Below are 72089 nucleotides of genomic sequence, written 5' to 3' on the forward strand. Positions count from 1 at the left end.
TTATAGGTTCTTACTTAGTCAAGGTCCTACATGCTAAATTTCATGTTTCTAGGTTCAATATTATAGAAAATTCAAAAAGTACCTTTTGTAGGCAGAACGAAAAAGTACCAAAAAGTGCCCTTTAATGTGTTCTCGCCTAATCCAGGCTCTACATATTTAATTTCATGTTTCTAGCCAATAACAACGTAACGTGATGTTCATTCTTTGCTTTGTGTTTATAAACAAGAATTACAATAACAAATAACAAAAAAAATTTACCGTTTGATACTGTGTTTTGTTTTTGTTTGTTTATTGTTTTGTATAAGCATGCACGAAAAAAGAAAATTTTTGATTAAATTTTTAGAGGTGGTCTCGGATTTTTACTCATATCTTCGTTATTTATGGGCCGATTGGGCTGATTTTAAATAGCGTTCTATTCGACCGTATTTCCGATAGAATTATTGAAAATTCGGATCTCGCAGATATCTGGGGTCTTCTGAAAACTGATTTCAACATACACACAGACAGACGAACATGGCTAAATCGACTCCGCTATCTATAAGGATCCAGAATATATATACTTTATAGGGTCGGAAAATTATATTATAGAAATTACAAACGGAATGACAAACTTATATATACCCTTCTCACGAAGGTGAAGGGTATAATAAGCAGTGTTGTTGTTGCGTATATCAAAGCATGAAAAAAATTGTCATTTTTATGAAATTTTCAGAGGTTGTCTCGGATTTTTGCTCATATCTCCGGTATTTATGGACCGATTTTGCTGATTTTAAATAGCGATCTTCTCGAAAGCATGTCTAATAGAATTATTGAAGATTGGGATCTCGCCGATATCTGGGGTCCTCTAAAAACTGATTTCAACAAACACACAGACGGACAGACAGACTGACAGACGGACGGACAGACAGGCGGACATAGATTAATCAACTCCGCTACCTATAAGGATCCAGAATATATATACTTTATGGGGTCGGATAATTCTATTATAGAAATTACAAACGAAATGTCAAACTTATATATACCCTTCTCACGAAGGTGAAGGGTATAATTACCAGCGTTTAAATATGCAGCACTAGCACCACCTCTCTTGTATATGACTATAAAATAAATATGAAACTTTATCATTTTTGTATCACTTTGCTACTAAAAATTGCAGTCATATATATTCGTATTAATATAAAAATTGCAACTCGTGTTTGCAATTTCTAGTAGCAGGCAGACATAATTGCAGGCCAACACAAATATATTTTTGTGCTTTAGCAGCGCACACTCAAATTTGTTAAACTAATATGGCGAGTATTTATGTTATTTTTGTTTGCGTTTAGTTTTTCCTAGCAGCAATGTAACTTTATTTTGGTTTTGCTACTGCCAGTTGGAGTTTTATTTATTATTTTTTGGCAATATTGATGCTGCAATTTGTAAATAAACATATGTAGGTATGTATGTAAGTACACTGACAGTTTTATGACATTTCATGAGTTTAAATTCGGTATTACACTTCACATTTGTACGCATGTACGCATGTATGTATGTATGTATGTATGTATGTATGTATGTATGTATGTATGTATGTATGTATGTATGTATGTATGTATGTATGTATGTATGTATGTATGTATGTATGTATGTATGTATGTATGTATGTATGTATGTATGTATGTATGTATGTATGTATGTATGTATGTATGTATGTATGTATGTATGTATGTATGTATGTATGTATGTATGTATGTATGTATGTATGTATGTATGTATGTATGTATGTATGTATGTATGTATGTATGTATGTATGTATGTATGTATGTATGTATGTATGTATGTATGTATGTATGTATGTATGTATGTATATATGTATGTATGTATGTATGTATGTATGTATATATGTATGTATGTCGATATTAATATGTATATTTATTATCATCCATATATCGATGATATTCGACCTATAATATCCTGTACTGATTGACACATTAATTATTAAAATATAGTTTAAATATTCTCATAGTTTCTGTATGATACAATACAGAAAATACTGCCTTGATATTTGTTTGTTTTTTTTTCCTTAATGTATTACAAAATAATATTAACTACATTTCTTCAAAAAAAAAAAAAATATATATATAATAATCTTCCACATTTTAACAGTGTGATTTGAATAATTTGTAAAGTAAGCTCATTAGAATTCAACGAAAAATATTTTAATTATGTGTGTTCACCCTGTTTTATACAAGGTGATTATAAATTTATTAATTTCTACAACAAAAAATATTTAAAACTATCATTTGGTTATAAAATTGTTATAAGTATAAGCATATTAGGGTTCTATAGTTGAAACGAAAAGTCGACTTTTCGACTTTTCGACTTTTTGCATTTAGTTAAAAGTCGACTTTTCGACCTTTCGACTTTTTCCATTTTATGAAAAGTCGATTTTTCGACTTTTCGGCCTTTTTCATTTATTTAAAAGTCGACTTTTAGACTTTTTGACTTTTAGTATTTTATAAATGGTCGACTTTCCGACTTTTTTCGACTTTTTTCGACTTTTTTCAACTTTTCGACTTTTTCCGACTTTTCGATTTTTTACGACTTTTTGACTTATTTCGACTTTTTTTCGACTTTTTTCGACTATTTTTTACTTTTTTCGAGTTTTTCCGACTATTTTAGAGTTTTTGACCTCTTTTCCACTTTTTTAAAATTTTCGACTATTTTCGACTTTTCGACTTTTTTCGACTTTTTCCGACTTTTCGACTTTTTCCGACTTTTCGACTTATCGACTTTTTTCGACTTTTTTCGATTTTTCGACTTTTTTCGACTTTCCGACTTTTCGACTCTTTTCGACTTTTATTTACAAAGTCGACTTTTCGACTTTTTTCATAGACGATAGTCGAGTTATCGACTTTTTTGGAACAAAATAGTCGACTTCGACTTTTCGACTTTTTTCGACAAAAAGTCGATTGTTCGATTATTTTAAAGTCGATTTATAGAACCCTAAAGCATATTATCTTACAACTACATTGCTCAGAAATGTTTATTCATTAGAACAAAATAATAAAAACATCTAAATAACGCTTTTAATTTAAGTTGTGTTTTATGGGGTAGCCATATTTTCAATAACATATACATATTTATTTTATTCACATGGAGGTTCCAAGCCCCCTAATAAAAGTCTGCCCATTTTTTCCCAATGTTCATAATGAAGTTAAAGTTTTTCGTCAAAATTATAAGATTCTGACTCTAATAGTTTCCGAGAAAAACGATTTCTGTATTTAATTCATATGGGAGGTGCCGCTATGTATATTTTACAAACTATTTTTTATGTTGCGTAAAATAATTATCCTTAATTAGAGATTTTGGTAACACTGGTATAACTGTTTATTCATAAAATAAAATATAAAAAAAAACAATAAATAAATTTGCAGCTAGCAGTTGCAAAACAAAATTTAATTGCTACTAGGAAAAACTCAGCACAAATAAAAATATCATCAATACTAGCCATATTAGTTTAACAGATTTGAGTGTGCGCTGCTATAGCACAAAAATATATTTTTTTCTTGTACAACAAACAAGAGATTAATACTGTTCATTCGTGCTGCTAGAGATTGCTGTGTAACGTCGCAATTTTTCTAGTTAAACATAAAAACAGAACGGCAATATTTAGTAGCAATGCTATTTAAATCTGAAAAAGTTTAAATATTTTTAGTATGACGAGTTAAAAAAATGTGTATTTTGGGGCAAATGCTGACTAATATATTAGTAAAATTAAACACTGATAATTACATAATTTATTATGGTTTAATTTTATAATTTTAAACAGATGAACTCTATTTTCGTATATAATATGTAAGTAGTATGGTTTAATTTTATTAATTTTAAAAATAATCTATAAGTTTCTGTTATTTATTTATGTACTCAAGAATAATGGAATTAAAATTAATAAAATTAAACCATAATAAATTATATATGTTCAATCAGATTTGTCGAAAATTCTTTCTGAATTTCCCCAGGAATTTACATCAGATTTCGTACCGAATTCTGACCTCTGCACATTTTTCTGAATTTCCTCAAACAGAGTTCCGAATTCCGAGCAACCTTTCATACGATTTTCGTAACGAAGTCTGAAGGAATTCGGATACGAAATCTGATGTAAATTCCTTGGGAAATTCTGAAGGAATTTTCGACAAATCTGATTGAAGTCGGACAAATGTCTGATACCATGTCTGACATTCTTTCGACATTTCGTACGAAAGTCTGATCAAATAGAAGAAAGTCGGATAAATGTCTGACAAAATGTCCGACAGTTCGTACAAAAGTCTGATCAAGTATAAGAAAATTGCCTGACTATTCGGATCAACGTCTAATGAAAACTATTTTCATACAAATATATGTATAGTTTATTATGGTTTAATTATATTAATTTCAATAATAATTTATAAACTTCCATTATTCATGATGTAATTTTTTTTGCAAATTTTTGTCTATTAATAATGGTCAAAGAAATTTAAATAAAATCATCACATATGCAGATGTTGTTTACATGATTTCCAAAGACCAACTAAGAAAATAAAAATTAAATTCCCTTTCAAAGTACAGTTGACGAATTTTAAAATATAAACAGGTTTGTGCATGATTTTTATTAAAAAATACAAAATTTCCTTCAGATAATGTGCAGAGTTTTCGCAAAGTTTTCTTACAAAAGTACTAAAAATGGGAACAAAATGACCGAACAAAAAATATCAGAAAATGTGCAGACTATTCTGTTAAATATTTAAAGGAAATTTATATTATTCGTTTAATTGTCTGACGAAGTTACAAAAACAATTCTCTTCAGATTATGTGCAGATTTATCGGATATAATTCTTAAGCCATTTTATATTTTACTTCAGAAAATGTGCGGACTATTCTCCTTTATGTCTAAAAAAAATAATATAGGAATAAAAAAAAACAAATTGTCCACCGCCAATGTGCAGATTAGTCTCATAATTGTCGTAACACTGAAATTCCCTTTCGACAATGGGAATGTGTGATGTTAATCGTTTAATACTTCATAAAATATGCAGAAAAGTCTAACAAACAGTTTGCCGATTACTCTGTAAAATGTCTAAAGGAAATTTAGAAATTCGTTAAAAATTCTGATAAAGTATAAGAATTATTTCAGAAAATTTCTGACATCAAACATGTCTGAAAAATTGTTGTGGTAAAGTTAAAAAATTTAGCTTATTCCACATTTTTTAGTTTTATACAAATCAATTTTTTTTCTTGATTAATTTTGTTTAAGAGAGTTTTAGAGTAATTACTAAAACTCATATGAACAAACGAAAAATACTCAAAATGCAAGTCATCTGTTTCCAATTTCATCACTATCAAAAGTACAAAAAGTTAAAAATTGTCTCCATATTAAAAATTAAAAACAACAAACAAATATTTTACCGGTTAAAAAATTTTTGTATGGGCTTTTAACATTATTACATACATACATATGGGCAATTCCATGAAAAGGTAAACCACGACTGAAAAAATAAAACCCTTATAACTTCTGCATTTTTGAAGATAATTCAACAAAATTTGGTATATGATCTTTTGTAGCACCTAAGACGAAGACTGTTGAGAATTTTTGAAATCGTTCTATTTTTACACCTCGCCCCCAAACGGACCCGAAAATATCACTTTTTAGCTCATAATTCTGTTAATTATAATACTATCCCTTCAAAAATCGGCAGATCTAAATGGCCTAAACCATAATGGCGATTTTCATAACGATTGGACCTCATTTGAGCCTAGTTCCATTCAATGTTTAATTTCAGAAAAACACTTAAACGTCCGTAACTCATCTATTATCACTAGTATTATGATAGAATTTGACACAAATAAGTTTTATATGAATTAAAATCACACCCCAAAATTTTATGAAGATCGGTCCATATTTGACCCTAGTCGCCATATAACTCCAGTTTTTTTATTTTTATCGAAAAATCAGAGGAAAAATCTGTCACATACGATATGTCACGTACGATATTTAAAAATGTTTATTATAAAATTATATTAATTTTTTTATTTAAAAATTATGGATTACTAATGAAAAATATGTCCCATAGCGTTAAATAGAACAGAATGGCAAAATTGTTTTCAAGTACTCCTAATTTTACAAAATCTATACCACTCTGAATGCGTACGAATGTCACATTCAATCGTATGGAATTGCCCATATGTATATATTATTATACAAAATAAATACATTGGTTCTCAATTTTCAGTAAAAAATAATTTCTTCCCTTCAGCAAGTTCACAATTTTATAAAAAAATATTTATGTACATCCACACAGAATGATGGTTAGGTTATCACAGGTAGCCGTTTCGGCTTTACTTGGTATGATTTTATTAAACCAATTTAATGGCATGATCACAGCAAACTATAAGGAAATGAAGCTGAATAGAACGTATTTGATAAAATATTTCCATTTAACAATTAAAATTGATGGACAAGATTATTTTTCACATGAAACAAGCCGTAGTAAACCACTACCAGCCTCCCTACAACCTAAAGCAATTAGTGACAGGATAGAATAAGTGCTATCGTTGAAAAGATTACAGAAATTAAATATTGGAAATATTAAAAGATTGGAACTTTTAGAAATAAGGAATAATATACTTACAATAGTAATTGTACTTATCATAATTGCTGTTGGTATTAAAATATGGAAAAAAAATTAAACATCAAGAAAAAGAAGTAAGAGAAAATTCTCCTGAAACAATTCAAATAGCGCATATGAAGAAAACGGCTGAAAAAAAACAGACAAGCATCTATGATCTACATTCATTTTAAGCAATCGGGACGATTGTACTTAAGGAGGGAGGAGTTAACGAAAAATATGTTGAAATATTTTAAAATGCATAATTAACAAAACTAACGTTTTGTTTAAAGAGTATAAAGTTACAAACTTTGTTTCCCATAAGAAATGCTGACGCTATATCTACGAGCAACTCGAGTTTTAATTGCAATAATAAAACCTGTGGTGACAAGTTAGGGTAAAATGTAAGAATTTATTACTGTTAATTTTGAACTCTAATAATAAAGACGGTTTAGTTGCATCGGACAACTAAACATAAACAATTTTTTTTCTCAGATCTAAATCTGTTTTTTTATTAATTTATATACTTTATAGGGTCAGAAAATTACATTGTAGAAATTACAAACGGAATGAGATGGGGGTAGTGCACTAATTTTTAACTATCACTAATAATTAGTGGTAGTTCAAAATTATTCACTACTTTTATTTATGTTTAGTGATGAATTGAAAAATATAAGCCTCATTCAGTAATAGTGATATTTAAAACTTTTAACTAAAAATATTTTAAAAATAGTTAAAATATTTGTTTTTACAGCCTAGTGAAATAATTTTTTCTACACTAAATTATTAGTTCAAAAAATATTCCTGCACTATTTTTTTCAACAGAGAAATGTTTCACTCATTTGAAAGTTTAAGTTAATAGGACAGTCTAGAAATGGTTTAAGTCAACCAAAAACTCATTGAACGAATATTATTAATGAGTAAAACCAGGGTTTAAATTTTAGCACTTAGTTTTATTTCATTCATACATGTAAGTTATATTTATGGTTTATTATTTATGTGTTTAGATTGGCACCTTATGCATTATATGTTTCCATTAATTTCACTAGTTCAAATACTCAAACAAAAAAGGAAAAAATTAAAAGAAAAGATTAATTCTGAAACTGGAGTTGAACATGGTGTCTATCGTTTTGTAGTTAGAAGCTCTCACCACTGAGCTACTGTTCTCTTGTTCATACGAAGCTCAAATTGTTTTTATGAATAACATGTAATTTTTGTAACAATTTTTGTAACAATTTTTGCATTTTCTGCTTCATTAAATGCAAACGGAAATATTCAGCATTACATTTCGTCAGGAAAGTGCCATGCGGTTACTTTAAGCACTACATGTGGCTATCAAAGTGACATTTTTTAAATATTTAATTTTTCTAGAATTTGTTTTCATTAACTTCATGGGAAATTTTATAAAATGTGAACTATTGATTACTATGGGGAAATGTAGTGAACGTTTCGACAAAATATCGACCCCTTTATTTACCAGAGGTAACTAGTTAGTTGGAAATGCTAACTAGTGAATGGTGCCTATTGGCACTTTTCGTACTGTAGGGATCCTTATTTATATTTTAAATATTAAAGTGTGTAAGTTTATTTATTTGTGCAGTTTCTTTTAAGCGACACGGCCACACATCAAATTTGTTTGACTCAAACGGTAAGTTTTTTGATTGTGTTAGTGAAATAACTCACATGTATGTATGCGGTGTGAGTTTTTTTTACTAACACAACCAAAAAAACTTACCGTGTGAGTGAAACAATTTGACTTTGTCCGTCTGGAGAGAAATATTTTCGCTATTAACATTCAATATTGCAAAGACGGTTACATAATTTCAAGAGTTGTGGGAATGAGTGAGTTAAAAGGAGTTGGGAGCAGTAAATCAAAAAACTTGGCCGCTGAAATTATCAAAACATTCAAAAAATTCGACCTTAATTTATAACAGGTAGTATCAATAACTTCCAACAATGGCGCCAATATGTTGAAAACTTCGTCTTTCTTATCTCAGTGTGTCGGAAGTAGCCAAGAAGAGGAATTTTTAGATAATAAAGACTATTTAATTTTATTAGACCAGTTGGAACAGGACAATGATTTTAATTTAGATGACATAGCTGTATGCCGATGCGCTGCACATACTGCACAGCTTGTAGCAGTTGATACTATAAAAAATTCTGAAATAAAACAGTTTGTTTTAAAAACTCGGAATTTGATGAAATTTTTGAGAAAACCCAACAACGGTTTTCGAACAATATTTAACGTAAATAATCCGAGAATTCCTCAAATTGACTGCCCAACTAGATGGGGATCAACATATAGAATGATTTCGGATGTGAAATCATCAAAATCGGCAATAGCAAACTCAAACATTTCCGATGGTGCTGTAGATTTGGATGATGTGAGTGACTTTTTAATTGTCTTTGCACCTTTAAATGAAATTCTTACAAAATTTCAATCCGAATCTTTAAATTATGGAGATTTTTACGCACATTAGGTTACGGCTAAATTATTAATTACAAAAGAAATTAAGAAATCTGCTGAAAATTCATTTGTTAGAAATGTTGGTACTTTCTTGTTGGAAAATATGGAAAATGGAAAATGACGTGCTTAAAGCATGTATTTTTTTTTGACCCAAGGTTCCAACATATATTAAAGCCAAATGAAAAAGAGCAGGCCATACTTTTTCTTAAAAAGCTCTGGGACAAATTTATTTTAATAAATAAGGACTTCAATAAGAAATATTATCGAAGTGGAGGCAGTAGAAGAAAATGATATTCTTACCGAATATTTAATGCCTGAATTCAAGGAAGAAAGTGAAAATTCAACAATATATATAAAAATAGAGAATTTGAAGCTAGAATTTAAGAGAAGTACAACATGTGCTATAAAATATTGGATAGAGCGAAGATTTACAGATCCAGAGTTATATATTTTGTCAAATATTATTTATGGTGTACTTATATATAAATTTAATTTTCAATATGAAATTTATGAAGTTTAAAATATAACTTTTAGTTTCTTTTTCATATGAGAATAAATTTGGCTAAATATACTTAGCTAAATTATTCTGCAGTAAAAGGCAGGTACTGTAGTATGATTCGGTATATGTAAACAATACTTTAAATAGAATGACAAAACACATTGGTTTGCGGTTTGCACTGAATATTCAGATTAAAATTTGATATAATCTTGTGTTTATTCAGCATAGTTGATTTTCTGCTTCTTGGTCATCATTTTAAACATCTGAAACCAGTTCGATGCATGTTGTGTCAGAAGTCTTGCACGGATTTTAGAAATTTCAAGTCCATTGTTCAAAAAAGGTTTCGATATGCACTTTATATAACAGGCGTTAATATTATGATTTTGTATAAGCTGATGATTGTGACATGTTTTACAAAGATTATAGGATATGCTGCAATGTCTTTGGTAATTTGGTATGATAAATATGATTTTATATTATGCACATAGTTTGAACTTTATATAAGATCTTTATCCCGAAATGGAAGTCAATTTATAAACAAAATTGATTGATGTTTTATAATCAAACATTTTTTAAACAGCAAGAACTTGGTAAACAACATAATTTGTAAGTTCAAATTTTGTTTAGTATTTTTTGCTTTAATAGCCCAACAAAATTAGTAGAAAAAAATTAGCAAACTGGGGTAACTTACATAGATAGCTTTATGAAACAATGAGGACTTCGTCTTATGGTCTCAATTAAGGAGCTAAAAATCACCAATAATCCCATGTACGCTAAGCGAGGTATTAGGGGTCAAACGTTACAAAAATCTGGCACACCAGAAAGTGTCATAGAGTCCATGGATGTTATGTCAATTCTTAAAAGTGTCATAATGTCCATGGACATTGTGACACTTCTAATACAAAAATGTATTGGAAATTTTTTTTAGAATTTAGGAAAGGGACACTCATATCCCGAATAGAATTGCTCAGAAATTTGATGCATGTTGCGTTTTGGATTCCTTTAAAAAGTGGATAGCCGGCCTTCGGCCGCTCGCAGGAATTTAGTGGCGTGTCATAAAGTCCAGTGACATAATGTCCATGGACGTTATGACAATTTCAAACGTGTCACAATGTCTATGAGCATAATGACATAAAGTCCATGGATTTCAAAGAGTCCATTTATCAAAAAAAGACTAATTTAGCGAAGCCGCTTTTCGAAATATCCCAGAGTTGAAAACCCCTGCGCCCGTCCGAAGCCCGGCTTTTTAAAAGGAATCCAAATCTCAACATACGTCAAATTTCGGAGCAATTCTTTTCGGGATAAGAGTGTCTCTTTCCTAAATTCTAAACAAATTTTCCAATACATTTCTGTTTTTAAAGTGTCATAACGTCCATGGACACTGTGACACTTTTCGGTGTGTCATAATGTCCATGGACATTATGACACTCCACCAAGAGTTTTAAACTCTGGCATATTTCGAATACCGGCTTCGCTAAATTAGGCTTATTTTGATAAATGGACTCTTTGAAATCCATGTACTTTATGTCATAGACATTGTGACACTATGACTCAATATAGTGTGACATAGCGTCAGATAAAGCTTTTTTCGATAATTTTAGGTTGATAGCGAAAACTAATTATGGTTTCTTTTAAAATAAAATCTAAAAATTCTAATTTTTACGTTTACAAATTTGTAAATAATATCCCAGAAAAATTATAAACGATTTTACATATTTTGGGAAAAACACAAATCTTGGCATTATTATATTAATATACTAATATTTGACAATATTCCAATTGGCCAGCACTATTTTTAAACAGTTTGGAAATGCCTTCTGTCAACCAAATGATGCACAAAATCATTTGAATTGCCTTTTTCAAAGTTTGTTGATTAAATATAATGCCGTAAAGTAATTAATTATGTAAATTATATGACTATTGTTATACTAATGCAAAATATATTCGCCGGCGTTAAAATTAGTCAAATATCAAAGAAATTTATCAATGTTTACAAAAATTTATTAAAAATTAAAAGGAAAATAAGTAAAAATAAGTAAGAGTGCTATATTCGGCTGTGCCGAATCTTATATACCCTTTACCATAGTGTATTTAAAAATTCATTTCCCGACTATATCATTATTATAGCAATAGCAAAACATAATGAACAACAACAACACTAAACGAAATAAACACACAAAAAAAATACACAAGACAGTAAAACCAACAGACATCCAAACATACGAAACGAAATATAGAAAAAAAAAAAACAAAAACAAAATACACAACGCAATGAAACCAACAGACATCCAAACATACGAAATTCAATACAACAAGAAAACAAAAACAATATACACAAGGCAATGAAACACACAGCCATCCAGTGGATGGCATCCACACGAAATTGAATGTACCAAGAAACAAAAACAATATACACAAGGCAATGAAACACACAGCCAAGGCGAATTCAGATAAGGTGGTGGCAGTTCTGCAACAACAACATTTTACATGTATTTTGTTTTTGCATTTGGTTTACGTAGATGTCAAAAACCATAAGTACGGCGAATTCATTTCACGAAAAATTTTTGTAAAATTTGTATATTTTATTAAAAATAAAGATAAAGATATTAAAATTTGTGAGGAAAATATATTCTGAATTGAATAATGTTTGTTTCAAACGAAAAATTCTATTCCGGCAGATTAATTTGCAAAATTTAAGTGAGTGCCTGAAGTTAAGTAAAACTTAATTTTTTGTGAAAAATAAAAAAGTACATATTCATGAAAATATTATATTACGAATGAATGAATATTTGTTGCGAATGGATAATTCTACTCCGGCGGAGTAATTTTCAATATTTGTCCATAATGTAGCAGTCGCCGGACGGGTAAATACTTCATATGGGTTTTGTTATATAAAGCGTTCCGGAACAGACTTTTTTTAGTTAATCTCTTTATCTGCATAGTGTATATATAAAAGAATATTGTTTAATTTGTTAACATTTAATAGATTTCAAAATTAGGCCATATGTAAAAGTAAACTGCCGCTGTTCGGCTAAATTCTTCATATGTGTTTCTTTATATAAAGTGTTCCGGAAGAGATTTTTTTTAGTTAATCACGTTATCTACACAATGTTAATAGGTATAAAATATAAAACAATATTGTTTAATATGTTAACATTTAATAGAAAAAATATATTTCCTAAATAACATATTTGTATACATACCAATCATGTCATTATTTAAATAAAATGATATTTGTTTACGAGATGCTTGGTATTTTTAGATTTTTTACATAAATAATTCAAAATATTAACCAAGTTTTTCTCCGTTTAACGGAAATTTTTAAATATAAAAATGTAAACAATAACAAACTTTGACAGCTACGTAAACCAGGCGAATTAAGAAAAAAATTATCAGCTGATTGAATAACACCACCTTATCTGAATTTGCCTTGCACACAGCCATCCAAACATACGAAACGAAATACTCAAAAAAACAAAATACCAAGTCAATGAATAAGCAGTGTTGTTGTTGTTTATTTTTTATGAAATTTTCAGAGGTTGTCTCGGTTTTTTGCTTATATCTCCGTTTTTTGTGAACGGATTTTGCTGATTTTAAATAGGAAACTTCTCGAAAGCATGTCTGATAGAATTATTGAAGATTTGGATCCCGAAGATATCTGGGGACTTCAGAAAACTGATTTCAACAGACAGACAGACGGACATGACTTAATCGACTCCGCTATCTATAAGGATTCAGAATATATATAATTTATGGGGTCGGAAAATTATATTTTGGAAATTACAAACGGAATGACAAACTTATATATACCCTTCTCACGAAGGTGAAGGTTATAATAATAAAATGTACAATGGTGAGTTTATTTTGTCTCAAAATTCCGTTATTCGGATACTTTTAATAATTATTGGAAATTGTATGTTAAATTTATATGGAAATTGTATGTTAAATTTATATTTATGTAGGGTGGGTCGAAAAAAAAGTTGAGTCAGTCACCCCTACGATTAAAGATATGTTAATAACATTTCCAAAAATATGAAAAATATTTTTTTGCCACGCCTTGTTTTTTTTTATATATTACGCCGCCATTTTATACACATTGTATACCCTTCTCACGAAGGTGAAGGGTATAATAATAATAATGTGGAAAAACTTGTAGGTTATGAAAGTATAAAAACCATTAAGGGTATTATTTAAGTTTTTATCATGTCATGTTAAAAATACTGCATGTATGTAAATACCACTTTCAATTGTTATCCATTAAATTGTTCTAAATCATATAGAAGTTTATAGTTTTTATTAAAAAATACAAAAATTAGGTATATCAAGGACCTCACCCCTTCTCACCATGAATAAAAAAGGCTGGGATAACTTTATTGCTAATTTTTGGGCAATCATAAGTCGGAAGATTATAGATTTGGTCGAATTATTCGGCATAATCGGTGGAAAATAAATTTTTTTGGGACATTTATTTTTTAAACTTAGGAGAATTCTTGGACGTTCTGTCAAACCTAAAAGAGTGAATTGTCAATGGACATAACTTCAACTTTCAAATGTGTCATTGTGTCCATGGTCTTTGTGACATTATTAAAACATAAATGTATTGGAAAATGTGTGTATGATTTAAGAAAGTGGTACTCTTATCCTCGATAGAATTGCTCTTAACTTTGCTGCATGTTGTATTTTGGATTTTTTAAAAAAGTCTCCAGAATTGGCGGCCTTCGGCCGGGTGTAGGGGTTCTAAACTCCGGTGTATTTGGAATACCGGCTTCGCTATAACAAGCCTTATCATGATAAATGGGCTATTTGTAATCCATGGACTTTATGCTACTTTTCTCATGGGCATTGAGACTCTTATGAAAGTGTAATAATCTCCATGGACATTATGAAAGTGTAATAACCTCCATGGACACTATGAAACTGTTTGGTTTGCCATAACGTCCATGGACATTATGACCAGCCACCATAAAATAAAGTTGTTTTTAACTTTCAAGTGATATTCTATGGTAAATATACAAATTATTTCCATCAAACATATTTTTTAATTTAAGTAAATGTGTATAACTAAATTTTTAACATTTTTTACAAGAAGCTCATAAAGATAAAAACATGAAATTTTTCAGTCAGAAACAAACTCCATATTATTCAATTAAACATATATTTTTCATAAAAAAAAATACTAAAAAATAAGGATATTAAAGGATTCAATTTTAGAAGACATTTTTTTCTGTTTTTTATTCTGACATTTTAAAATTATTTCATTCGTAAAAATACTGTTATTCCTCCTCTTTCATTCAATACCCATATTGACCTACTAGACCAAACCAAATTTTAGCTAAATATAATTATACTTACTCTTCCTTTCAAAAGTCCTTTTAAAGCAAGAAACGATCAGAAAATAAAAAACCAAAAATGTAGTACAAATATACTAAGTACAGTGTCTCTCACAAGTATTCGAATTTAGGTAAACTATGAAAAGAAACCTAATTTAATAATATATTTTGTGTGCAAAAAAATAAATTAATTTGTTATATTGTCTAGACTCTAGACAGTCCTTAGGTTTGATATCACGCTTTTTAAAACTTGAAAAATTTACATTTACTTAAACTAAATTACCTTTTTTTAAAAAAGTTCATAAAATTACCTCACAATAGTATACGAATTTTTCCTGTATTTCATATTTGATCATATTATACGAAACACAAATTTTAGAATCGAATGGTTTTTATGCTTTAAATTGTTTTAAGGGGTTACTATCAACCGAAATGATATATTTTTGGCACATTTGGTCCACAATTTTTGGGGATTTGTACCCTCTTTTTATGTAATAACATTAAAATGGCGATTTTTGGCAATATTTGTAGTATTTTCACTTTTTTCCAGAGATAAAACCAAAATTTGATATTGGGATTTAATAGACCCCTTGGAGTATCTAAAAATAGTATTTTTTGATACAAGAATCTGTATTTAAACGATCAAAGATATATTATTGATATCATTATTCTGTCGCTATTTCAATATATTGGAACTTAAGTCCATTTTCATAATACTAGGGTCAAAAATTTTCGGGGAAAGTTTTCTTGTATATATTCTTTTAGATATCAGCTTTTATATATTTTAAGTTTTCAATGTATTGTGGAAGTGTACCACTCCAAAACATGCCTCGAAAAAACACCATTCAATATGGTAGAATCATTATTTTTATATACCAATGACCTCCAGGCTGCATGCCACTATATCATTATGGTCTAACTCAAAAATATCGATATATGTTTAAATATTGATTACACAAAATAAACCCAAATTTTTGGACTTACAGTGTTATTGCAATGGGCAACATAAGCGTGAAAGTTACGAATAGTAAAAACTGAAATCTACTGTATAGAATGAATTGTAAAGGCATGTTTTGGAATTGTATACCGATATAATGTATTGAAAATTTAAAATATATTAGTGCTAATATACATGAATGTATACTAGCCAACTTTGTCGGAAAATATCGACCCTACATCTTGGAACTTTTAAGAACAGATCCTTATAGCAAAAATTATTATTTTTAGATACCTCAAGGGGTCTATTAAATCCCAATATTAAAGTTTGGTTTCATTTCTGAAAAAAAAAAGAAAAAAAAAAATGCAAATATGGCCAAAAATCGCCATTTTAATGATATTACATGATGATGGTACAAATGCTCCAAAATTGTGGAACAAATGGGCCAAAAATATATAATTTCGGTTGATAGTAACCCCTTAACACAATTTTAAACAAAAAACCATTCGATTATAATTTTTGTGTTTCGTATAATATGGTCAAATCTGAAATACAGGAAAAATTCGAATACTTTTGTGAGGCAATTTTAGGACTTTTTTTAAAAAAAGTTAAATCAATTGAGGTAAATGTAATTTTTCCAAATTTTAAAGAGTGTGATATACCTTAGGACTCTCTAGACAATATAACAAATTTAATTTGTCATTTCACACACAAAAAATATTATTAAATTATGTTTCTTTTCAAAGTACAACCAAATTTGAATACTTATGTGAGACACTGTATGTAGTTTCCAACGAATATGGTCTTGCTCATGTGTGCAACAATTTTTCCCAATTTGTTGTACGGTGTAATCTGTGATCACTAATATTTCCCATATAAAATCGTTTTTTTGAGTGAAAACATAAAAATCCATTTATCTTGGAAACGGGAAGAGATACGGCCAAAACAACGATAATCTGTGTTCATTTCTAATTCCCATATAAAATCGATTTTTTGACTGAACGTGAAGACCATTTATCTTGGAAAAGGGAAGAGTTACGGCCAAAACAACGACTAACATTTCCCATATAAAATCGATATTTTGACTAAAAACATAAAAGTTCATTTATCTTAGAAACGACCAAAACAACGATGATCTGTGATTACTAATATTTCCCATATAAAATCGATATTTTGACTAAAAACATAAAAGTCCATTTATCTTGTAAACGGGAAGAGATACGGCCAAAACAACGATAATCTGTGTTCACTTCTTCTTTTGAGTGAAAAAATAAAAGTCCATTTATCTTGGAAACGGAAAGAGATACGGCCAAAACAACGATAATCTGTGATCACTAATATTTCCAATATAAAATCGATTTTTTGAGAGAAAACATAAAAGTCCATTTATCCTGGAAACGGGAAGAGATATGGCCAAAACAACGATAATCTGTGTTCACATATATTTACCATATAAAATCGATTTTTTGACTAAAAACATAAAAGTCCTTTTATATTGGAAACGGGAAGAGATACGGCCAAAACAACGATAATCTGTGATCACTAATATTTCCCATATAAAATCGATTTTTTTCTGAAAACATAAAAGTCCATTTGTCTTGGAAACGGGAAGAGATACGGAAAGATGATCACTTCTATTTCCCATATAAAATCGATTTTTTGACTAAAAACATAAAAGTCCATTTATCTTGGAAACGGGAAGAGATACGTCCAAAACAACGATAATCTGTGATCACTAATATTTCCCATATAAAATCGATTATTTGACTAAAAACATAAAAGTCCATGTATCTTGGGAACGGGAAGAGATACGGCCAACACAACAATAACCTGTGATCACTTCTATTTCCTATATAGAATCGATTTTTTGACTGAAAATATAAAAGTCCATTTATCTTGGAAAAGGGAAGAGATACGGCCAAAACAACGATAATCTGTGATCACTAATATTTCCCATATAAAATCGATTTTTTTCTGAAAACATAAAAGTCCATTTGTCTTGGAAACGGGAAGAGATATGGCCAAAACAACGATAATCTGTGATCACTAATATTTCCTATATAAAATCGATTTTTTTTCTGAAAATATAAAAGTCTATTTATCTTGGAAACGGGAAGAGATACGTCCAAAACAACGATAATCTGCGATCACTAACATTCGCCACATAAAATCGATTATTTGACTAAAAACATAAAAGTCCATTTATCTTGGGAACGGGAAGAGATACGGCCAAAAAAACGATAATCTGTGATCACTAATATTTATAACATCGATTTTTTGAGTGAAAACCTAAAAGTCCATTTATCTTGGGAATGGGAAGAGATATGGCCAAAACAACGATAATCTGTGATCACTAATATTTCGAATATAAAATCGAGTTTTTGACTAAAAACATAAAAGTCCATTTATATTGCAAAAGGGAAAAGATACGGCCACAACAACGATAATCTGTGACCACTAATATTTCCCACATAAAATCGATTTTTTGAGTGAAAACAAAAGTCCATTTATCTTGGAAAAGGGAAGAGATACGTCCAAAACAACGATAATCTGTAATCACTAATATTTCGAATATAAAATCGATTTTTTGACTAAAAACTTAAAAGTCCATTTATATTGGAAACGGAAAGCGATACGGCCAAAATAAAGATAATCAGTGATCACTCCTATTTCCTATATAAAATCGATTTTTTGACTAAAAACATAAAAGTCCATTTATCTTGGAAACGGGAAGAGATACGGCCAAAACAACGATAATCTGTGATCACTTCTGTTTCCCATATCAAATCGATTTTTTTACGAAAAACATAAAAGTTCATTTATCTTGGAAACGGGAAGAGATACGGCCAAAACAACGATAATCTGTGATCACTTCTATTTCCCATATAAAATCGATTTTTTGACTGAAAGCATAAAAATCCATTTATCTTGGAAACGGGAAGAGATACGGCCAAAAAAACGATAATCTGTGATCACTAATATTTACCATATAAAATCGATTTTTTGGCTGAAAACATAAAAGTCCATTTATCTTGGAAACGGGAAGAGATACGGCCAAAACAACGATAATCTGTGATCACTTTCGTTTCCCATATCAAATCGATTTTTTTACTAAAAACATAAAAGTCCATTTATCTTGGAAACGGAAAGAGATACGGCCAAAACAACGATAATCTGTGTCACTTCTATTTCCCATATAAAATCGATTTTTTGACTGAAAACATAAAAGTCCATTTATCTTGGAAACGGGAAGAGATACGGCCAAAACAACGATAATATGTGATCACTTCGATTTCCCATATAAAATCGATGTTTTGACTGAAAACATAAAAGGGAAGAGATACGGCCGATCACTAATATTCATAAAAATGTATGTATGTAAGTATTTATTTTAAATTAAATGTAATAAAAGTAAACATTGAAAGTGAAATTAATGTTAACGTAATGTAAAAATGTGAAAATGTATAGTTGTTTATTTAAAATGTATGGTATTTTAAATACTAAACATGTTATTAGTGGATGATTTAATATTTCTAAATTCTAATAATTTTTCTATTATATGTTATATATTACTTTAAGTTTATAAATTACGACGTCATATACATATATCAATTTTAAAGTTATTTAATTAGACTCACCAAAATTCTCGTTCCGACGACTGCAGGCCTGTTGTCATGGTATCTTGAATGGGATTCAAATCTTTTGCGACCTTTTACACCGTAGATTTAAGTTGAATTTAAAATATGCATTAATATCGTAATGATTACTTTACATATATAACATATTTATCTTTGTATTTGCTAAATAAATATATAACTATTAAAATATTGACTGGGACTTGAAATTTTACACCAAATTGATATTATTTAAACAAATTTGTAATTTTGTGTAAAAATTTCTAAAAGATTGTATTCAGTTTAATGTACTATCGGTCTAGATCTAATATCATAAATTTGTTGGTCTTGAATCTTGAGTAGCCACTTAAAAGAAATCTGTAAACTAATTTAAAACTGTAAAAAAATGTCCTTACAACAAATTTAACCATTTTACCTGAATTTCTTTGGTACAGGTTTAAAAATGCGGTAATTTAAGGCTCCGACATGGTTGCAAATAACTTTTATAGTTTTCATGTTATAACAGTCGTTTATACATATTTTTATTGCATTATAGTTGCCATTTGTTTTGGTATATAATTTATTGCATAATATATTTTTTAGAAAATGGCCAATTGGATAGATCGGTAGAATTATTTTCCCAGGTTTATAATGGCGGTAATTTCAGTTTCCGAATAACTTTGACAGTTTTCATGTTAGGACAGTCATTTATGCATCAATTTAAAACATTGCAGTTGCACTTTATTTTGGTGTATAATTATAATTATAATAAATTGAGTAATGTTATTACCAACATGACATCATCAGTTTGTGTATCTTACACGCGGGTCGCAATTTTTGTACATGTTTCTGCAAGCGCTTTCGCAATCTCTGTCCATCGCTGCCCTGCTGCTTAACTTTTGAGATGCAAAAATATCACTTTCGTTTATAACCACGCAGATGGGATGGCCTCTGTTGAGTCGGCAAGACGTATTCGGTAGTCCGAAACACGAATCCATCAAATAAGCTGTGGACTATGTTCTTACACACAGAGAACACACTGAACAGAGTTTTCCATGAACATACCTGGACAAGGAAGGAAAATTCAATGGTATCACTTGTATAATATACCTTTCATCCATCACCATTCAATCCAGCACACTTATAATTATAATTTGTGCCATAATGAATTTTTAAATTGGATAGATCGGTATATTTATTGGTGCAGGTTTAAAAATGCGATAATTTAAGGCTCCGATATGGTTAAAATAACTTTTATAGTTTTCATGTTATAACAGTCGTATATACATATTTTTATTGCATTATAGTTGCAATTTTTATGGTATATAAGTGGATATGTAAACTTTAGTCTCTTTACCTTATAATTCAAATAAAAAGCGATCAGTAATATATTTTGTAATCAAACATAATTTTTTAATTGAAAGCAATTATAAAATTATAAAAATTAACATAAATATATTATAGCATCCCTTTTTTACCCTTCTTATCAATGAACACTCAGTTGTAAATATAACATTTCCTTTCCACATCAATTGCCTTGCATCCATGGGCAGGTGGTTGTGATCGACGACCAAATGTTTATTGAAATCAGATACAAATATAAATTTATTACAATTTGAGTAAGGACATTGTATCGGATGGCGTGGTATGTTGAGCACACAAGCTGGAACTGGTTTAAAACCTAAACGCCTTTTTATACCCTACACCACTTTAGTAGGGAGGGTATATTGGATTTGTGCTGATGTTTGTAACGCACAATAAAATTGGTCCTATACCCACCTTAAAGTATACCAATCGGCTTTGAATCATTTTCTGAGTCTATTTAGCTATGTCCGTCCGTCCGTCCGTCTGTCCGTCCATGTAAACCTTGTAATCAAAGCCTATTGAAAATGGTTATTATCGGTCCATTATTTCACTTAGCCCTCATACAACTGAACACCCGAATAGGGCTTGTAAACTTTGTAATCAAAGTACAGGTCGCACTTTTGAAGATAATTCAATGAAATTTGGCACATGATCTTCTATTGTCCCAGAGACAAAGCCTATTGAAAATGGTTAACATCGGTCCATTTTCTCACCTAGCCCCCATACAACTGAACACCCGAATAGGGCTTGTAATCCTTTTAATCAAACTACAGGTCGCAATTTTGAAGATAATTCAATGAAATTTGGCAGATGATCTTCTATGGTATCGGAGACGAAGCCTATTGAAAATGGTTAACATCGGTTCATTATTTCACCTAGACCCCATACAACTGAACTCGACGAATAGTGATTTTAAGTTTATAATTATGTTTAATATACTTCTATATCGACAAAAAGCTGCAGAACCAAGTTCTATACTAGCCTTGATGACTCTCATGAATTTAAAATTATAGGGTCTCATTTGACCATAGCCCCTATACAAATCCCCCTTCAAAATTTTACTTAAATGTCCACAATTTTATTCAATAATAAATGGCTTAAGTATAATTCATGGCAAGGTGCAATTCAACTTAAATGCTTTATTATGAAAACTAAATCACATTTTATTTTTGCAACAGGTGTAGGGTATTATATGGTCGGCCTCGCCCGACTATAATTTCTTACTTGTTTGGTTTTGAAAATGTTCTTTTAAACTGTGACAATGGGGGATCTTGTTTAGGAGAATGTGGATTTGGAGGGCGATAAACTGCACGATGTACATGATAATTTAGTAATTAAAAGAGAGTTTTTATCTTCGTTTTTAAAATTTAATGTTTCATCCAAACATGTTAAATTTAGGCTTTGATCTGAATTGGTTGATACACTAACGTTTTTGATTGTTGTTTCCGCGTTTTGATTGTTTGGTTGACAAAAAAACTGACGTTGACATAGTTGGCAACAGCATTTAAATTACATTTACCAATAAATGATAAATACATTCCATTGAAACGTTCAATGATAAAGAAAATAAAGTTTCCACTCCATTTCTATTTTTCGTGCCGTTTGCCTTGGATTCTCTGGCATCTTCTGAAATTCAGCGACCCTTGAACTGTGCTTAAATTTTTTCCATCGTATTTTCTTTTTTCGAACAAATTTTGACAAAAAATTAAAAAAAAAAACATATAGGAATAATAGCATAGGTCATGGGTGGATACAGACAGAAAAGATAAATAAGATCTTATATATGTATGTATATATAAGATCTTATTTATCTTTTCCGTCTGTATCCACCCATGACCTATGCTATTATTCCTATATGTTGAATAGCCCACTAAATCTAACTTTTGGTAATTAAATGTTTCGTGAAATTAACAAATTAAAATTTTAAGTAAGTATTTATTTAAAATTAAAAGTAATAGAAGTAAACATTGAATGTGAAATTAATATTAAAGAAATTTAAAAATGTGAAAATGTATAGTTGTTTATTTAAAATGTTTGGTATTTTAAATATTAAACATGTCATTAGTGAATAATTTAATATTTATAAATTCTAATAATATTTCTATTATATGTTATGTATTACTTTAAGTTTATCAATTACGACGTCATATACACATATCAATTTTAAAAGTTATTTAATTGGACTCACCAAAATTCTCGTTCCGACGACCGCAAGCCTGTTGTCATGGGATCTTGAATGGGTTCAAATTTTTTGAGACGTTTTACACAGTAGATTTAAGTTGAATTTAAAATATACATTAATATCGTAATGATTACTTTACATATATAAGATATTTACCTTTGTATTTGCTAATTGCTTAATATTTAATTTAATTTTTTTATACCCTTCACCTTCGTGAGAAGGGTATATATAAGTTTGTCATTCCGTTTGTAATTTCTATAATATAATTTTCCGACCCCATAAAGTATATATATTCTGGATCCTTATAGGTAGCGGAGTTGATTAAGCTATGTCCGTCTGTCTGTCCGTCTGTGTGTTTGTTGAAATCAGTTTTTAGAGGACCCCAGATAACGGCGAGATTCATATCTTCAATAATTCTGTTAGACATGCTTTCAAAAAAATCGCTATTTAAAATCAGCAAAATCGGTCCATAAATACCGGAGATATGAGCAAAAATCCGAGAGAACCTCTGAAAATTTCATAAAAAAAAGACAATTTTTTTCATGCTTTGGCGGCATAATCGTTTTTATCAACGGGATGTTTTTTAAATTGTGGTAGAGTAGTTATTCACAAAATTCATGTTTCTAAACTACAGAAGTATCAAAATACCACAAACCGTTTTTAATTTCTTAAATTCATTCAAAAAATAAAAAATTTGTATTCAACGACGACGGCTTTTTAAAAAAAAAAGTTCGACGGCTAATCCCAGTCAACTTTTAGCTACAAAATGTATGCTCTGTAATAAAACTATGCTTCTTCTTAACGTTTTTATTATTTTGTGGAAAAAAGGCGGCTGTCATCAAAATTTTAAAAAAATAAATCAAGAAAAAGTGAATAATAGTGTTTTGTAAGTTAATTTAACAATTATGAGTAAAATAAATTATAAACGTTTATTAAAAAAACAGTCAATTTTATATAAAAATAGAAGTAGTGAAAAGGAGATACTTATAAGTCCAAGTGGGAATTGTGAAAATTTTGTGGAGCCTGAATGTTCCGTGTCGTCTCAAATAGATTTTCCAAAATATAGTTTGCGCGAGATTAAAAATTGGTATATTGAGACAGGCCCTTCCAGAAAATGTTTGGAAAAGCTTCTCATTATATTACAGGAGGAAGGTCTAGATGTGCCTCTCTCAGCTGCAGCGCTGATGGGTAAAAGTCAAGAACTTTCAATCAGAAAAGTTTTTGGAGGAAATTATTGCCACATTGGAATTGAAAGTCAGCTAAGAAAATTTGAGCAAGTTTTGAAAAATTACGACGAAATTGAACTGGATATCAACATTGATGGAATCCCATTGTTTAAAAGTTCACTAGTGGAGTTGTGGCCAATTCTTTTAAAAATCGTTAATGTGCAGGAGAAAGTTAAAACATTTCCGATAGGAATATATGTAGGCCTTTCTAAACCAAAATGTGTTAAAGATTTTTGTGAAGATTTTGTTGAAGATGTCCTTTCTCTTAATGGTGAATTTTTTTTAAATGACAAGGAAATTAAAATCTCGTTTCGATGTTTGTCATGTGACACGCCAGCTAAGGCTTTCATTTGTGGTGTTCCAGGACATACTGCATCCCATGGATGCACTAAGTGTACCCAAATATCTAAAAAAATTGGTAATGTCCTAACATACAGTACATCTAGCGGAACTTTGATCTCCGATATGGACTTTTCTTCAAGAAAGTATCAAAACCAGCACAGCCAAACATTCCTAAATCAAAAAACTCCCCTTGAAGAAATAGGTTTTAATATGATAAAGCAAGTTCCTTTAGATAGTATGCATCTTATCGATCTTGGAGTAATGCGGAAGATTCTTGTTCGAATCATCAACAACAAAACTGAAGAGGAGTCCCCTAAAGAGAACTTGGTAAAAATATCATCCGAGCTGTTAAAGTTAAGATAATGTTTCTCAAAGGAGTTTCCACGAAAACCTAGATCTCTTAATGAAATACATCATTGGAAGGCCACTGAATTTCATCAGTTCCTTGCATTGTTCTTTGCAATAACGTTCACAAAGATATATACTATGATTTTTTGGTTTTACATTGTGCTTATCGGCTACTTAGTAGTCCAAGGCATGTTTACAGTAACGTGAAAGTAGCTAACGAATTGCTTGAGTTATTTGTTGAAAATGTTCCAATTGTGTTGCAGCCTGCGCTGAAGACTACGGACCTCTAACATCGTTTTCGACCTATGATTTCGAAAATAAACTGCAAATTAAAAAAAAAAAAACATGTTCGAAAACTAACCTCTATAATTCAACAAATTGTGCAAAGAGAACAACACGAATTATATGTCGAAGCTAAAAAAGAAACATTAAAATTCAAAGGAACTGTCATTGTAGAAGCTCAAATCAATGATTGTTTAATTTCATCCAAAGTACCCAACAATATATGTGCTGTTAAATCAGACATCCCTGTAAAAATTGAAGCAATAATAAAAGAAGACGACATATATATTCAAGGACGACGTTTGTTAGATTTAGAGAGCTTTTTTCAAGAACCCCTCAATTCCTGCGAAATAGGCATTTTCACGACAAAACTAGTTTTAGGAGAAAAAGAAAAATTCTTATTATATATATATTATTATATATTATTATTATATATATTATTATATATTATTATTATATATTATTAATTATAAGTCTACCTTAAGATAATCATATCGTAATAATACCGATTCTCCATAGCTGTCTTCTAGAAAAATGTCAAACGGGCATCCACAAAACTCCAAAGGAAAACTAAAATATTTTCCTCAAGAAGGTAATTTTACAATTTCATAATGTTAAAATGTACATTATACTTAATCCCATAAGGCCTCTTGGAATAATGAAACGGTGGGTAGAACCACAAAGATTCTATGGGGTGACCCTGATGAGAGCAAGACGAGAAATCTTCTCAAAATGAGCAAGTCTGAGGTTAGTATGATAGTACGTATTCTGAGTGGACACACAGGATTACATCTATACAAAATTGGACGTGCGGATTCAGACGAATGGAGAGCATGTGGAGAGGACAGTGAAACTCTGGAGCACTTTCTTTGCCATTGTCAGGCATTCGTCGAAGTTAGATCCAAGTATCTTGGAAGTGATGTTATTCCGTAAATAACATTCTTAACCAACACCGATTGGAAGATTCTTAGGAATTACGTCCAGGAAACTGAGTTTCTGAACATGGAAAAATAATACATTCAGTGAACAATTTTTTTTTTCCTTGAATTGGAGCGCACAACAGGCCCGATAGTGGCCTAGGTGTATTTCTTCGGATTTGATGTAGTATACATCCTCCTATCAACCTAACCTAACCTAATTATTTTTTTCTTTCCAGTTACTTCCAAATGTTCTAGCTGTGAAGAACTATCAAAACAATTTATTTTTTATAAAGGTTTGTTTAAATGTTTGTGCAACATTTTGTTCATAAATTGTTGACTTGTAGACTTATTATTTTATTTCTATAGATGCCGCTGAAAAACGCTACATCACGCTAATTGAAATTCTAGCAGAACATAAAGTTTTATTAGACACAATTGTGAAACAAAACCAAATTACATCAAATCTTATGGAATTTTTCCCTATCGAGTCTGAAGAAAAACTAAGAGAATTTGATGCTATTTTGAAAACTCATTCAGACCCATACGTAAGTATTTACTTTTATTGTGGAAATATTTCAACGAATAAAATTTATTTTTTTGTTTATATTCAATAGATTCGACAAATGAAATCACTTCTTGCGGGTAATGCAGAAAAAAACCTTCATGAAATATTTGGCCAAAATATTATCATGAATTTTAATGTTGATGGCTCTTTTTGCAAAAAGAGGTTGCGCGAATACGCAAATGTTTCGTTTTTTAATATCCAGATGTAATATCAACTTTTAATGAATATTCGGACAAAACAATTAGAGCAGCATTGCAGCGTCAAAAGAAAAATATTTTAAACAAATGGGTCGCAGCAAAACCAAAAATAATGAAAATCGTGAAGACGACGATTCTCCCAAAGAGGATTAGTAATTTTACACAATTTTGTAAAACAAAATTTTTATGTTCCTTTATAAATATTTTTAAGAGAGACTGGATAATAGTACCTTTTTGTTTTTATATTTAATTTTAAAAAAAGGCTGTAACAATGAAATCGTACCTTATAATTTTTTAATAAAATATCAAATATTTACAAAATTTTAAATTTTATTGTCGACTTTTACTACAGAAAAGTACCAAAAGTGTAGACTAGAACTGCTAAATAGTACTATTGATTTACTGGTTCCAATGTCTACATATGGTCGCAAAAGAAGTACCTAGTCAATAGTACTAACGTCAGTAGTAGATTTTCAATGACACGCACATGTTAAATGTCTATAGTAAAAAGCATTGTATGTCGTATAATAAGCCACTAGTACTGGTGATTGCGTCAATAGTAAGTCAGTACAGTTTCAATATTGACATTTCCTGCAGGGTTGTATTTGTTTTTTGGTGTATTCAGTTTCGTATGTTTGGATGTCTGTTGGTTTCATTCCGTTGTGTATTTTGTTTTTGTTTTTTTGTGTATTTCGTTTCGTATGTTTGGATGTCTGTTGGTTTTACTGCCTTGTGTATTTTGTTTTTTTGTGTGTTTATTTCGTTTAGCGTTGTTGTTGTTCGTTTTGCTATTGCTTTAATAATGATATAAACGGGAAAATGAAATAAATTAAAAATTTATAGAATTGATATTTTTTAAATACACAAGATTCGGCATAGCCGAATATAGCACTCTTACTTGTTTTAGTATATAGTTTAAATTTGAATATAAGTATAACTTGGTAAAAGTATAGAGTGTATTGTTTAGTGTATAATTGTAAGTCTTAAATGTATTGGAGTATGGTGTTTTATATTAATAATTCATTATCGTTTTAAGTTTACATTATATGAAAGGTAGGATAGTTTCGATTCGGACTTCCTTCAAAATCCTCTCAGTAGCTATTTTTTCTTAATTTTGCCAAAATATAAAAGATCCGAAAGCTCCCAAATTGTATTCAGTTCAATGTACTATCGGTCTGTGTCTATTATAATAAATTTGTTGGTCCTGAATCTTGAGTAGCCACTTAAAAGAATTTAAAACTATAAAAAAATTCCTTACAATAAATTTTACCTGAATTTCTACATATAATATTCACCAAAAATCTAATTTGATCTCTTTTCTTCTGTGAAAGGTAATAAAAATGTCTAATAAAATTTCACCAAAGTGTATTTAATAAATATCAATTTCAGAAAATTTATATTTATTTAATTTTCCCGACTATATCATCATTATAGCAATAGCAAAACAAAATGAACAACAACAGCGCTAAACGAAATAACCACACAACAGGGTTAGCAAAAGTGTACTTTTTTTGGTATAATTCAATCCTCAAAAGAACAATGGTACACCAATGACCCATTTTGTACAATTTGAAACTCATTTTCTTACTGAAATAATCTAATTGTACTTCTGACATACAGTTCAAAGGTAGGAAGTCCTTCGATAAATTCTGAAGAGGAAAAATATAATTCTTGTTTATATTCTCTCATATTGTTTAGAAACCCGAAATAAATTACAACGAGACAAGCATAGTAATAATTTCCCACAATTATTTATTATTTATTTAGGACTTATTTTATACGATTTTAAATAAATAGTCTTTTAAGTGCTATTTTAAATAGACTTTTAAAGTACATTTTACTATACTTTGGCGTAGTTTAAATAATTTTCTATGGTCTCGTCTATAAATTAGTCTAGGGACTGGTATATTTAGTAGCCTTTGCGTTATTTACCGACTATCCTATTATCTAGCTTATAGACATCTCTATGTATTTGTCTTTGGACTAATATATAACATTATAATCTATAGATTAGTGTATTGTCTAGTCTATAGAGTAGTCTATTGTCTAGTTTATGGACTACTCTATTGTGTAGTCCATAGGGAGTCTATGTATAGACTCCCTATTAGTCTATGGACCAATCTGGTGACAAAATGGACTAGTTTATTTACTAGTCTAATGACTAATCTAGCCCATAGATACAGATGAACTGTTAATTTTGAGAGTACTTCATATTGATACATAATTTACATAAAGTACAATTGTTAATGCTGTTTTGTACAATTTGAAAATTCTATTTGCCAACCCTGCCACACAAAAAACAAAATACACAACGCAATAAAACCAACAGACATCCAAACAGAGATACAAGCCGAGACGGCTCAAATCGGCGGCGGCTGGCCGCCGAACTATATATACGAACTATGGACCTCAAACAGACCTTAGGTTGCTTGGAACAAATGTAAGGTGAACTGTCGTGTCCCAGCTATAGCATTTGGAAGATTGTTGGATGTTTAATCAGTAAACTGAGTCATGTTTGGCTCCTTTTGATGACCTAAAAGTGATTAATAAGGTGAGCGCTTAAAAAATGACTCGCAAATGATCCAGATATATGATTGAAAACTGAATATTTGAAAAACAATAACAAAATGTATAGCAATCATAAATTGATCATCCTGGTGTTTAAAATATGATTGTTATAAAAACTTATTTTGTTGTCATATTTCAAGCAGTTGGAAGATCTAAAATTGTTCCTTATGTAATTGTTTTTGTTTGTAATGAGTGTAAGTGTTCACTTAAAAATGACTCAAAAACAATTCAAAAATGAGTCGAAACTGATTAGTTGATATAATTCTCATTTTGTTTATAAAATTAAATTTGAATTTGTGTGATATTTATAAAGTCGATTTTCTTTCAAGGAAATTAAATTTATATTAAATTAGTCATAATTGATCAGATGTGGGGGGGGGGAGGGGGTGGTTTTAAGACTCATTTAGAAGAGTTGCGCGTAGGGTACCATTTTCTTCCAACGAATGTATCATTTATGATCAGAAAATGAGCGCATATATGATCAGATCGTGCAGAAGAGTCATAAATTACTCGAATGGGATCAAAAATTTCAAAAAATGTTAGCTGGGTAATGTTAGGTTTATTGAATAAGAATCAATATTATACAATTCTAAATAAAATTCAGACAGTGCTCCCCTAATAGATGAGGTTTCCGTAATGCAGTTTTTCTTTATCAATACAAATTTTTTTTAAGGTTAAAATCCATTGAATATCTAATATATCATGTATACAATTCAAAATTACTTATTATACATAGATAGAAACGATAGATTTCATGTTAAGTCAAATATTGATAAATTCTTATAGGAATATACATAGGATAATAAATCGGTTAAGAAATGTCAACATTTTATAAAATAATGCAGCAATATTAAAAAAAATTAACAACCTAAAAAAGCAAAATACTTTATTGATCTAAAAAATTAACAATACGTTCGTTAATTAATATCACGATTTTGCTTTTTATGGTAGAAAATTAAAATATAAGATATTCCCAGGAAAAACTTACATTGAAAAGTAATGAGTTAAAAAGCTAATAAAACTACTTTTCACTACTTCTTCATAAGCATTTTAAGTCATTATTTTAACACGGTGATGTCATTGGAGGCAAGTACTTCCACGCTCGCTTACAGATAGGGAGTTAAAGAAGTACTTGCTATTTCCCTTACAAAGAAGTTGTTTAGTATGTTGTTTTATTTTTTAATAATAAAAAGAGCCAGCTAGAATACGAACCAAGGACTTCGGTTTGTTAGTCAAATGCTCTACTCACCGCACCACGTCAAATATGGTCAAATAATGGTTTTCACATACAAACCTACATTTGTTTTCTTTTTTGTAAAACACAATTCTTAGCACACAATTAAATAAAATGTGCAAACAAAATGACAAAGCCGAAAATAAAGTACTTTTATATCAGATTATAAAAAAGTCATTAGTAGAGTACTTCTAAGTAATACAGACGATAAGTAGTAGTCATTGAAAAGTAAGTTACCGAGTTTTTGCTGGGTTCTTTAAAAACCCAGCAATAACAAGTAAGAGTGTTATATTCGGCAATGCCGAATCTTATATACCCACCATCAAACCTCGTTTGACTAGAATGAAACTTACTTATGTCGAACTTCATCTATATAATCGTATTTTTTAGGCCAGTTATAAGCGTTAAAGTAATTTTCTGAAGGGAACCTTATATAGGGGGTAGGGTCAATTATGGGTCGATCCTAATATAATTTGGTAGATAGAATTTGGTTCGTATTAAATTTATTTGTGTCGAATTTCATCGCTACACTCGTATTTTTAAGCCATTAATGAGCGTTGCAGTCATTTTCTAAAGGGGACCTTATATGGGGGTAGAGTCAATCATGGACCGATCCTCATAAAATTTTTTAGATAGATTTTGACTCGTATGAAACTTACTTATGTCGAATTTCATCTATATACTAGTATTTTTAAGCCAGTAATGAGCGTTAAAGTCATTTTCTGAAGGGGACCTTATATGGGGGGTAGGGTCAATTATGAACCGATCCTCATAAAATTTTGCATAATGATTTTGGATCATAAGAAACTTCCATATGCCGAATTTTATCGCTATATTCGTATTTTTAAACAAGTTATGGCTGTTAAAGCTGCTTTTCGAGGGGCCACTTGTATGGGGGCTATCAGAAAATGTGGACCGATATTGCCCATTTTCAATACCAAACAAACCTTACCTGTTAGAAATATTTAAGTAAAATTTCAACCCTCTAGCTCTTTCCATTGGGACTCTATCGTGCTTTCAACAGACAGACAGACAGACAGACGGACGGACGGACAGACGGACAGACATGGCTACATCGACTTAGAATTTAATGAGGACCCAGAATATATATACTTTTGTGGGTCTATGACCAATATTTCGATGTGTTACAAACGGAATGACAAAATCAATATACCCCCCATCTTTTTTGATGGTGGGTATAAAAAGAAGATGGGGTATTCTCATGATTGCTTTTGAACTTATTCATTTTAACCCATGTTATTTTAATTCCCAAATCCCATTAAAATCGCCATAAGTGAATGCATGCAGGATTCCAATGTAGAAATTGGAATGCATACTTCACTATAAATTGTTAACCTTATAGAATTTTTATAAAATTCCCTAATAAATTCTAATAGGGTTTAAAAATTTCATTGAATTTATAAAAAATGTACATTTTGATTTAAAATTTGTTATATTGTGTACATACTTACATATGTATATTGTACAAATATTTTTGATAATAAAAAGACAAATTTGAACAGTATTGACAATATTGCGGATTTTAATAACTTAAAATAAAATATTAATGTTATTTGTTTATTATATTTAGTTTTTTATCAATGTCATGTTAAATTCAATGTTTAAAATTACACGGTGTGACAAAATTACAAAAAATCAATACACTCATCGCGAGACCTAGTAAAGTTGGTAGGTCTAGTAGAGTAGATTACAGTACCATTTTTAGAATCTTCAATATACCCTAAAAATCGGGAAAAACGCATTTTGTTGACTAGACAGACCAAAAAAATTATATCTCAAAATTTTCTTAACCGATTTAACGTTTTTCAACTGTTTTGAAAAGAGTTTCCTTTGTACTTTTCAAAAAATACACACAGTTTTATATTTTTACGGAAATGTGTAAAATATTTAGATCTAAATACAAATTTTTATATATTTTTTTTACAATTCAGTATGATTTTTGACCCACACTATATTTGAAAACATATATTTTAAATATTTTTTTTATTTTAGCCCATATTTTTATGAATAAAATTAGATATAAAACGTTGAAATCAGATAGAAACTGACAGAAATAGAATTTTTTTCATAAAATCAAAAAGGTGTCCTGTACGCACGTCCTGTACGGTTTTGTTAACGAAGTATTTTACCAGCATATTTGTCAATTAGTTGTTGGTTACCGATTGTTTCTGAACTGTAAAACTTACAATGAAGACGTTTCGTCCAGAACTACGGAGCAAATGTTCTCTAAATTTGTTGAAGATTTTCCCAAATTTTATGGAATTGCTAATCTTTTACATAATGTTCATAGCCTTCTTCACGTAGCAGATTGCTATAAAGAATTTGGTAACCTTATAGGCTACTCTGCATATCAATTATTAAAAAAAGCCTAAGCAAAGTATTAAAATGCCAAAACACAACCCCAACAAATATAAACAATTTTAATGATAAAAAGACAAGATCAAAATAATGATTCTTTTATTAAAAATAGAATAATAAAATCCATTTTTGCAAATAAAATCACCAGATAATCCTTGCTGCATTACCAATAAAATATTTGTGTCATAACATTTATTCAATATGACTTTCTTAAAGCAAAACAATTTTTAAATTGGAATAGCATATAGCAGAAAACTGGAAATTAGTGAAATCGAAGAAACTTTTAATATAAAAGATATTTCAAAAGTTATGTTGCTACCTTATAATGTGGGTGGTGGGATTAGAAAATCCCACTATTAAATTAAATTTCATATTTTCAGAATTCAAAATGAACAAGCTGATTAAAAAGACGTGCGACTCCCAAGAGGTAATGTAGTTGATACAAATTATCCATAACAAAATTGAGATTTGTCTGGTATACACTATTTTATTTTATTTAATAATATTATTTAAAAATTAATAATGAAATTATTAGCAACAAAACAACAATACAAAATGAGTTAAGAGGTATATTATTTATAACTCACATATTTCATTTAAATAAAATTATTATTTAAAATTAGATATTATGAACCAAAACACAATAATATTAGACGTGTTAGCAGCAAATACCGCTGCGATGAAGAGTTAGTTGCATAAAGAATAACATCCCATAATATACAAAGACTTTTCCAATTTCTTCTGTAGATGAGTTTCAGAAGTCAGAAGAAACTTTCAACGAAGAAAACGAAAAGGAATATTTAAGTAAAGATATCAAAATTTTAAAATTGTTTGTTTATTAAATTAATTTTTTTACAATTTCATATAGATCGCATCAATTAGAGCAATTTGTGGTCACCGTGGCATTAAAAAAGGATTGAGGGAGGTCATAAAGCCCGAAGTTTTGGATTTATATAATTTAAATTTTCTAAAATTTATGCATGTTTTATTTGGTAGATATTTACTTTCTTAATTATAGTATTTTATACATATTTTTAATGGTGATTATTTTTAAATTATAACTGGTACCTATTGTGAAGGTAGTGCCGATAAATATATATATAGTACTAGCTATACTAGTTTTGCTACACTAAAATCAATGTATATAAAAAACACTTTACGATTTTAAAGATTCTAACTATAGCAGTTTAACAGATATACGCATGCCACTCAAATTATTGCAAGTTCGCCAAATTTTCCAAACGTTAATTTAGATTTTAATGTAACCTATGAAAAATCTTAATGATACTATAGTTTACCAGATGTACGAAATTTTGTATTCCATTCATATGGGAGATGCCAAGGTCCCTTTTTTTCTCTAAATGTTCACATGAATGTCAAAGTTTTTCATGTAAAATTTTCTAGCTCTAACAGTTTCTCAGATACATATATGAATTTTTTATTTAAATGTTTACATTGATGGCAAAGGATCTTTGCTCTAATAGTTTTCCAGACATACGATTTTTTCTATTTAATTTATATGTGAGATTCCAAACCCCCTGATAAAAGTCCGACCTTTTTCCCCAAAATGTTCAGATGAATATTAAAGTTTTTCGTGCAAATTTTTAAGAAGCTAGCTCTATTAGTTTCCAGGATAAATTGCAGAATTTCTATTAATAAAAATTATAATATTTTCAGAGCCAAATAATTTGCGATGATGATTCCTCACCACCAAAGAAAATTTTATTAGATTCAACTGTTCATGAAACAAAAAGCCAAACAGTTGAATTAAGTGAAGGAGATGATGCTAGCAAATAAAAAGCAAATCGATCCATATATTGAAAGCTTTTCAAATTTCGTTAGAGAACAAAGTTATGACGCTAATAACACGGTGTGACAAAATTACAAAAAATCAATACACTCATCGCGAGACCTAATGAAGTTGGTAGGTCTAGTAGAGTAGATTACAGTACCATTTTTAGAATCTTCAATATACCCTAAAAATCGGAAGATATTGGAAAAAAACGCTTTTTGTTGACTAGACAGACCAAAATTTGTCAAAATTTTCTTAACCTATTTAATATTTTTCAATTGTTTTGAAAATATTTTTTACGGAAATGTGTAAAATATTTAGATCTGAATACACATTTTTATATATTTTTTTAATTTTTTTACAATTCAAGATCATTTTTGACCCACACTTTATTTGAAAACATATTTTTTAAATATTTGGTAAATTTTTGATTTTACGAAAAAAAATCTATTTCTGCCAGTTTTTATCTGATTTCAACGTTTCATATCTTATTTTATTCATAGAAATGTGGGCTAAAATAAACAAAACTTGTCGCTCATTAAGTATGTTCTGCAAATATCTCTGATGCATCATTAGAAGATCTTTGGCCGGGCGACGTTCAATAGTTGTTAAGGTTGCATTTCTTTGAGTACATTGAAAAGAATCGTCATTATGGTTTCTATTTTCAAAAAATTATGTAGAACAAAACAGGTTAAAGTAATAAGTTTTGCTTTTTCAACATCTAAAGTGATTTCTTTTAGTAGAATTTGGAACCGATTGACTAGTTGACCAAAACAATTTTCAGATACCCTTCTTGCCCGGGAAAGTCTGTAATTAAATAATTTATTTTCATGATCATTTCTTTGTGAATTTGGCTTTAAAATTCTAGTTGAAAGTCGAAAAACTTCGTCAGCAACAAATACAAAGAGAACCTTGAAAATTTGTTAGATAAAATATAAAGCTTACACATTTTACTAACAAACCTTAATGTCTGAACCAGGTAACTCTGGATTTTCTGGAAAATTGAGAGCTTCATTGCGAATTGCAATTCCTATCTCAGATTGATTAAAAACTTAAGCGTCATATGCTCTTCCATTTGACCCGACATAAACAAATATATATTTATAATCAGTTTCCACAAAAGCCATAAGAATGATGCTATTAAATCCTTTATAATTATAATAAAAGGATCCATCATACTTCTTTGCCCTATGTGCTTACCGTCTACATGTGTACATATATATGTATAAAAAAGATGATAATTTTATTTTAAATTAAATGATATAAAGAATCAAACCTATCGCTCCAAGGCACATAGGGAAATTCCATTTATTATTAAATTCTGTACCCACATCCAGCCATTCTTCAATTGTTGTGCACCCCTTTTAATGCAATAAAGTAAATATTATTATATGCATTTAAAAGCAAACAATTTACCTTTAAATAAACGTCTTTTAAATTGTAATAAATAGCTTTTAGTGTTTCAGGAATAATAATGGATATAGCTGGAACTGATACTCTAAAACTATAGGACAACTATAGAAATGTATGACCAGTTGACAAATACCGAAGTGTAATAAGCAACCTGCTCGTAGGATTATTACACAATATAACGAACAACATTTTAAATTAATTTATTAGTTTAAAATGTTGTTCATTTTAAATAATGAAATTATATTTATGTACATAAGATGGAAATTATATAGAAGCCGTCGTTCAGCAACGGAATACTATGATGAAATTACATTTTATTCCAAATGATCAAGGGGACACAGCGGAAGGAAATGCTTAATTGACGCTCAAAGATCTTGAGGAACAAAATGCAACCACAAAATCAGGAGATAGCGGAAAAGATACACTTTTTTCTGAAGGCAACACAACAAGGCCATCTGAGACTTCTTCCTCCAGTGAAGTAGAGGGGAAAAAAGTTCTGTGGACAGATTCGTCAACAAAGTTTCTTATTTCTAAGGTTAAAGACTTGAAAGGTTGGTAGAAGTCCTAACCTCAAAAATAAAAAACAAATGTTGTGGGCAAAAATAGCGGAAGAAATGGATACAACTTTAGCTCTGCACAGGAGGCAACATTTTTTAGTTTGGAGCGCCAATATAAGAAAATTCAACTCCATGATTCAAAAATTGAAAGGAACAGACAAACTTGTCCTTATCGAATGTATTTTATACCATTTTTAATCACTTCATATCTACATATGTACATTAAGTTTGTTCCTTAATTGCCAATGTTTGTTTTCTTATTTATTTGTTCGTCTTCAGTCAGTGACTGACACTAAAATTAGACACGAACCAGATATTGCAAGTTTGAAACTAGAGATTAAATGAACCGAAACTGCGTTCACAGTTTTTTATTTTGTGTTCCTGTTACCTTGTAAAAGGACTTTAAAATTGTAAATTAGCACATTTTAAAAATAATTATTTACAGTGTCTCACATAAGTATTCGAATTTAGGTGTACTTTTAAAAGAAACATAATTTAATAATATTTAATTACATGTACTTAAATAAATTTAACTTTAAAAAAAAAAGTCCATAAAATTATTTCACAAAAGTATTCGAATTTTTCCTGTATTTCATATTTTACCATATATTACGAAACACAAAAATTAGAATCGAATTCTCTTTTTGCTTAAAATTGTTTTAAGGGTTACTATCAACCGAAAGGATATATTTTTGGCCCATTTGGCTCACAATTTTGGGGCATTTGTACCATCATTTCATATAATATCATTAAAATTACGATTTTTGACCATATTTGCCATTTTTTTATCTTTTTCCAGAGATAAAACCATAATTTAATATTCCTAGATTCCTTGAGGTATCTAAAAATAATAATTTTTGTTATAAGGATCTGTACTTAAACATTCCAAGATATATTTTTGGTATCGTTCTTCTGTTTCTAATTGATCGATCGATCGATATTTTCCGACAAAGTGGGCTAGTATATATTATTGTAGATATTAGCACTAATATATTTTAAATTTTCAAGACATCGTAGCGGTATACAACTCCAAAACATGCCTTAACAAAACATCATCCTATACAGTAGATTTCAGTTTTTACTACTCATAACATTCACGATTATGTTGTCCATTACAACAACACTGTATGTTCAAAATTTTGGGTTTATTTTGATCATGGTAGATAATATTTAAACAGATATCAATATTTTGAGTTACACCATAATGATATGGTGACAATCAGCTTGGACGCCATTGGTTATAAAAATAATGATTCCACAATATAGAATGGCCTTTCTTCAAGGCATGCTTTGGAATTGTACACTTCCACAATATATTGAAAACTTAAAATGTATAACAGCTGATATCTAAAACAATATATAGAAGGCAAGTTTCCCCGAAAATTATTGACCCTAGTATTATAAAAATGGACTTGAGTTCCAATAAATTGAATTAGCGATAGAAGAATGATTCCAATAATATATCTTGGAACGTTTAAATAAAGATTCTTGTAACAAAAAATATTATTTTTAGATACTCCAAGGGGTATATTAAATCCCAATAACAAATTTTGGTTTTATCTCTGGGAAAAAGGAGAAAAAAATACAAAAATTGCCAAAAATCACCATTTTAATGATATTACATGAAAAGATGGTACAAATGCCCCAAATTTGTGGAACAAATTGGACAAAAATATATCCATTCGGTTGATAGTTACCTCTTAAAACAATTTTTTAGCAATATAGTCAAATATGAAATGCAGGAAAATTCGTATACTTTTGTGAGGTAATTTTATGGACTTTTTTTAAAAGAAGCTAAATTAATTTAAGTAAATGTGAATTTTTAAAGTTTTAAAAAGCGTGATATCAAATCCAAGGACTGTCTAGACAATATAACAAAATAATTTTGCACACAAAATATATTATTAAATAAGGTTTCTTTTCATATTATACCTAAATTCGAATACTTATGAGAGACACAGTATACCCTTCTCACGAAGGTGAAGGGTATAATAAATAACTAAAGTGACATAACAATTTTTTGTTCTTAAAGAATTAACAAAAATAATAAGTTAAACTGAGAAATATTGTTACACTTTTTTCACTTAATTATTACTTCAGTTATTAAATTTTATATTATTTATGTATAAAAAACAAATCTTAATTGTAAAATGAAAACCACTAATTAAAATTTTATAATTTAAATTAAAAAAAAAAACTCACAATTTTATTTTTAATAAATTGTAAAAATTTTATTGTTTTAATAATTTTAAATTTGTTAACTATTAAACTTGTCGAAATTTGAAAATTTTTCTTTTATCTTCGACTGCAGTTTGTAAGACCTGGTCCACACTAGGAAACTTTTGTTGAGAAACTTTTTCTTAATTCTCTTTTGAAGTTTCCTTAATGTCCACACATAGAAACTTTTGTTTCAAAAACTACGTATTAATTGCATTGATTTGTTGTTGTACGAATGAGAAGAATAACAAAACAAAACAAGTTTCCGAGTAGGAGAAACTCCGTACCGCGAGAGAGATAAATGATATTCTTTCTCTTTCTCTCTCACGCAAAATCAAAAGTTTCCCAAAAAAAGTTTCCTAGTGTGGACCGGCAGTAAACAATTTAAGTTATAAAGCTTAGAACATTAACTTCTAACCGCCGGTCCACACTAGAAAACTTTTGATTTTGCGTAAGAGAGTCGCGAGTCGCGGTACGGAGTTTCTCGTACTCGGAAATTTGTTTTGTTTTTCTTCTCATTCGTACAACAACAAATCAATGCAATTAATACGTAATATCTGAAACAAAAGTTTCTATGTGTGGACATTAAGGAAACTTCAAAAGAGAATTAAGAAAAAGTTTCTCAACAAAAGTTTCCTAGTGTGGACCAGGTCTAAGCAACTGTTTCGGTTTTGTCTTTTGTTGTTTTTGCAATAATGTACGTGTATACAAATACATATATATACTAATAGTTTACACATAGTCAAAGCTAAAAATTTTGCTAACAAAGCCTGGGCAGCCTGGCAGAAAAAAATGTCATAAAACTGAGAGTTCATTTAAATAAAAACAAAATTGCAAAAACAACAAATGACATAACAATTTTTGTTCTTATAGGATTAAAAAAATAATAAGTTAAACTGAGAAATATTGTTACACTTTTTTCACTCAATTGTAACTTAAGTTAATAAATTTTTTATTATCTATATATATAAAAATGGATGTGTGTTTGTATGTTTGTTTGTTTGGACTTTGTAGACAGCTAAACGGCTGAACCGATTTTTCTGAAATTTTCACAGTCTCTTCCTGTATGTCTCAAAGGAACTACTTTTTACTTCAATATTTTAAGTGGGCGACGTGCCACGCCCACATACAAAATAAGTATTAAAAGTCGCTTATCTCAGAAACTGCAAGAGCTACATTCCTCAAATTTTGTATGCAAAACTTTGACGTCCATAAGAACATTTTTGGATAAAATGGGCGGAATAGCGATAGTGGCGTGGCACCTTCCATATGAAGAAAATCTTAAATCAGTATATCTGAGAAAGTATAACAGATAGAGTCTTCAAATTTTGTAGGACCCACTTTAGGATCAATATGAATATTTAAGGAAAAAGGGGGGCGTACTAGCAGCAGGGGGCGTGGCACCCCCCATATGAATTAAATACTGGGAAACTATTAGAGTTAGAAGTCAATGTGAACATTTGGGTAATATATTGGCGGACTTGCATATTGGAACCTCCCATATGTATTAAATAAAAAATTCATATATCTGAAAAAATATAAGAACTAGAAAATTTTACATGAAAAACTTCGACATTTATGTGAACATTTAGAGAAAAATGGGCGGATTATCAATGGGATCTCGGGATCTCCCATATGAATTAAATACAAAATTTCGTACATGTGGGAAACTATTACATTATTTAATTTTTTCATATGTTACAATAAAATCTAAATTAACGTTTGGCGAAAAATTGGCGAAATTGCAATAATTTGCGTGACATCCCCAAAATGTATATCTGGAAAAATATTACATTTAGAATCTTCAAAAAATCGTAAAGTGTTTTTTTATATACATTGATTTTAGGGTAGCAAGCACACTGGGTATATATCGTTTAAACAACAAAATTAATATTTTTTGTAAATTTATTTTTTGGTTTTGACATTACTCTTTGTTCTAGCTGTGTTAATTAAACATAAGTACGGAAAAAATCATTCCTGTTTTGAAAAGCAGTAAGGCCAATAGGCTTCACTCGAACACATTCGACAGAAGATTTCATACCTATTAAATTATAAATTGCTTCCTCTGTTGGTGAAAATGATTGTTCTTTGTTTGGACCACCTCCTGTACCTTTTTTATTTTTTAAATTTTGTGCCGCCTTTTGCCGTACATATTTTTTCTGGTCTGCCCACACCTATGAATTATTGCAAACTACACTAGTTCAGTTGATCAATTAGCTTAATTGTTAACAAACCTTTTTCCACTCAGCAACACACCTAGTTGGAGGCCCCATGGATTTTAGTTCGTTTTCAGCGTTCCTCCAAAACCTTGCAAGTACCTCTTTGCTGCCTTTATGGAAACCACAGGCAACATCGGGATTGCCTCCCATTGGAGTTACCAGTTGCTGTATTTGGGCTTTATTGGTTGTTTTCGACCTAAAAACAATAAATTATTTAAAATTTTTTTTTTAAATTTTGTTGTACACAAATATTACTTACATTTTCTGTAAACTCCCTTTTGTTTTTAAAGTGAATTTTTTTTAGCGGAAAACCCAAATTCAAATTTATTGAGAATAGGTACTTTTTTTCTCATGAATTTGTTTTCCCTTCACACAGTTGATGAAAATGTAATAAAAAAGGAGGAATGAGAAAAGTAATGCAATTCATGCGGATTTTTCATTTATAATAGGAGAGAAGGGAAAAGTGAGAAATTTCATACGGATTTTTTGTTCATGATTGGGCTGTTTGTGTTTTATAATTAAACACGTCGATGAGATGTTTTGAACATGAAAAATGTATGGAAAAACGAGTCGAATTTAAAGTGTTTTTTGAAAAAATATGATGCGATTCAAAAAATTCAAATGTGTGAACGTAGTATAAAATTTTAATTACAAAGTTTTTTTAGTTACTGTTCTATATATAAAATATACAATTTATTCACACTTCATTCATATTTCTTATTAGAAAAGTACATTTCATATCACGTTCACATTTTCATAAACAACTCTTTAAAATATTTCCTTTTTGTATTAACCTGGCAACACAATTTTAATAAATAGCAAACCAAAGAATAAATAAGAAGTAAAACGCTGTAATTTTTTACAACAATAACATTACGCTCTTCTCATAGACGAGTGCTGTGTAAATCCAACACATACATATGTAAAAATTTTATTCTCTCTCCAAACTTTAAAACTTTTTCTCGAAAATTTGAGGATAATAGCACTTTGAAATATTTTTTATCACTTAACATTATATTTCATAATTTTTTAGCACAATTTAAACACATTTAATAGCCCGAAAATAATATATTTTTTACAAACGAAAAAAAAAAAATATTTTTTATTTTTTGACATTGAATTTTTGTTGGTTGAAATTAAAACTAAAAAAAACAATGTTGTAAATTTTCGTATGGTAAACGAAAAAGATATTTCAAATAAATAATTTATTTTTTCAATATTATAGATTAAAAAACAAATAGACGTGTTTATAAAATGTTTGTAGATAAAATATGTGGAAAATATCTTAAGAAACCTTTCAAAGTATAAATTGAAATGTAGTATTTTTTTTCAATATTTTTCAATACGATTTTTTGCAACTATGTTGACTTGAGAATTCTACTAATATTTCTTATTTATTCTTTGTAGCAAACGGTTTAAATATGTCGTCGAATAAAGACGTCGAAACTCTGGTAATTATTTTTTTAATTTAATTTTTTTTATTATTATATATATTAATAATTTTATTATTTTAGAAACTGCTACGACAATTACTGAGCCAAAATGACACCAGTAGACGTGGAGGAAGTGTTCATAGACCAGAAGGTGAACGCCAAGGACGCAGGCGTCAAAGAAATGTATGTTTAATTTACAGCTTTGTCTATTGTCTAGTATATAGTCTAGTCTATAGCCTAGTCTATAGCCTAGTCTATAGCCTATTCTATAGACTAGTCTATAAACTATACTATAAACTAGAATATAGGCTAGTGTAGTCTAGTCTATAGTCTAGTTCATAATCTAGGCTATAGTCTAGTCTATAGTCTAATCTATAGTGTAGTCTACAGTCTAATCTAGCCTAGTGTAGTCTTGTCTATAGTCTAGGCTATAGCCTAGTCTATTGTCTACAGTCTAGTCTATAGTATAGTCTAGTCTATAGTCTGGTCTGTAGTCTAGTCTATAGTCTAGTCTGTAGTATAGTCTATAGTCTAATCTATAATCTAGTCTATAGTCTATTGCCTAGTCTATTGTCTAATCTATAGTCTAGCCTTTAGTGTAGACTTTAGTCTAGTCTTTAGTTTAGTTAATATTTTAGTTTATAGTCTAGTATCTATAGTCAAATCTATAGTTTAGTATATAGTCTATTCTATAGTCTAGTCTTTAGTCTAATCTATAGTCGGGTATATAGTCTGGTCTATAGTGTAGTCTATAGTGTAGTCTATGGTCTAGTCTATAGTATAGTTTATAGTCTAGTCTATAGTCTAGTCTATAGTCTAGTCTATAGTCTAGTCTATAGTCTAGTCTATAGTCTAGTCTATAGTCTAATCTGTAGTCTAGTCTATAGCCTAATGTACTGTTTGTCTATTGTCAAGGCTTTGGTCTATTAGCCTAAATTATATTGCCAATTTGTATATTTTCAGCACACTGTTAGCGAGGAAAATTCGCCATCAACACAAACTGCCACCCAGCATCACTATGGGAATTATACCCTATGATGCCATTTATGCCACTGACGATGACCATGCCTCAGTGGCCAATGGTACCAATGGTTTATCCTCAAATGCCCATCATGCCTTATGGTGGAAATATGGGATGGCATCCCTATGTTGTAGGTGGTTCACAGCCGCAAAATCTGCCAAATGCTGTTCAACCACATGCCAATGCAGTGGAAACTCCTGTTGAAGTTCCCGTACAAACCTCAGTTGAAACTGTAACTGAAGTAGTAAATGATGTAGCCCCAGAAAATGAACATGAAAAATCAAATCAACCATGTTTTATAAACATTATCAAAATTTTAAGATATAAGAAAAAAATTAATAAACAAAATTAATTAAACAAAAAAAATTGTTATACTTTATTTTAATCTATTGTCTATTACATATAAAGCCTAGCGTTTAGGGCAGTATTCAGTAAAGTCTGGTTTATAGTCTATAATCTAATCATTAGACTAGTCTATAGTTTGGCATATAGTAGTTACCCTTCAAACATTTAGAAGACAAAACTATTGTGCATCACCCCCGACGCCACGTCAGAAACACTTCTGGACGATTGTCAGACGAGAACGCACATTTTACAAAAACAAAATACATTTATTTCGAATTTTCGTCTTCTAGAAATATACTTTTAAGTTACTTCCGGATTATAGTTAGAAGAGTGCATCCATTTTGCTTAAACAAAAAACCATGACTGTTGAATTTTTTTCATATGGAAGTATACGTTTTAGTGACTTCTGAATGAGAGTTGTATGAGAACACACATTATACAATAACAAAATACATTGTTTCCTAATTTGTATCTTCTTGATTTGTATGTTTATGTCACTTCTGGAAGACAGTTTGAAGAGTGTTCACATTAATGTTGCATTTTATTCATCTGGAAATGTGGATTGTAGTCACTTCTGTACGATTGTCAGACGAGAGCACACATTTTACAAAAACAAAATACATTGATTTCTAGTTTTCCGTCTGGAAGTATACTTTTAGGTTACTTCCGGATGATAGTAAGAAGAGTACAAAAACAAAAAAATATAAATACTCCATTTTTTAGCGTGAACGCGAAAAAATAAAAATAAATAATGCAGAAATTTTGCTAAGTTCAGTGATGTTTTGTGTTTTGTCCAGTCATGTTCAGTTTTAATTATTCATTGTAAAACTTAAATGAGTTATTGATTAATATTGATAATATTTATAGAAAAATAGTGTAATTAATATATTGTGAATCTTAAGTAATAAAAAAAACCTATTTGACAGTGTTATGTTAAAAGTCAACTGTTAATAAACATTTAAGAAGGTTTTGTTAATTGGTGAAGTTTATTAAATATATTCCAAAAAGTAATTATCTTCAAGGATTATATAAATAAAATTAAAAAGTAAGTTGTCATATTTTACATTAAAATACTATTTTAGGAATAAGTTTGAAACAAGTGTGAATTCAATTTTTAGCTTGTTTCTATTTTTCGTTTTTAAACCAGAATGAAATTTTTTATTATTTTTAAATCTAAACTGTATTGATACAAAATTATTTTTTAAGTTGAAAGTATTTTTATAAAATTATGTAAAGTTTAATTGTATTGGCTACATATATTCCCCCCTAGAGATGCTGCTAAGAAGGATCTCTAACGAAATCTAAATCGAGTTTTCCGAACTTTAATTGGTATTCGACTATTTCCTTGAGGAATTTGTTTTAAATTTGGAATTAATGTCAACTCTGGAACTTCTTCCAGATCCGTGTTAAAAATGTAGGCGGGTTTTAATCTGTCAATTGATATAACTTTTTCGGTTCCATTTACATCCAATGTGAAAAGTTTTTGTCTTCTTTTAATGACACGGAAAGGACCTTGATGTGGGGGTTGAAGGGATTTTTTTACACTGTCTTCTCGAACAAATACAAATTCGCAGTTTTCCAGATCTTGAGATACAAAAACTGTACGATTTGTTTTATGGACTGGTGTAACCGGTTTTAATGAATTCATTTTACTTTTGAGGGATTTTATGAATTCATTTGTTGGCGTATTATCAGATGTTTCGACAAAAAAATCTCCGGGTAAACGAAGAGAAACTCCGTAAACGAGTTCTGAGGGTGAACACTGAAGGTTTTCGATAAAACTTGCACGAAGACCCAACATGACAGTTGGTAGGATGTCATACCAATTAGAGTTGTGATGACACATCAATGCTGTTTTAAGACATCTATGCCATCTTTCGATCATGCCATTTGCAGATGGATGATACGGGGATGTACGAATTCGTTGAGCTCCCAAAATATTTCCAAGCTCTTTGAAAAGTTGGGACCCAAATTGACGGCCTTGATCCGTTGATATTCTGAGTGGTACACCATATCTTGAAATCCAATCTTTGTAGAAAGCTTCGGCTACAGTTATGGCTTTGCAATCTTCTAATGGAATGGCTTCAGTCCAGCGGGTAAATCTATCAATGCACGTCAATAGATATGTAAAACCTTTGCTGGATGGTAGTGGTCCGACCAGATCTATATTGATATGGCAGAATCGGCCGTTGGAGTGGGGTATGAAGATATTTCGCTACGTGTATGTCTGGAAACTTTTGTTCGTTGACAGGTAATGCAAGTTTTGATCAAATCTTTTATGGTCTTACTCATATTTGGCCAAACAAAGCGCCTTCGTATTGCTTCATATGTTGGCGAATATCCACTGTGAGTAAGATCGTGGAATGTATGAAGAACGCTATCACGATGGGTTTTGGGAACAAACGGTCTTACGTTCTCAGTTGAGGTATCACAATAAAGTGGTTTGGTATCTGTAGCGACTTTAATCGTCTTAAAAATTAAAGAGGTTGATTCTGGATTTGACAAAAAATGCTGTAGCTCGGGATCATTTTCTTGATCTTCGGCAAATTTTTTGTAGTCTATGTTAGGCGATCCAGAAATTTCCGTTATGCGGGAAATAGCATCTGCTACTGTGTTTTCAGAACCTTTTATGTGACGGATATCTGTTGAAAATTGAGCCAGGAAATCTAATTGACGGTACTGTCGCGGACTTGCTTTATCGGGATTTTGTTTGAAAGCAAACGTCAACGGTTTATGGTCTGTAAATATAATGAATTTTCTTCCTTCGAGCATATGGCGGTAATACTTTACCACGGTGTATATTGCTAGAAGTTCTCTGTCGTATGTACTATATTTTTTCTGCGTTTCGTTCAATTTCCTGGAGAAAAACGATAACGGTTGCCAACCATCTTCAGTTTTTTGTTGTAATACACCTCCTATTGCGACATCTGATGCGTCGACCATGACACAGATTGGTAAAATTTCACAAGGGTGGGCTAGAAGAGCGACATTAGACAAATCGGACTTACATTTTTCAAATGCTGCGGATGCTTCGGGTGTCAACGTAATAGGAGTATTATCGTTCTTTTTATTACCATTTTGATAAGCAAGAAGTGGTACTTGCGTACTTGCTGCATTTGGAATAAATCTTCTGTAGAAATTAACCATGGCAATGAAACGACGCAGTTCTTTAACGGTCTTGGGCGTAGGGAAATTGACAATAGAATTCACCTTTTCAGGGAGTGGTTTAATGCCGTTTTCTTCAACACGATGACCAAGAAAATTAACTGTATTCTGTCCAAAATAACACTTGTCAACATTGACAACTACTCCATATTCTTGAAGACGTTGAAATACTTGATTGAGATGCTGAACGTGTTGCTCTTCGTTTTCGGAAGCAATCAGAATGTCGTCAATATAAGGGAAACAAAAGTCGAGTCCTCTTAGAACTTCATGGATAAACCGCTGGAAGGTTTGTCCAGCATTACAAAGGCCAAACGTCATATACTGGAATTCGAACAGGCCAAATGGAGTTGTAATTGCCGTTTTGGGAACATCGTTTTCGGCCACGGGTATTTGATTATATGCTCTTATCAGGTCAAGAGTGGAAAAAATACGTTTACCATGAAGTCCATGAGTAAAATCATGAATGTGTGGTATTGGGTACTTATCCGGGATCGTTTGAGCGTTTAGACGGCGATAATCACCGCATGGACGCCATTGGCCGTTTTTTTTGGGTACCAAGTGCAGTGGGCTTGACCAGCAACTTTTTGAAGGTTTACATAGTCCCTGTTCTATCATGAAATTGAATTCTCGTTTGGCAATTTCTAATTTGTCTGGAGGAAGTCGTCTTGGTTTTGCTGTGACTGGACGACCTTTTGTTTCTATAACGTGTTGGATGTTATGCGATTTTTTTCCAACAGCAGTTGAAGGATTGGTTATTGCAGGATATTTTAAAAGTAGAGCGTGATAAGTATCTGTGTTAAGGACTGTTTTAACTTCATAGTAATTAGAAATATTCCCGATTTTTCCTTTTGCGGATAAACCGGTGGTTGAATCAATGAGTTGAACATTTTTAATGTCTACGACGAGACCAAAATTTCTTAAAAAATCAGCTCCGATTATCGGATGAGAAACGTCAGCAACCACAAATTTCCATTGGAAATTCCTTCGGAGACCAAAAGACGGCGATAAGATAAGTTAATGGCGGCAAAAAGTTTGTACTTTTGACATTTTTCTTGTAATGGATTACGTACCGGCAAGACGGATATATCGGCGCCTGTGTCCACCAGAAAGTGTTTACCAACGGTCTTATCGTACATAAAAAGGCGATTGGTTGCATTTCCCCGGTCACTATTGGTATCTAGTGACCGGGTTGTTAGTTTTCCGACTGATTGCTTACAAATGAGCATGGAGGACGACACTTTCGAGCTCTGTTTTTGAATTTACGGTGATAATAACAAATTTTACCAGAAGAAGAGTTTCGACTGGAACTACCATGTGATCCTCTCGATCTGCTTCTCCTGGATATGTTGAGATTACGTAGAGCAGTGTTGATGCTTTGGATTTGAGCTTTAATTTCAGATAATTCACTAGCACTAGTAATTTCAGCTACGTTTGCGTTTCGTGGAATCTGTATATCACCAATCTTGTCAGCCATTTTAACAAGATTATCTAAAGTTTCGGAAGATGTTGCTAAAATCGCTTGAGTTTGGGATGGTAATCTTTGTAACCACATTGTTCGCAAAAAATCTTCCGTAACACCACCATTAGCCAAATTTTTCATCTCTCGGAGAAGTGCGCTTGGCTTTTTGTCTCCGATTTCCACATTTGTCAATAATGTTTTGATGCGATTTTCCTCGGAAACAGAGAAATGATCAATTAGGCGTTGTTTTATTTGCTTATACGCATCGTTGGGAGGATTCATAACGATATCACTCACCTGGCTAAGTACGTCAGAATCCAAATCAGCCAAGATGATAAAGTATTTGGTCCTTTCATTGGTTACGTTGTGTAATGCAAATTGAGCTTCAATTTGTGCAAACCAAAGAACCGGATTGTCTTTCCAGAAACGAGGAATTTTCATGGCAATGGATAAATTAGGGGTGGGTGCATCGACAGCAGTAGGATTCTGGCCAGTAGCTGATGTTGAACATTGCTCTGCGGTAGAACGTGTTAACGGCATTTTTTAGTGAAAATAAACTCGGGGTCACCAATTAAAACAAGTGTGAATTCAATTTTTAGCTTGTTTCTATTTTTCGTTTTTAAACCAGAATGAAATTTTTTATTATTTTTAAATCTAAACTGTATTGATACAAAATTATTTTTTAAGTTGAAAGTATTTTTATAAAATTATGTAAAGTTTAATTGTATTGGCTACAAGTTAACAACTCTAAACGGCTTCCATTTTCATTATTTTTAAACGAAGTCTAATATGTTTAATTAAAAATGATTTTATATTAAATTTCGTCTCTCTATTAATTGGTTTAGGAGTTATAAGCATTTAAAGACTTTTTCAAGTTGTACGTTTCGGCTTTCATTTGATGAATATTGCATTTTTAACCTATTTAGATTTATTTGAGTTAAAACTTAACTTTCAATATTTTTTAAAGTATTTGCGCGTTTAGGTCCTGTTTCTAGATTACGTATGATCACTTTGAGCTAAAATTTTATTTGTATTTCATTATTGTAACAAAAAAAAAATGCATTAAAATTTTACTTAAGCATTTAAACGCTAGCTGGAATCATTATATTCACATTAATACTACTGTTTTATACATAAATTATTTTTTGACTTCACTTGACACGAAATTGCCCATATAAGATATTTAATATTAAAATCAAATATTTTTAAAACCACCTTTTTTAACTACAATTTTATTAATTTTCATATAGCTTTGGATTTAATTATTGTAATTATAGGCCTTTACTAATATTCTTAAGTTTTTGAAAGTGTATAACTCCTTAATTAGAAGAGAGCAAACAAAAAATAGTATTGCAGTATTAGTGTCAAAAGCAATATCCCGTTTAGGGTCGTTAAGGTGTTTCTATCGTTAATGACTGTAAATAGTTTTAAAAATAATCCATGACTTAGTAATTTCAGATTTTTATAGACGGTTTAATTCCAAGTTATTTAAAAAATGTTCATGAAAGGTAATGTTTTTATTGATTCAAAACGATAAATAAATAAATTAATTAATTTTTAATTATTTTATTTTTTTTTTAGAAAGCAGTAGCTAATATTGTACCCCCTATTAAAATACTTCTAACCGAATGTATGTCTTATTTCGGTTCCATTAAAAATGTCGATTATTTGCAGAAAATGTAAAAAGTGGATCTGAACGTTTAAATTTCGGTGGGAAATGATCAATAGATCATAAGAGAATCCCATTTTTATTGCTTCCTAAAGTATAACAGGTAATTTCAATAAATACAAAAGTATGTACATATATTCAATATTAATTATAACATTATTTTTGTTTATTTCGTTGAAGGATTAATGCGTTCCAAAATATAACTCTTACAATTTGATGGATTGATCATAAAATTTATGGAGAACTACAAAAATATTTTAGAGTCCAACGTTTTACAATTTTTGGAAGTATACCAGTCAACAGTTGGAATATTAATACAGATTTCCTGAAAATTATCTTATTATAAGGTAATAATTCCAAATTTTTGATACATACATATGTACATTAGACTGACTCACTCTGTATGGAAAGCAAAAACGTGTTTTTGTTACCCCTCTCAAAATTTACCTTGCTTTGTTTTATGATAATTCCCAAAATGTTTTAAGTCTAGCGATGACCGTTCGTGAGCTGGACCAAATTAAAAAAAAGGTATTTTGGAATTATTTTTTTTTTAATTTTTGTTTGTTTTGAAACAAAAATATATTTAAAAGGTATTTTAAAGCAGCGTCCAATGATGTATTTATCATAAATAACCGTCTGCTTATAATTGTCATATTCAAAAATATTTAAAATTGTTAGGTTTTTCACTAAGAAAAATAAAATGTATGCACAATTTTGCAAATTAGACTTGGCTTCAAAAAACCTTTCAAATGATACCACATACTGTATATATTGTTTAAGATATGCTGTATAATTAAAAAAAAATAAAATGGGGCTTTTTTGTAACGGGTTCAGCTCACGAACGGCGATCGATAGACTTGAAATATTTTGGGAACCATTATAAAACATAACAAAGATTTTTTGAAGCTGGGTAAAATATTGAATTTTTTCTTTAAACGAATGGACAACACTTAACCGAAAATATTTTGGGTAACATCATATTACATAACAGCGAATATTTTGAGGTGGGTAACTCAAGCACCATTTTTTGTGAGTCGGTCTAATGTACATATATTACTTTTTTTAGATTAGTTGTTAAATCTGTTATTTTTTCTACTATTTTTATTTCAATTATTTCAATAAAAACTATAAATTTTCATTTTATTTAGATTTATTTTTATAGATTTTATTTTGGTGAGTATACAAATAGAAGAAGAGAAAACTCATCTTCTAGAAGACGAGAATACTCATCTTCTAGAAGAAGAGAATACTCATCTTCTAGATGAAGAGAAAACTCATCTTCTAGAAGATAAGATATGAACACTTCTAGATGATACTAAGTAGTCACTTCAAGAAGTGACTTCCTAGTTACATCTAGAAGAGTCTTTGGCAATACCTTACTTCCAAGAGTCATCTAGAAGTTTCTTCTGCGGGTCTTCCAGAAGAATCTTCCACGTTACTCTTAGACGTTCCCCAGCTCGGCATCAGTTCTTCCCGACTGGTGACAAGAATTCTTATACTTCCGCAACATCGCTGGCGAGCTTTTAGCACGTTTGGAAGTTTCATACGGGTAACTTCCGCAATAGAAAATTTTTGGAGGGTAATAGCAGCCAAGCGCAGAAACACTTAGAAAAAATATTGGCTAATTACGCTTGTTATGATCAAATTTCATAACAAGTAAAATAGTAAATTTTACAGATAAAAGATATTCAAAGAAAAGAAAAATATATATTTCTTCTCAAAGATAAAGCTTTTTATTTAAAATGTTTAAAAAAAATATTAGAAATACTATTTTTATGTGTTTTCATTCTTATGCATTAGTAAAATTTTTTTGGAATGTACGAGTTTTTTGCAAGTAATTCTTGCAAATTTACAAATTGTTTTTGCAATTTTTGAAACAAAGCTACATCAACCCACATTGTTGAATGCTGTTAAGCAACTGAAGATAATTTTTTGTATTTTTACGCTCTTGCTATGAGTTTTGTTTACGATCGGGTAGTGTGAATTGCCGAAAATCTTCGTAATTTGAACAATATGAACGCGCAACGCTAGTTTATAGTATAGGGTAGTCTATAATCTAATCATTAGTTCAATCATAGTTTAGTCTACAGTCTAGTCTATAGAATAGTTTATAGTCTAGTCTATAGTTTAGTCCATGGTCTAGTCTATAGTCTAACCAATAGTATAGTCTAGCATATAGTCTTGTATATAGTATATTTTAATTAATTTTCGGTCGTAGAATCTAGTGACATACTCCGTTTTAAAAAGTTGGGTCAAAATCGGGAGATATTGTATTTTAATGTTAGAAAAATAAATAAAGTTTAGAAAAATAAAATATCACCTCACTAATTTGGACATGCTGAACACAAATCCGCCACAAATATTTAAAATCGGTTTAATAGTTCTCGAGATATCGCTCATTATGATACTAATATGATAAATTTTATTGCCGTGTTATATAACATTGATTTTGGACCAAAACCTTATATTTCTATGAAAAAGTCTATATCTGAAAGTTGTAAAAAAAATTTTTAGAAAAAAAGCTCTATCTGATATAAATTTGTGAATAATTTTGCAAATAATGCAAAATTTTAAATTCTTTTTATATAACGGTTTAGAATATGGTAGTAAAAATATATTGTAAAAGAAAAAATTTTAAAATCTTCACGAACTAGCAAAATAAATATTTTTTTGCTCTCCTGAAAACTTACTTTTTGGTTGAAAAAGGCTAATTTTATTTAATTAAAAAAAGTTAAATTTTCAAAAAATAGCCAAAAATTATTGCACAAATTTGCGCAAACTTTTTTTTCTTATTTCCGAAAGTAGAGATTTCATATTTTATTATGGTATATAACAGTTTTTGAAAACTTGCTACTATCAGTGTTTTAAAAATCTATATGTTTCGTTTTTTGGTAAAAAAAAGGGCAAATTTAAAAAAAAAGTAAAAATTTCGAAAAAATTTACGAAAAAAAATGCGCTAATCTGCGCAAACTTTTTATCTTGTTTCTGGGAAAAGAGATATCATATTTTATTGCGGTATATAACAATTTTTGAACACTTGCTACTTTCAGTATTATTTATTTTTTTTTTATTTATTTATAAGTCAATGGATTAAATCCTTACAGACTTTTATAATAATATACAAATAGTTAACAATTACATAAATGAATTATTTAAAAAATGAATTATGTTATTTTTAATTACATTAGTATTAGTACAGAAATCGATGATATGAAAAAGATTATTATAGTCACAGCATAATCTTCTTAACGCATTAGCTTGGGCATAATTAGTTCTAGCATTTCTGATATAAAGTGGTTTAAAATGACGAGACGATCGTTGAGGAATGTTAAAAGTAACATTATTTACAAGAAATTCTGAACAGACTTCGCCATTAATTATATTAATCATAAATAATACATTAAGCATAGTTCTTCTACTGTGCAGTGTAGGTAGTTTTATTAATTTAAGTCTGTCAGTGTAGGATGGTAGGTCTCAGGACTCCAAGGCAGACCACGTAAACAGAATAGCAGAAATTGTTTTTGTACAGACTCTATACGCTGTATATGAATATTGTAATAAGGATCCCAGATAACAGAGCCATATTCCAGTATAGGTCTTACTAAGGAAATGTAAATGTGATGTAGGGATCACTGAATTCCTTAGCCCAACGTTTTATGAATGCAAGTACACCTCTAGCCTTATTTATAGTCATGGTAATGTGTGAAACAAAGTTTAATTTATGATCCAGTAAAATTCCGAGGTCAAGAAAGGTTTCAACAGATTCGAGCTGGTAATTTCCTAAAGTATAGTTGGCAGGAATGTAATTATTTCTGGAAAATCGCATAAGTTTACATTTTTTTAAATTTAAATCCATTAAGTTTAGATTGCACCACGAAAAGAAATTGTTTAGATCGGATTGAAGAAAATAATGATCCTCATATCGGGAGAAACTCAAAAATATTTTAACATCATCAGCATACATTAAAATGTTGCTAAAATTTAAAAACATTCGGAAGGTCATTTATGAACAGGGAAAAAAGAATTGGACCAAGATGGCTACCCTGAGGGACACCAGAATTAACCAAAATATTTTTAGAATATTTATCATTAAATCTGACACATTGAGTTCTATTACGAAGATACGATTTTATCCAGTTTAGGCTTCGGCTTGTAAATCCTAGAAGGCCCAGCTTAATAAATAGGAGATTGTGGTTCACTTTATCAAGAGCCTTGCTGAAATCGGTATATACGGCATCAGTTTGTTTTCTCTGCACAAAGCCACGGTTTACATGTGTTGTAAGGTGAAGGACATTTGTGGTAGTGGAACAACCTTTCCGAAATCCATGTTGACAAGATGACAGTATAGATGATGATTGATGGTAAATATAATCGGTGATAAAACTCTCAAAGATTTTAGGTATTACACTGAGTTTAGCTATTCCTCTGTAATTGGAGACATCAGATTTACTACCAGATTTATACAATGGAATAATGTATGAGGTCTTCCAAATTTTTGGAAAATAACCATATTTAATGGAGGTGTTGAACAATATTATTAATGGGTAAACTAACGAATTAGAACAATGATGTAATATACAGCTTGGAACGCCATCAGGACCATAATTATAAGAAATTTTTAGTTTATTTAAACTTTTCAGTAGATCTGCAGTGCCAATAAGTGGAAAAGATATATCACGATTAGTGTATAATGTAAAGGGGTAACTATCAGAGATGTATTGTGTGTCCGAATAAGTACTAGCGAAAAAATTTGCAAACATATTACTTATCATGAGGTCATCAGAAGATTCGCAGTTGTTAAATTTCATTACTGAAGGATATCCATTTGTTTTCCTTTTAGAGTTAACAAAATTGTAAAATGCTTTTGAATTACGTTTAAACTCGTTCTTCACTTTAATTAAATAATTATGATATAGGGAGTTCTTGAGAGTGTTGTATTCAGCACGAGTAACAGAATATTTACCATAATCTATGACCAATCCAGATTTTTTAAATTTTTTATAATATTTGTTCTTTAAATTCTTTAGTTTAATCAACTGTTTAGAATTCCAAGGAGGGCCAGAATGTGTGAAAGATCTCAGTTTAGGAGTGCATTCATCCACAAAAGAATATATTTTATTATAAAAAGTATCAATCATGACGTCCAATGTAGAGTTATTTAAGTAGGGGATACACAGCAAATCGTTCCAATTGGTATTTGATATTAAGTCATTTAATTTGACGTAATCAGTTTGTTTGAAATTATATACTTTTAGATTAGAAGGTTGTGTTGAAGATTTTTGTGCAGGATGCAATAAGAAAATAAATTCGAATGTAGGATGGAATTTATCTTCAGGTAAAGTTACAGGTTCTGAGCGGGATATAATACAATTGCATGGATCATTTACAAATAACAAATCTAATAATTTTCCATATTCATTATAGACGTTATTAAGCTGATACACGCAAATATCAAATATATTGTTTAAAAAATTATCATCAAAGTTTTTAGATTTCGTTGGAATTAAGTTGGGAGCGTCAGGTAATTTTGTCCATGTGATAGAGGGTAGGTTAAAGTCACCAAATATAAAAGCAGCATCATCAGGTTGAGCAAGATCAGCAGTATTTGTTATAGCATTACAATTTCATTGGAGTTTGGAGGGATGTATGAACAGGTTAGGTAAATCTTTTTAAATTTGAGTCTTATTAATACACTGACAAACTCAATATTCTCAGAAAAACAGGAGCCAATATTTTCGGAGGCATAACGGCAAGAAACTGCAATTAAAACTCCACCACCATTACGATTATTTCTATTATATCTGTACGGAAACATTGCCCTTCAGCCATGTTTCCGTAAAGATAATAACATCATAATTAAAGTCATAACTATTTACAAGTAAATTTGACATTTTGGTGTTTAAGCCACGAACATTATGATAAATAATGATTAATCGATCGAAAGATTTATAGATTAGTTTTTTGAAGTGTTGTTGGAGTTTAAATTATTATTTAATTGATGACCAGAAGGAAGTATAGCAACGTTTTGTTTTCTTGGATATTCTTTAAATTCATATTCACGAACTAAAGTATTCTCAGGCCAGAATTCAGGATTAACTATTTGTTCATAAATATCGCAAGGAACATTAATTTTAAAAGATGTAATCCTCCTAGGTTGCGAATAAGAAAATTTATGTGTCGTGAAATCTACTTCAGAGTTCAATTTCAAATTAATATAAAGAGTTTATTTGTTCAACAGTAGTATCGGATGCGAAACGAGATATAAAAATTGATTTATTCGGCGGAATAATTTTTAAACCAACGTTTGATATTTGACTTACAGTTGGAGCAGTATCAGAAACAATACCATCCTTTACTTTGATGGGAGTTTGTGATTGATTTACCGAATCACTAATAGGTTTCGGAGCAGTAGCACAGTTATTAGAAAAAGTTATTGATGTACTTGGTGTGATTGAGTCGGAATCATCAACATTGGAAGTAGGACCAGGACTCTGGGAAAATTTGTTTTTGTTTCTAGACGATTTACGGCGTTTAGGCGAAGATTGTGGTGGGGAATTAAGACAATTCAATTGTTTAAAGCCAACAAACCAACATTCTATCATCAACACATGATAGAGTGCAGTTTATGTTGAGACATTTAAATTGATCACTCATGATAATTTCTTTAAGTGTATGTCGATAATGCCGTTTATTATTAAGAAATACAACACTTACGATAGATGACTTGGTAGCACTGATCAGAAATTGACAGATGATATTCAGCTGATATGACTTTTGTCTACGAGTCAATGTTTGTTTACGATCAAAATTGTTTAAGTTGAGTGATATTTTAATGATAATTAAGAATGTTTGTGTATATGTTCGCAAAAAAATAAACTTCGAAGATTTTTTGATGAAAATTAAGTAAATAGAAATTATTTTCAGTCACCAGTATGGCTTGCAACAGTTCGTAATTTTACTACAAAATAAATAAATGCACATTAAATATTCAAACTTGTTGTTTTACCGGAATAAAAATAAAAACAGTAGGACTGATCTTTAAGAACGTGCGTTCGTAACGAAAGTTGTATCACGACTGTGATACTTTGTTTCTTTTTTTTTTTTTTGGTAGAAAAATGCAATTTTTTAATTTTTGAGCAATTTTTTCCAGCATAAGTATTTAAGTTATTTTTTGTCTTTAAAATTGTCGTTTATCATAACTATAAGGAAAAAAAATCAACGTGAAACCTCTGCTCATTTATCAACAAAATATTATATAAAACTCTAAAAAACGGAAAAATTAACAATTTATACATACGTATGGTATATAAGAGGTGTGCAATGAACAAAAATTGAAAAAAGTGAAATTTTCAAAAAATCGCAAAAAAAAGGCTAATACTTTTTTTGTTCCTGAATGTAGAGAGTTCATATTTTCTTGTGGTATATAACACTAAACTACTTTCACCTTTAAAATACTTATTTATTTTGAGGAGGTTAAAAAATTTTTTATTATTTTTAAATTTTAAAGGAACATTAATATATGAGATATATGTATATGTATATTCAAAAAAACTGAAAGTAGCAGTTGCTCATACCTTTCAAATAAAAAAAAAACAATATAAAATGTTTAACCACAAAAAACTATCATATAAACATGTTAAAATTTCGAAAAAAAATACATTTAATTTTCTTCACTTTCCTGACTATGACATCGTCAAAAATCTACAAATCTCGACTTAAAGTCGTGAAAATTCATTATATAATGCAGTTGTCTATCGAACTGCATACTCAGTTTCTTAAATTGCTTTAAATTAATTTTGGCCAGCTTTTCAGGGTAAATGCCGCTTAGTGTGATGGTGCAATTCACACCATTTTAACATTCGAACATGTCTTTCACATTTGCATTCTTTTTTATTTCGAAAATTCATTAAAAACTTTCATTACTGTGAATTTTAAAGCATTTTTAATAAACACAATATTTTATGCATGAAAAAGGAATCCAAAACTCTTTTCGTCGAATTTGACTTTTTGAGCATAATAAATACACTTTCAAATTATGTATCTATTAAGTCCTTAAATAGCGATTCTATAGAACTTTGTCTATGGTCACGCCTACACCTATAAAATTATGGTAAAATACAAAAAAAGTACAAAAACTAAAAAGAAGTACATTGCGTAATTTTTATGGGTTATACAGTTAAAGGTAGAATTAGTAAAAAACTTGCTCATACTGCTGAAAACAGTACGCCTGACAAGCCTACTAAGATGCCTTATTGCGCCTATAATAAGAGAAATGAATATATGCCCTACCCCAGTACGACATACACCAATAAATTCAAATGAACTCTGCGTAATAGAGGCTTTGATGACTTTATATGAAGGCAAATATGATACATAAAGGTATTTTGATCTCTTTTAGGTTAGTGCACATAAACGTTGTACATATACAAGAAAGTGATAATGTTATTGAGGAAATGACAATTTGTTGTTTTTCAAAGAAATCAAAAGATGAACTTAGGCATTTTTTTTATCTCTTCAAGGTTAGTTGTCATAACAGAGTTTGAAGTGGAACCAAATAATGCACGATGGGCCAGCCCTATAGAGACCTGTGGCAATAAGTCAAAAATGAAAGCTGATTTTTTTAACAACTGATATATCATTTGCAAGAAGACGCTTTTCTGCATAAGATTCGCGCACAACATTTTTCCTAGAAGCTTTGATCTGAGCTTGAGCTGAGTTTAAAGTCTATGAAAAAAAAAAAAATATTTGAAACGTAGTAATAATTCGTGTTGAATGACCTATACTTGATGTTAATAATATGACATTCTATTATAAAATATCTACTTTTCTCTACGAATTATTATGTAATATATCGTTGAGAACTAATTTAGGAATTTTAAGACATAGCGATGGTAACTTCAAAGGAAAATTATATGTAATTACACACTGCTACACCAAAAATATGCTGGGGTTCTCATATACCAATTCCATTCCCCTATAGTCCATAGAGTACGAATATATTTTTAGTTTTCCCCGATCACTTCGTTAACTTACTTTTTAAGAGCAAAAGATGTGAAAAAATGCTATTTTTTAATTTTTCATTTTAAAAAATCATAGGTTTAATTGTTTTCAACCGATTTTCAAATTTGAAATGTTATTTTAAAGATACAAGTGTTGCCTTTTAACCCCAAAAAATATTGAAAATGTATTATCAAATGTTCGAGTTATGGTCATTTAAGTAAAAAAAAAGGCACTTAAAAAAAAAAAAAATATTTTCGTCACCCTCTCAATTGGCCATGAGACACCGAATTTTTTTTTTAATATTTTTGTAAAATAGCCCATTTAGTAGCTTTTCAAAATATGTCATAAAAATGCAATCAATTAATAAGTGAAAGAATTATACAATGTTTTGTGGTGGATTTTCATGATAATACGAATAAAATTATAAAATTCAAAAGTGAAATCTATAAAAAAATGTGTGATAAAAGTAACAATTTTTGTTTTATATGTGGATTGTTTGTGGATAAGAGATACAAATTAGAGTTATCTTTACATAAACATATAATTCCACGACAAAAAGCAACAACAGGAATATCACCAGTAATTGAACTTGAAACATATCTATCCCAAATCGAAAGTCCCATTTCTGTATATATTCCACCGCTAGATGTGAATCTTTCACAAAAGGAATTCAATGACCTTGTTCGTGATTTGGAACTGTCTAAAAGACAAGCAGAAGTTTTAGGTTCACGAATGCAACAGTGGAGTTATTTGGAAGAAAATGTCAACGATACATTCCGTAGAACAGAGGAAACTGAGTTGTTCGGAGCAATATTCAGTGAAAGCACTGAAAGCAGTAATTTAGTTTACTGCAATAATGTAAAAGCTTTGTTTGAAAAGCTTGATTATATTCATATTCCACAAGATTGGCGATTATCTATTAATGGATCAACAAAAAGTATTTTTTGTGTGTTTTTATTAAAACATTTTCTAAATATTTTTTTTTGGGTTTAAAGGCAGTACTCTTACACAATGAAGGCTCTCTTCCATCAGTACCATTGGCCTACGCTACTGACATCAAAGAATTCGGCACAGCCGAATATAGCACTCTTACTTGTTTTTTTGATTATTTCGTTTCGTATGTTTGAATGGCTGTGTGTTTCATTGCCATGTGTATGTTGTTTTTGTTTCTTGGTGTATTCAGTTTCGTATGTTTGGATGTCTGTTGGTTTCATTGCGTTTTGTATTTTGGTTTTGTTTTTTTGTGTACTTCGTTTCGTATGTTTGGATGTCTGTTGGTTTTACTGCCTTCTGTATTTAGTGTGTTTATTTCGTTTAGCGTTGTTGTTGTTTATTTTGTTTAGCTATTATTATAATAATATATCATTATTATCGTGAAAATGAAATAAATTAAAATTTTATAAAATTTATATTTTTTAAATACACTATGGTGAAGGGTATATAAGATTCGGCACAGCCGAATATAACACTCTTTCTTGTTTTTTATGAAATTTTCAGAGGTGGTCTCGGAAGCATGTCTGATAGAATTATTGACGAATTGGATCCCAAAGATATCTGGGGTCTTCAGAAAACTGATTTCAACAGAGATTCAGACAGACAGACGGACAGACAAACAGACAGACGGACATGGCTTAATCGACTCCGCTATCTATAAGGATTCGGAATATATATACTTTATAGGGTCGCAAAATTATATTTTGGAAATTACAAACGGAATGACAAACTTATATATACCCTTCTCACGAAGGTGAAGGGTATAAAAATATTAAAATATTTATAAATGAAAAATAAAGCCTAATTCTTTTTTTATATTTCAGATGCAATATTAAATAAAAACTTACGACAAAAAGAAATTAATTCGTTAAAAACAAAAAAATTGTTTAATGGAGAAAAACTGCATTTTTGGTTTTTCATTTCGTGATCCTGTGTCCTTTTGAAAGGACTTCAAAGTTTTAAAAAGCACTTTTTTCAAAAAAATTTTTTAAAATACCTCCACTGATCAAAAAATATTAAGTTTGATGCCTAGCGAACAAGAAAATTAGGGAAATATTTTGTATTATTTTAATTTTATAATGTCACGGTAAAAATATGTCAAAAAAGTATTGAAATTTGTATCCTTTAATATTTATTTAGGGTTTCATATTATTAAAAAAATCTGAAAGATATTTGCATCGTTTAATCCTGAGAGAATAAAATAAAAATAACACAAAATATTTTACAACTCTTCTCGTTCGCTTCACATCAAAATTTGGCATGGTTTGATCATTAGAAGTACATATTTTAAAATATTTTTTAAAAAATTTTTTTGAACTTTGAAGTCTTTAAAAAAGGACACAGAATGACGAAAAGAAAAACTAAAAACGCAGCGTTTCTCCATTAAATTTATATTTTTAGACGTATATCATCCGGCTCGTGTCTAATTTTGTGTGTCGGATGGTGTAATCCTTTCTGAAATGAAAGCTACAGAATCTAGTTTATAATTGTCACAATTTGAAAAATATAGAAAACTTCCTAATCCTATTGAAAATTAAAATTATCCAAAAATAAATTCGTTTTAGATGTAATCAGCGAGAAACACTTAAAAATAAATAACACTTGTATAATAGCTTTCTTTAGTACAAAACAATTAGTATCAGGTTTATTAATTGCCGGTTCACACAGGGAAACTTTTGATTTTGTGTGTGAAAAAAGAACCAAATATCAACCATCTCTTTCTCCCACACACAAAATCAAAAGTTTCTAAAAAAAGTTTTCCTGTGTGAACCGCCACTTATTTGTATACGGATATTGTTCTTTTCCTGACTGTGCTAAATATAGGTTTGGAGTTAGCTTTAACGGAGATGTATCTGTTTACAGATACTGTGAAGTTTTTCATGGAAAAGGTGAAAAAAAGAGTTGCCCAGATTCGTATCTCGCGCAATAGCCAAAAAAGAGGTAAAGAATGAAAGTTCTTATCTTTATAAAAATAATAAAATACTTAAAGCTTCTGATGATATTGCAGAATGCGGAAATATGCAAAAGGTTCAAAAATTACTGTACGTGAATGCAGAGCTGAAGTACTCTTAGAAGCTGCTTATCATAAAGATCTACTTATTTACATATGTATGTATATTTTATGCAGCAAGATATACAAATTATATTCAGTATTTCGGAACTCTTTTGGCCGTATATTGCTGGGAAAGAACTACATTTGAAACTCAGAAAGCAAATTCCCAAATTCTGAAGGACGCTAATTACATTGATGCATCTGGACATAGTATGAGACAAATTGAAGCCGCGGATAAGCGTACAAAGGTACAAAGTGGTGATTTGGATTAAGAAACTCAAAATTATATTCTCTATTGTAACCGCAATTCTTCACGCCATGCATTACCTGATATTTGCGACATTCTTGACAAATTGGAAGCATTTTGCAAATTTTAAAAGGATACGCACTGATGAGTCCTCCATTATAAGGAGCAGTTTTAAAAAATTGCAATGGTCAAATGTTTTAGGAGTATATTCAGGCTTGCTTCGATCATTTAGCAAATTCAAAAAACAAGGCAACTGTGATAGTACAGTGGTGCAAAGCATGTTTTGCTCACTTCATAAGCAAAGAGTTAAACAAAAAACTTGGCAAAACTAATTTCTTAAATAATTTTTAAGAAATCACTCGAAAAATGTAAATTTTGGTTCAGCCATATCTTCTTTACCCAAATAGAAACTGAACCTTGATGTAATACACATTTTGGACTATATACAAATTATGTACTTTCTTCAATAAAACTACTTTTTTTAAACAAAAAGTTTATTTAAATTTAATCAAATGTTGATTTAAATAACTATTGATTATAATTTAAAGAAAACGTTTACGTATTATTAGGTGTGTTCGCGTACTTTCCAGTAAGAAATATCCGGTAACTTTATGATAGAGAGTTATTTTAAATTTACTCTCAGTCAAAAAAAAATATTAAAAAAAGTACGCGAACGCCAATTTGTAAAAAATTTTAATATTTTATAAATATAAATTAGTAATGTTCTTTTGCTGAAATCTCAATCGCAAACAAAAAAAAAAAACACCAAATAACAAACAATTTAAAATATGATATTTCCTATAAATAAAAGGACATTTAAAGTATAAAACATGTAATATCATTAAAAATATATTACTGTTTTAAAACTAAATATTACAAACATATTATTAAAATAAAAATTTACACAAAATCGCTGAGAGAATGACACACAACAAACAAACTCATTTAAAAACTAATTTATGATCAATAAAATTATAATAAATCTAATTATAAATCATTTTTTTAATATTCGTGTGTTATTTTTTTAAATATTTCTTTCAAAAAATGTAAAATTTACCAAGTTTTCGTTTTCTTTGGTTTGTTTACATATTCATATATAAACCATATGTTGTGAATATATGTTGAATATTTTTTTACTGGGGAAAAATTATCCAGTAAAATAAAAAAATCTCTATCAACGAACTGTAATTTTTATAGCTCTCTTACTCTCTCGTTGCAAGCTATTAAAAGTACGCGAACGGAATCTAGTAACAATTGTTGTAAATTATCGAGTACGCGAACAGACCTATTATTTGGAACGACTACATAGAGGGTCACTAGTCTGTTGCTGAAAATGTGCCCATGGAAAAGGTAAGCTACCGTAAAGTAATATTATCTATTAATTGCATTCCATACATTTTCCTCCAAAATAAGGGGCTTCAACTGCGTCGTGAAAATGGTGAAGAAGGCGTTATTGAATTGGCATTAGGTTCAAGTACTCCCGAGTTAAGAGGTGATATCCCAAATCCAATAACAAGAAGATGCTCATAAGGCAAGTTTTTCTAACAATTCTATATCGCTTCTTTAATCATGATTTTTCCAAAAGATGCTGGCGATATGAAGTGCAGTATATGCGAAGTTGCAAAACAACAAGCAGATGCTTTGAAGGTAATGTTATAATTTTGAAAAAATTAGAAAACTTTTTATTATTTTCTAACCTACACATTTCTGACTGAAATCAGCGCAGCAAGAGTGGACGCCAACAAATTGATGACAGTTTCCATAAGAGCTATGCGAGAAGGCTTAAAGCTAGAGGTCCACACCACGCGTTCTACGCTTCTTCGCATTCTACGCAGTTGTCAAAAAGTAGAATCAATGTTGTTGTGTGCTAGAAGTTACAGAAGTTGCACCGTTGTCCAAGTTTGGAGGTGTTTTTTGAAAGTATTTTATATAGGATCTGTACTGTTTATTAAATGATTAGAAACCCAAGTCTATTCATGAGAAAAACGCAACTTTGTTTTTAAAAATCCGTTAGCAATTGACGACGTTATTGATCATTTTCTTAATAAAAATTTGTTCATAAACTGATTTTCTGAAGGATGCTTTATTTGGAGGATATGGCTAAATATGGGCCCATCCTCGTACAATTTGGTGAAAATATTTAGATTTATATAAAAGTTATTTATGCTGAATTTCATCGTGATATTGATGTAATTAAGAGAATTATGGAATTAAAGTCATTTTCTGAAGGAGGATTTGCATGGCGAATAGGATCAAATAAGGTCCAAAAAATACAAAAATCGGCATAAATGAGTTTGCTGTAATCTTTAGTGATACTGTTGATTTTTTAGACAATACGGTATAATTTGACCCTAGTCCCCATACAAACCCTCCTTCAGAAAATGACTTGAATTCCATAATTCTCCTCTTAATATTAATATCACGATGAAATTCAGCATAAATAACTTTTATATAAACATAAATCCTTACACCAAATTTTTCGAGGATCGGCCCATATTTAACCCCATCCCCCATATAAAGCATCCTTCAGAAAATCAGTTTATGAACAAATTTGTATTAAGAAAATGATCAATAACGTCGTCAATTGCTAACGGATTTTTAAAAACAAAGTTGCGTTTTTCTCATGAATAGACTTGGGTTTCTAATCAATTAATAAACAGTACGGATCCTATATAAAATACTTTCAAAAAACATTTCCAAACTTGGACAACGGTGCAAAACTAAAATAAAAAATATGTTTGCTGATGAAATTCACAAAAACCTCTCTAGGTTACCTAAACGCTATATATATCATTATAAAGGCCTCAGCTTCTGCTATCTAAATCCGTGGAGAAACTTAAAATAGGTTCAGATTTAACTAAGTTACTGACTTATAAGTGACTAAAGGTACGAAAAACCGGTTTTTTACCCGTAACTCAAGATTTTGGAAGTGTTTGGCAAATTTCAAAAACATATTCTTGTTCTACTCGGATCCATCTTTCAGAAAAATAGTATCACTTCCCAGATATTTATTTTTGTCGCATAGTGTAATGTATAAAAATAGTTTAAGTGAATATTTATTATTATTTGATTTATCTAACATTTATTATTATTATTTTTTTTTGTTATAATGCATTTATTGAATTTTAATTTCATTTTCTAAAATTGGATTGTTTTTTGTTTAGTTTGTTTCTAACTTTTTACTTTTAGTAAATTTTAACTAAAAAGAATGAATTGCTCTATTTTACTTTTTTATTTATAATATTGTTCAACAATATTAATTTATTTAGACTATTACACCAAACATGTATATATTAATACATCTTAGTACCACAATATTGACACCCCTGTGAACTCACTATATTTTTGTATTTAATTTAGAAAAGACACGAAGTCTTATTTATGCAAATTTCTCCTTTTTTTATTTCTTTTGTTTTAACAAAACACTTTTTATATACAAAAACCACTAACTGGTTTTATTTTTAAGTTCTTAGTTAGATGTAATTTGAATTTGGAACGAGCAAGAATCTCTTAATAAACATATTATAGTTCGAAAGGAACTTAAAGATTTTTTGTATCACAATTCCTTTGGAAGAAAATGAGATTTTTATTGGCGAAGGAGTTACTGGCGCCAACATTTGGTTCTTCGGATTGATCGATTGCCACTTTACAAAAGCAGTTCCATACAATTATGGCCAATTTTAGGGAAAATTGTAAATTTAAAAGTAAAATGCATTTTTCCTATTGGAATTTATTGTGGAAAAAAGAAGCCAGTGAATATTAACTAATTTTACACGATTTTATTTATGAAGTAAAAGACTTAACTTCTTCTGAACTTCTCATTAGAAACAAAAATGTTTCTGTTAGTATAAAAGCATTTATTTGTGATGCTCCAGCATGGGCCTTTGTTACTGGGTGCGTGGGTCACAATACATTCCACGGCTGTAGCAAATATTTGCAAGTTGGAAAAAGAAAGTGCAAAATGAAAACGTATATTCCGATATTCCATGGGATCCACGTATAGATGAGATGTTTAAGAATACATCTTGCCCGGACCATCATTCGGTAATGTTTCGAAAACCCCTTACTGCCTTAGAAAGTGCTAGTATCAAAATGGTAAGTAAATTTTCTATTGATCCTATGCACTTGCTATATCTAGGGGTAATGAGAAAAATTATGATTAAAAGAATGTAACTTTCAGAAAGAGTTTCTGCTATGCATCGTTGGATTTATTCCAAAAGAATTTGGTCAAGCATTTAGATAGATGGAAGGCTACTGAATTTCGACAATTTTTGTTGCATCCCGTATACATATGATATAAAAAGATATTGTTAATGATGACATTCATTATAATTTCCCTTTAATTTATTGCGCATATAGAAGACTACTTTGTTGTCTATAAAGTTATGAAAAAAAGTGAAGCATCAGAGATTTTGTTGCGGGATTTTGTATCCCTTTATTCTAATATACATATGGGAATTTCATGTCAAGTGACCCAACTCAAAAAATCGATTTCGAGGTCAAAGTTGGACATTTTGGTCATACAGGGTTTTATTCAAATGAGTTCACCTATTGGTCCAAAAATTCAGTTATATGGGGGCTAGGTTAAATAATGGACTGATCGTAACCATTTTTAATAGGCTTCGTCACTGAGACGAAATTTCATTGAATTATCTTAAAAAATGCGACCTGTAATTTGATTACAAGGTTTACATGGACGGACATAGCTAAATCGACTCAGAAAATGATTCTAGGCCGATTGGTATACTTTAAGGCGGGTATAAGACCAATATTATTGTGCTTTATAAACATCAGGACAAACCCAATATACCCTCCCAGTGGTGTAGGGTATAAAAATGGATATTAGTTGCGGTAAAAGAAGAGGTAAACGACTGCAAGTAATTGATCAAATTGTTATTTGAGCTATTAAGCTATGTATACACGGTTGTTAGACATTTTCTGCACATTTTACTGACAACGTTGTAAGATCTAACAACCGTGTATCACAGGTTTTACTCTCCTAACAACATTTGCTTGTTAAAAGACTAAGGAACAGGATAACTAGGAAAAATTGTAAAGATAACGCGTATAGAATGCAAATAGGAATTGCAATTATAGAATGTTTGGAGGGTAACAAAGAATTCAGATTAGATAATTCTTTGTAAGTCTGTTAGTTTGGTTGTTCGTCAAAAAATGCTGAGCTGGCCGTGGAAAAATGGGATGTCTTTTACAGGAAAGAAGAACCTGGGGGAACTTTATTTGTAATAGGTATCGACCAGAAATCTATGGCTAGTCTTGCCAAGAATAAAGGTAGGGTTTACTTCGCTTCTAAAGCTGTCATATTCAAAATTGGGAAGGTGCCGATTGGAAGGGCTGTTACAACAATCCTCGAAAAGGACACTAAAATACCTAAGACCACATTATCAGTAGCAACTACTGAAGCGAGGAAGCTACAACTAACTCGCCAAAAGAAGGTGCAGCTGCTCTTTTCAAAATTGGGGAGGCGCCGATTAAAAGGGATGCCAAAACCGACCCCGATAAGGACACTAAAACACCTAAGACAGTACCCAAAGCATCATTAGCAAGTACTGGTAATTTTGAGGAGTCAAATCCTAAAAGCTAGGAGAAAATCACTCACTCGAAAGAAGACAGAACAGCAGTGCTGTCCAAAATTGGGAAAGTGTCGATTAAAAAGACTTCTCTTTCTATGCCTGATAAGGACACCGCAGCACCATCAAAGGTACCCACCGCATCAATAGCCACTTCAGGTTACCCGGAGGAGTCAAATCTAACGAGCGGGGATGTGATCACTAACTCGCTGGAAGACAGTTTAAGTGGATGACAATGATTGAGGTTATCCAAATAAACCTCCATCGGAGCGAGGCAGCTACCAGCGCTCTGATGGCTAAAATTAACACAGGTAAGATACATATAGCTTTAATCCTGGAACCTTGGACGATTTGCAACAAGGTTTCTGGATTAAATCACGTAAACTTCCAACTTTATGTATCTTATGTCACAAGAACTTATGTTATCTCCTTTCAACAGTGATGCCAACTCCCACCATGTAGCTTGGGGTAGTACAAACACCAATCGCAGGGGACAAGCCCTTATGGATTTCCTTAATACTAAAGACTTGATCACATCGAACTTAGGTAATAAAGCTACCTTCGTCAATAGAATCAGAGAAGAAGTATTAGATATAACTATATGTTCAGAAGAGCTTATAAACGAAATTCAGGATTGGACAGTTTCGGACGAGCACTCCTTTTCTGACCATCGGTACATAAGATTCAAAATACTAAGGCCACTACCAAAGCCGATAAAGTTTCGGAATAAGTCTAAAACTAATTGGACAATATTCTAAATACTTACTAAAGAACCGTTTTTGTCAAGACACTTTTCAATGTCGAAATAAAGAAGACATAGACGCCAAAGTAGAAATGCTCACAAGTGCCTTCTTCGCAAAATATTTAACCGGGCACGGCGTAAAAAGACCGCAGTATACTGGGATGAGTATCGTAGTAAACTTTGAGAATATAAGAAAATTGTTCGTAAAGCCAAACGAGACTCCTGGAAACTTTTCTGTGAACAGGTAGACAGCGTAAATGACGTATCGAAGACAAAAAAATTCCTATCAAAAACTCATGTCCAACCGGAATCTATGGTCGATGATACGGACAGGAGGCTGGAGGATATGGAGGAGACAATGAAACTCCTAATGGACCGGTATATCGAATATCATAGATGAACCGATATTGGAGGAAGAGGAGGCTAACACGGAAATTGTAATTACATGGCATTTTCCTGGCACTCTTACAGAAGAAGGCGGGACTGGTTTCCGTACATCTGTCTCAGATATTTACTGCATGCTTGAAATTCACATATACCCCCATTAAATGGCAGGATGCAAGGGTATTATTTATACCTAAACCAGGGAAACCTAGCTATTCTTATCGACCGATAAGTCTTACGTCATTCCTACTTAAAACCTTGGAACGGATAGTCGATAATATGCTTAAAAGCAGTATACCCGACAAAGACCTAAAATTTAAGCAGTATGCTTATGTTAAGGGACGATCGGTGGAAACCGCTATAAACGAAGTTGTCCACTACATAGATCCTTTGATAGCAAACAATATACACTGGCGGTATGTATTGACATCGAAGGCGCCTTCAATAACGTGCACACTGATACTCTTATCCAATCCCTAGACCAGTTTTATGTTGACCGGGTGCTCCGTAACTGGATCAACCACATGCAGAGGAACAGATGGATAAGCTGCGAGATGTACTATATAACTATCAGGAAAAAGGTATTTCGCGGTATACTTTTAAAGGGAAAGGATCCAAATTACTTGTGTAAAAGAGCTGAGGAGGCTCTGAGTACGGCCTTGAGCTGGGCTCAACCGAGAGGCCTCAATGTTAACCCGGCAAAAACGAAAATCTGTCTTTTCACAAGACAGACAATTTCTACGTATACTGAACCTTGCTTCCTGGGCAAGAAGATACCAGTGACAGACAAAGTTAAGTACTAAGCTGTAATCCTCGACCGGAAATTAAAATGGAGACACCACGTAGAGGATAGGATCAACAAGGCACATCGGTGCTGGGCGATATGTATGAGAACTACAGGCATGAAATGGGGTCTTAGTCCTACTATGACAAATTGGCTTTATAAAAGTGTAATTAGACCAATTCTAGCTTATGATTCAAGAATATGGTGGACTGCTTTAGACAAAAAGTGCAATATCAAACTACTACAGGGAGTTCAGCGTACATGCTGCTTGGGTATAAGTGGTGCCATGTGTACTACTTCAACCAAGGCTCTGGAAACGTTGGTAGATATTCCACCCATTGAAACATATTTATGATATGAGGCGGCGCTTACAGCCTAACGGCTCTTTACTTTAGGCAAACTAGCCAAAAGCGGTTATAGGACACGTCATCAATGTATACTGGACACATTGGAAGGTTATACACAATAATCGGACGTGCCTGATCGTATACCAGACACAGAATATGTCGGAAACTTTGAAACGCTGATCCCAGATAGAATGTCTTGGTCAAGCGAAACATTAGAGCAAATACCAGTAGGAATCCGATGTTACACGGATGGCTCTAAATTGGAGGACAAAGTGGGGCTGGGGTTCTATATTGAAGACCCAGAAATATACCACCGTTTACCAAAACATAACACATGCATCCAGGCAGAAGTACGAGCAATAACGGAATGCGTAAATTGGATTAGAATAAATATGGCGCCCACAGCGCTTAATATATTTTCCGATAGCCAGAAGGCAATTAGGGCGAAATCAGGCGATAGAACTAAATCTAAGACCTATTGGATTGTAAGAAAGCTTTAACTGAACACTCTCCCAGAGGTAAGGTTCACATCATATAGGTGCCAGCCCACTCGGGAGTAGTCGGTAACGAAAGGGCTTTAAAAGGTAGGGAGCTCGAGGCAGTTAACCTGACAAACGCGAAACTATTCGACGCAACTAAAGCTGAACTAAAAATATGGGTGAGAGAATCCTATAAGATCCTATGGGGTGACCCTGATGAGAGCAAGACGAAAAATCTCCTCAAAATGAGCAAGTCTGAAGTTAGTATGATGGTACGTAGTCTGAGTGGACACACTGGACTACGAGCACATCTGTGCAAAATTGGACGTGCGGATTCAGACGAATGTAGAGCATGTGGAGAGGACAGTGAAACTCTGGAGCACTTTCTTTGACACTGCCAGGCATTCGTCGAAGTTAGATCCAAGTATCTTGGAAGTGATGTTATTCCGGAAATAACATTCCTGACTAACACTGATTGGAAGATTCTTAGGAATTACGTTCAGGAAACTGAGTTTATGAACACTGAAAAATAATTCATTCAGTGAATTTAATTTTTCTTTTTTTTCATGATAAGGAACTCACAACAGGCACGATAGTGCCCTAGGTGTATTTCATCGGATTTGATGTAATATACGTCCTCATATCAACCTACCTACCTACCTAGTTCAGTTCTAGTTCACTTCTACTTTGGTTCTACTTTAGTTCTTCTTTAGTTCTGCTTCAGTTCTACTTCAGTTTTAGTTTAGTTCTAATTCTATTATAGTTATGTTCTAATTCTGTTCAAGTTCTGTTATAGTTAAGTCATTGGTCGGTGTTCTTTACCCCGTTAAATTACAGTTCGATTTTCTTTTTTAATTAAAAAATGTGAGATAATTTATATTTTATAAAAACAAATATCATTGAGATCAACTAAATCTAAGACTTTGCAATTTTTGCTTCAGTAATTCTAATTCTAGTTTTAAGTTTTTCTAATCTTATATTATCAACTTCTAATTCTATTTTTTTTTTTTCTTAATTTCCATTCTTCTTCTATAATATGCATTTCCAAATCGAGTTTCTTTAATTTCTTATGAGCAACCTGTTCCCATACATCGATGGCAGGTT

General features: G+C 30.6%; 1 protein-coding gene and 1 pseudogene across 1 annotated transcript; both read left to right on the forward strand.

The window, feature by feature from the left end:
• Positions 1-25749: 25749 nt before the first annotated feature.
• LOC119602052 lies at positions 25750-34875 on the forward strand (annotated as a pseudogene).
• Positions 34876-42802: 7927 nt separating this feature from the next.
• On the forward strand, positions 42803-45163 carry LOC119602133. Its single transcript, XM_037953528.1, has 4 exons — positions 42803-42892; positions 43673-43791; positions 43865-43974; positions 45158-45163. Exons 1-4 carry the CDS (start codon positions 42819-42821, stop codon positions 45161-45163), a joined length of 309 nt encoding a protein of 102 aa, XP_037809456.1. The 5' UTR covers positions 42803-42818.
• Positions 45164-72089: the final 26926 nt, after the last annotated feature.

Source organism: Lucilia sericata, unplaced genomic scaffold (assembly GCF_015586225.1).
Source record: "Lucilia sericata isolate MDLA Ls3-8-SP2 unplaced genomic scaffold, ASM1558622v1 Contig000000F_arrow, whole genome shotgun sequence".
Lineage (NCBI taxonomy): Eukaryota > Metazoa > Arthropoda > Insecta > Diptera > Calliphoridae > Lucilia > Lucilia sericata.

Coding starts and splice junctions, on each gene's coding strand:
- LOC119602133 (XM_037953528.1), top strand. CDS start 42,819: ATGACACCAGTAGACGTGGAGGAAGTGTTCATAGACCAGAAGGTGAAC. Junction 42,893..43,672: donor GACGCAGGCGTCAAAGAAAT/GTATGTTTAATT, acceptor GTATATTTTCAG/CACACTGTTAGCGAGGAAAA. Junction 43,792..43,864: donor CCATGCCTCAGTGGCCAATG/GTACCAATGGTT, acceptor CCTATGTTGTAG/GTGGTTCACAGCCGCAAAAT.